Below are 72,089 nucleotides of genomic sequence, written 5' to 3'. Positions count from 1 at the left end.
AGACTGAAGTTACAGTCTTGGGGAGGGAGAAAACACAGAAGTAAAATACCATTTTCGTCATATCTTATCAAGGGTCTATGTTGTCAGCGTGACTTATTACTAATATCAATGTTGACCTTGGTCACCTGGTTGAAGTGGTGTTTCTCAGATTTCTCTACTGAACAGTTATTCTCTGCACCTTTCCCCTGACCCCTTTGCATGCTGTACTCCTTCAAAGGAAGTCATTCTGCACAAACTATACTCAAGGAGTGGTGAGTTACATTCCACCTCGAGAAAGAAATTCTACAAAAATTGCTTGGAATGCTTCAGCATGGGAAATTTGTCTCTTCTCACCCACTTATCTATGTCTTCAATCACTTATGTATATCACTGTGGACTCGTGGATATTTATGTTACATGTTGGGTTATAATGACATATTATTCTATTTATTTTTTGCTCAAATTATTTCTGCTTTAACCATCGGGAATTCTTTCAGTTGGATCTTGTGCCCCTTTAACATACCCCTGTACTTTTTTTTAAATCCTTTATTACTTTCTGACACTATAGGATGCTCCAGATTCATCTTGTATGTTTCCTCTCCCAGTTTAGAATCAATTATTTCTCCAAAGTGCTCTATTTTCTTTTATTGGAGAATGGTATTAGAAACCAAGTTGTAAGTACTAGGTGTGCTCATTGCCACTACAGTGTTATTGCTTGTGGGCCCTTGCCACTAACAAACCAAGGAAAAATAGGTGCATATGCTAACCTACGTATATATACATAGCAATAAATATTTCCATACGTAACCATCCATATCTATATGAAGCTAAACATCAGTTCATACTGATGTCTCTAATTCCAATCCATTATCTTAAGGCTCATTCTAGCTTCTTCCTTTTGCTTTTCTGTAACCTCCTACTCCAATAGCAAGAAACCTGGTTCTCACCATCTACCATCTATTCCCTTAATTATTTAATTTCAGTATACACGGTGCTATGGTTTGAACGTGTCCTCCAAAATTCATGCCAAAACTTAATCCCCATCTTGATGGCATTAAGAGATGGGACCAGGCCGGGTGTGGTGGATCATGCCTGTAATTCCAGCACTTTGGGAGGCTGAGGCAGGTGGATCAGCTGAGGTCAGGAGTTCAAGACCAGCCTGGCCAACATGGTGAAATCCTATCTGTACTAAAAATACAAAATCAGCCAGGCATGATGGTGCACACCTGCAATCCCAGCTACATGGGAGGCTGAGGCAGGAGAACCACTTGAACATGGGAGGCAGAGGTTCCAGTGAGCCGAGATCACACCATTGCACTCCAGCTGGGCAAAAAAGCAAAACTTTGTCTCAAAAAAAAAGAAAAGAAAAGAAAAAGAGAAAGAAAAGACAGAGGTGGGAGCTTTGGGGAAATAATTAAGTCATGAGGGCTCTACTGAAGAGAATTAGCTTAGGCCCTTCTTTGCTCTTACACTGTTCTGCCATGTGAGGACACAGTGTCCACTCCCTCTGGAGGATACAGCAACAAGGTGCCATCTTGGAAGGAGAGACTGGGCCCCTCACCAGAAAGTGAATTTGCTGGCACCTTGACCTTGGACTTCCCAGACTCCAGAACTTTCAGTTCTTCATAAATTCCCCAGTCTCAGGTGTTTTGTTACAATAGCACAAAATAACTAAGACACATGGATAGTGATTTTGGAATTATTAACCTTACGCCTGTGGGCCACAACTTTTTCAGATAGGGTACAGTGCTTATGCAGTGTCTGTGGCCTTGAGTCTTACAGATGCCACTCATTTCCAAAGCTACATGGCTCTTCTCCTTCTCCCCCGTCCTCTTCAGTAAGCTTGTTCATATATTTCTAATTCAGTTAGATTTTTGTATCACACTCTGCATTCCATCCTAGGATCTCCTGACTTCCTAAATTTTAAAAAAATTTGCATATATTAAGGTTCACTTAGTGTCATAAATCCACAATTACAGGAAATTTTTGTTTTCATATTTTTTAACTAGTGATATTGAGTTGGTGCAAAAGTAATGATGAAAACTGCAACTGCTTTTGCACCAACCCAGTAATTTAGAGAAGTTTCTTTCAGATTTGTTACTCATTATTACCAATGCCAAATACATTTTCAGAATTGTTATTAAAGTTGGAAAAATTGGTGAACTTTCATAAAGGAGCTATAAGATTTGGAAGAATTTTCTGTAAACTAGCACCTGGTGCCAAACATTTCAAACCTTGTTTCTCCTCCACAATCCACATATAATCCACATACTTCTGACGCCATGTCCCCGTATCTTTGTGTCACAACAGCAAGTGATATCACACAGTGAACAGTGGAAGTATTCCCGAAAATCCGTCTTGCTTGAGAATAGCCAGTAGCAACTTAACTACACATGGAAGTGTCTGAGAACTACATAAAACCCCCAATGATTTTAACCAATTGCAGTTTAATAATCTCAGTTTTGACAATTTTTCAAAAATATGTGACCATGTGGACACGTTGCTAGGGCCATTAGCAAGTAATAGACTCTTAAGCTTAAGTTTGTTAGCTTCATGGCAAATCTACCCCCGAGTCAGAGAGATCATTCTTTCAACAAAAATGTACTGAGCACCTACATATGCAAAGGACTAAGTGTTCAACGATAAGTGAGATGAAGTCCCTGCCTTCATGCCCTCACCCAAAACCCATTCTAACAGAAAGAAAAAATACAGATTATCAGCCAGTAAACAAGTAATTTCAAAGTGTTATCTGCTATGATGAAAATAAACAGGGTGCTATGATACAGAATAAGAAGAGGACTCAATTTAGAAAAATTCTTAGGGAGGTGGCATTTAAGCTCAGAACTGAAGGAAAAAATGGAGCCAGATACGCAAAGAGCTGAGATAAGAGCCTTCCGGAGGGGAAATGGCATACTCATATATGTTAAGGCTGGAAAAGAGTCCATTTACTCCAGGAACTGAGAGGGGCTGGAATTTAGTGAAGGAAGAAGAAAGGATATGAGATGAAACTGGGGATAGAAGTAGAGGCCAGACCCTCCAGGGTCTCCCAATACAAAGTGATTTTATTCTAAAAGCAGAGAAATAACAGTGAAGTGTTTCAAGTAGGGGACTGATGGATTCAGATTTTCCTCTTTTAAAGAATTATTCTGTAAGAGGAACAGATTAGAGAGACGTAATAAAGAAGCAGAAAGACCAATTATCTGGATTGAGGGCTAGCTTTGACATTTCCAGGCTATGTGGCCTTGAGTAAGTTACATAACCTCTTTTAGCGTCCTGATCTGTAAAATGAAATAAATAGTTCTGATACTTCACAGGATGATTGTGAAGGTTGAATGAGGCTATGCAAATAAAATGTTTCTCACCATGTCTGGCACACTGCTAATGCTCAAAACATGTTAGCTATTATTACTGTTGTTACTATTGTTAGGACCAAAGCAACGTGTAGTCTTAAGAGAGAAGGGAGAGTTAGAGCAAGGACTCGGAGATAAGTGAACAAAGCCCAGTTTGAAGATTGTAGCCTCTTTGGGGAAAGGGCTGGTGAATGAAACCTGGAACCACATTCTAAGCAGCACAGAGGACCTGGGGCATGGGCACTGGGATGCAGTCTCTCTCACTTATGGTCAGAATTGTGCTGGAACCTAGGGGCAGAGCTCAGAAGCTGAGCTGGGATGGAACAGAAAGCTGGGCATCTCCACCCACTTGCCATTTATCTGCCCTGAGAGGCTCCCTGATGAGACCTAGACCACCTACGAGTATAAAAAAGCAGCTGAAACCTGTGAAGTAGATCAGGGTCCCAATCATCCATAACTGTTTTCTCTTATTGAGCAAAGCACATTATAGAGTAAATACATGAACAGGAGGCTAAATCTCAAAATGAACTGAAGTTAAGGAGAATAAACACTTAACTTTTATTGATTTATCTTTGTTGTTGTGTTCATAGCAAGAGCAGGCAGGAAGGGAACTAATGACTTGTATCTCTTCTATCATTATTTTAACATCAAATGAATTTGAAGCCCATGTTTTCTGAAAAGACAGGAAGAGACCTGGGCTGCTTTCCATGCAGTCAGATATCTGGTCCAGAGATTAAGCTAGACACTGGGATACATGAGTGAGTAAAACTGGAGGAGTTGTTACTGTTCAGAAATTACAGTCTAGTGGTAAGAACTTATAAAATTATAAATTAAAAGAAAGACTATAGGTTCTTATAGTCCAAGGGAGCATACGCTACTGTGGGGGTGAGGAGAACTGGTTGGCAGATTCTTTCCCTAAAATTATCTTTCCTCAAAAGCTTAGAATATACCTTCTTCCTCTTACTCTTTCTTTGTCTTCAATTCCTGCTTCTCCCTCCCTACAAACCTGTTTCAACATTCTTTATCCTTCCTTTGCCTATATTTCCTCTAGTCCAACCCCATCCCTAATCTCTCCCTTGGAACCTGTTTTCTTCTGATATCTGGCCTTCTCTTGACTTTTATTTGAATTGCCATCCTCTGAAAATAATCATTTGTTTTTCTCTTCTCAAATGTATAAAAGATTTATTGAGCATTTGTAATAGGTACCAGGCTGTGAGCAACTTTTCACATTTAATGTTCACTTTTACCCTCCAAGAAAGGTTCTGATATTTTCCCAATTTCACAAATAAGAAAACTGAGTTGTAGAAAAATTAAATTACTTGCCCAAGGTTATACAAGAAGTAGAAGTTGCCAGACTTAACCTCCAGTCAGTTGATTCCAAAGCTCACACCATTAACCATGATGCCATCCTGTCTCCAGATGATGTTGATACACTTCACAACTGTGGATACCCTTTACACGGAGAGCATTTACAACTCAACAATGCTATGGAAACTAAGCTGCACCTGTCTATAAAGTGGGCAGCAACAGTGGTGGCAGTGGCAGCAGCTCTGTCGCTTAGTGGTAAGGAGGGTGCTGGGTTTTTAGCAGGAGTAGGGCCATAAGGTCTCCACTGTGGTCTCCACCCAGTATTGGATGGGAATGTACTTTCCAAGATGAGTAATCGAGGAAACTCCAACAGTAGACCTAAGTTGGGCAGCTTCTAGGATGAGGACAAAACATACTCTGAGGAAGCTTAGAAGATAGTCCCATGAAGAATGATGGAAGATGGAGAGCCATGATAGGAGGGATCTGACGCATCGGACTGGAGGCCTGCTTGTTCATACTCCACAAGAAGGAGACGGCAAAATTCAGGCGTTCCTAGGTGGCAGCGGCCACCTGTGCCAGTGCAGCAGGGAAGGGATGGTTTGCAGCTGTGCAGCCATGCTCTTCACAGGAAGCAGCCCCAAGCAAGAGGAGCATCTGTGAAGTTGGACACAAGTGAGGTGAGACAAGGTCAGGAATTCTCTTCTTAAACATCAATTTATTTATTCAGCCAGTAAATACTTATTGTGCACCTCCTGTGTTCCAAGCCCTTGTCTAAGTATCAGACATTCAGGGTTGAACAAAATAGGCAAATATCCCTACCCTTATGGAGGTTTAATTTGTGCACTTCTTGCAGCAAAGTGAATTAATCAGCGACCAAAACAAATCAGATGACGATGCGATATAGGTATGCCAGCCTGAAGATAAGCACAGTTAGAGCTGTCAAAAGAATTAATCAGGCAGCAAATATTTCCTGTAACAAGCTTCTTTGCTTCATACACACAAAAAAGTTTATTCTGGAGTCTTTTCAGAGATGCACCAGAGAGATCCCTGAATACGTGCAAAATAGAATCTAAATAATCAAAAGTGAATTTATGCCAAACTTTTCAGAAACCCTCCTCATATAGAGGGCAGGATGTTCTAGTGAGCAGGTACTAATAAGGTGGCCTAATTCTGTGACTGACACTGTAATACCTAGTGGAGTTCCTAGTTCCACAAGTCTTTTCATAGTAAGATTATTTCAAACATGGAAATCACATGAAATAAGAAAGGCCTAGCAACAATAACCATAAATTAGAGTTGCTAGTATTGATTTCATAACTAGCCTCTCTTGTCACCTTGAACAAGTCAGTTCACTTTTGTAAGTTTCATTTGCGTTTCCTGGAAAAAGAGGGAGAAGGTGCATTAAACAATTTGTAAATTCTCTTTCCATTATGACATAGACTTTCTGTATGCTTCCATGGAAGAAATCTTTCTGGGTGAGTAGAATGGATGGAACATGGCTAAATGCATGCTAGATACAGAGGAATAGCTGTCAAATTAACCAGGGATCCCAGCTCTTAAAACCTAGATCTGGGTATCCTCCTGTGTCAGAAGCACTGGACAAATTATTATATAAACACTAGGTATTGTTCCCTCGGGAGATATTTTGTTTTCTTCCCTGTGCCCTATCTACATGTTGTATGTGGCCCTGTACATAAAGACTTGAGGTGTTTTAAAAGCAGTCATATGTATATGTGGCCCTTTAGAGAACATGGTGCTCTACATGAGTAAATTCCCAGAAAATCTGGGCTTATTTCTGGAAACATTAGCACTCCTTTCAGCAGCTTCTAACCTATTTTACTCAGAGCCAGTATGAGGAGCACCAACATTGTTCTGTGCTGAGCTACTGTGACTTGCTACAGCTTGTTCAGGTGTGTAGATCTGAACCCAGATAATGGAGCACTTTTTATTTTTAAAGTTTTATTTGTTGTTTGTTTGCTTGCTTATTTTTTGTCTTTGTTCTTTCCTCTGCAGTCCACTCTCTTATTGCCCTTACCTTTTTGTTTTACTTTGTATTTTTTTGTTTTATACTTCATTGCCTAGAAGAGGGCTTAAAGGCAACTCAATGCTTTCCCAAATGTATATCAACTGAGCTCTGTGACTCTTTGTTTCTCAGAATGAGGCTTGTTAAACTTCCTATCAGGATGATGGGGTTAAAAGGCTAATCTTCATAGGGTTATTTGGGTATGAAAATCTGTTTTTAGAAATCAATAACTAATTCATAAAATAATTATTTGCATTAATAAATCTGCTGTTTTAAATAGGGAAAGCCATGGGCACTGTGGGGTGAGCACTAAAGGGGAAATAAAATGTTGAGAAATCAGGGCAAGTTCTTGCTCTATGAAATGTGAAAGACTGCCTCTCTCCTTGAACTTCATGTTTTTTTAATCTGCAAAATGAGAATAGGAACATGCACCACAGAGTTGCTGTGGAGTTCAAATGAGATAAAATGTATAAAAACACTTTGCAAAGACAATTGTTATGACATAGCATTGCATTACAGTTATTTGTAAGCATATCTTATCATCTAAACGATAAGCTATTTCAAAACAAGAAGTTTGCCTTACCCAGGTGATATTCAAAAATATTATATTCAAAATATTTAACAACTGGTAGGGCATCAACCAATCAGACTGGACATTGGCCTAATCAAAGCAGACACTGGCTATGGACAGCCAGAATGCCTAAGCCCATGCTCACAACAGCCCTGCGCATGCCCATGGGAATATTCCAAAGGGACTAGTGCCTTGCATGTAAGGTATGCTCAGTGAATTAATTCGAAACATTGTCTGCTTTGTGAAACTTTATTTTGCTCACAACATTTTTAGAAGAACTTCCAGTATAAAATGAGCTACACCTCTCTATATTTCCCCAAGATTTCTTAGGGGCATGTGATCTATTCTTGCCCTACTTGACTCCCCAACAGAATATTTTTTTCCCAAGCTTAGTTCCAGGTACTAGTCCCTGAACACTTGAAGCCTCTTTTCTTTTACCTAAGTTACAGATTCATTAACCCAGACTTTTAAAAAATGTTATTATTAGAAGTTTAATCACCCATGTCCTCCTTTTAAGTTCTTTCTAAAATTACTTTCTGGCAATAATAATTATGTCAATCAGGGGCCAGCCGAATATAGCTGTGGCCCTTGGGCCAAATCAAGACGGGAGTTTCCAGCCATAATCTATTATTTAGCTCCAAATGGTTGTGCTAGTTTCCCCACCCCCACTCCCTCTCTGTCCTACCTACCATTCTTTTGGCATAAAGTGACAACCTAGCAGGTGAAGTCCTAAAGACCAGGTTAGAATGTCAGAACTGGGTCTGTTTTACTATCTTTGCTACATTGGTGTCTGTGACCAAATTTTGCAAGTTTTATCTTATAGGAATGCAAAGACAAAAATTAAATGGTAAGTCAAGGACAGAAGCCAAAATGGTGGTGGTGTCTGTGGTGATGGGGAAGGGGAATGGTAATATTAGGGTTGGAAGAGAGAGAAGCCAGGGAAACCTAGAAATGAAGAGTAGCAGACAAAGTGCAGGGATGGTAAGATTCTCATTTTGAAAGATGATCTCAGCCACAGCTGATTTTGATGTAATCCAGGAATGCTTTCATGAATGTACCAGATTCAGTGAAGGAAGCCACAACCAATAGATGCATTTCAGTAGTGGCTCTCCTACCTTTCAGCCTCCACAGCACTCCACATCCATTGTTGGGGTTCTATGACTTTCTCTATAGGCTATGGGATCTGAAACCACCTTGACCATAATCAGGAAGCATTTAATGACACCACTTTCATGAGCTCTGCTCAGTATGAGATCAACTGTTATTCTTTGGCTTCATTTATTCATTCAACAAATATGTACTGGATGCCTACTATTTTCCAGGCACTGTTCTGGGTGTTTGGAATGACCAAATGTCTATTCTTAGTGTTAAGGAACTAAGAGGCAACAGAAATATAGGCCAAAAATCTTACGTGAAGGAAACAACATGCATAAAAACTCAGAGATCAAGGAAAGGACAGATTCCAGTAGTTCGAAATGCCAGGCTTATGGAGAGTTAACTGAGCCATGCCTGGTGTTTACATGGGCTATAAGGAACCAGCGGAGGGTCAACCAGTGGAATAAAGTGTTTAGATTTGGACTTTTGAAAGCTCACTGGAGCAGCAGTGTACAGAAAGCCTTGCTTGGATTTGCCTGGCAACATCCAAGCAAAATTTCAAGGTGGCCTAGACTAGATTGGTGGTAATAAGGATAGAGAGAACAGGGTGGATTTGAGAGCTATGTAGGGGAGAATATCAACTAGGCTGGTGAATGATTAGTCAACGCAGGTGAAGAGGAATACTCCTCCATATTTCTGGCTTGATGCCTTGGCGATGGAAGGCACCAACTCACCGAGGAAGAGTAAACAAACAGAAGAAAGTATAGGAAGTAAGGTGATGAGTTCAGGTTGGTTAGAGACATCTCTGAAGTATTGAAATTGATATGTCAGTAGGAAATTGTGTGGATCAGTGTTTCCCAAAAGTACCTGCTCTGCGCACTGTGATGAGAAACAGAGTGTTGCCAGAAGTTAAATTAATGCTGTGCTTCTTTCAAAGAGAAGAAGAAAATCAGTTGTTTACTTGCATTCCAACACAAGCTTCTTCTCTGAATTTGAGCCAGCAACAAATAATCTGTAGTCCCGCACTGGCCCAAGGGACCCCGACTTTGAGAAGCTCAGGTCTAGGTTAGGAGTTCAGGAAAGTGGGACTAGATATTCAGGTAGACCATCCACATAGATGCTGTCTTCACTCTCCATAGCTGGTCTTGTCTCCTTCTTCACCTCTTCAACTGCCCTTCTCTCCTCTCAACATATAGCTAAATGTTTATCCATATTTTCATTTCATTTCAGAAGCGAAGGTGCCTCCTCACTTTTGAAGGCTATCAAATGCCCCTGGCCGGGTGTGGTGGCTTATGCCTCTAATCCCAGCACTTTGAGAAGCCAAAGCAGGTGGCCAACACGGTGAAACCCATATCTACTGAAAATACAAAATTAGCCAGGCGTAGTGGCATGCACCTGTAATCCCAACTACTTGGGAGACTGAGGCAGGAGAATCACCTGAACCTGGGAGGCAAAGGTTGCAGTGAGCTGAGATTGAGTCACTGCACTCCAGCCTGGGTGACAGAGCAAGACTCCATCTCAAAAAAATAAAAATAAAAAATACAATAATTACCCCCGATCCTGCTGACCTATTCATTCATTCTCCTTCATTCAGGACATGGTGCTGACAATGATCTCCCCCTTGTACTTTCCATGTCTTGAAAGGAGTTCATTTCCATGAACTCCTCAACACAGCCTCCAATACACTCAAGTCCTCCATTCCGGAAAAAAATAAACAGGAAATCTCCTGGGTACCCCTGGCTACTGCGTCTAGCTCCTTAGCTCTCTCTTTTCCTTTATCACACACTGTCTTAAAAGAGGAGTTTTTCTCTGTCTGTCTCTACGTCCTCACCTCCACTGTCCCTCAGGGGGCAACTTCCTCCCTCTCTGCAACCTGTTTTTGGTGAGATTCTCAGTTGTTATGGCCACGTCTTTTTCCATCTTCTTCCTACTAAAATTCTCTACAATGTTAGTCAAACATTAGTTACGCTTCTTGAAACTTGCTCATTTCTAAGGTCCTCATTCTCCCAGTTTTTCCCTCACTTCTCTGACCACTTGGCCACAAATTCTTCTCCTTCCACAAATGCCTAGCAGATATGACTAATTTCTGAAATAGTTTTCAAAACTATTTCAAAAATAGTTTTTGAAAGTAGTTTGAAAATAATTTCTTTTGAAGAGTTTCTTTTCTGAAACTATTATTGAAAGTACATTCCTGCATAAGTTTCTTATGAAAATAGAAACTTTTAATGAAAGTATGTTCCTGGTATAGTTTCTTCTGGAAATAGTTTCTTTTCTGAAACTACTATTGAAAGTATGTTTCTGGGTAAGTCACTCCAACTTTGCCTTTTTTCTTCCACAAAATGACCAGGTTGTGTTGTGACACTTCCAAAGTCTATTCCAGGTATAGTTTGATTCAAGAAACACTTATTGCATGTTTTATATGTGCCAAGAATAGATTTAGAAAATATACTCAAGAAGTGTGAGTTACATCAGGAGTCAAAATTCACCTACAATCTGCCATGCAACAATAACCTAACCAGCTACTGAAAACACTTTGTAGAAAGAGGCAGCATATAAATAAAAAACTAAATACGGTTAGGGTGCTCGTTGTTTTAGCCATCCAAAAACCATTCATTGAGCACCTACTCTCTGTGTCAGACATGATGCTAAGTACACAGATAGAATCATTATTTCTAATCCTCACAATACTCAGGTAGGCAGTGTTATTATTCCCATTTTACCAAAAAATAAACTGAGGCTCAGAAAGAGTAAGGAATTTTTATACAAGAAAAAAGATAAGTTGGGTTTGTGTTTTTTAATTACATATTTATTAATGTGCCTTCTGGTTTAATGTCTATTTTCTCTTCTAAACAGTGGGTTCTTTAAACCAGAGAAAGTGTTCATTTTGTTCATTATTGAATCGCTAGCACTTAAGGGGTAGGTACAGAGTAGGTTACTGAACAATCTAATCAATCAGTTGATCAAATTAAACTCCAGGGTCTTTTGATTCTAAAGCCCATGCCCTGTTTCCTAGGAGACTTGGTCCTTTATAAATGCAACGTTTGTGTCACAAAGTTTTTTGGGAACACAAAGGAGAGCCCCATTAATAAATTTTTGAGAGATCTTTCATGTCATTTTTGGCTATATCTTGCTAGAAGGTGTATATCCTGTCAGATAGCATCCTAGATGGCCAAGTAGTGTTGGGAGCAACCATGAAGGGGCCTAGAGGAGGAATGCAGAAATAAATAGTTCCACAGCAGCTCCAAGGAGCAGAGGAGATAGATTAAGAGATGGATCGAGTACCTGGTGAAAAGTGACCAAAGGAGCAGAGAAGTTACTCTCCCTCACAGAATCTCCAAGTCTAGCTCTGTTGATCTAGAGGAGCACTATCCAAAAGAAATATAATGTAACTGGCAATTGCAAACAACATAAGTAATTTGAAATCTTCTAGTAACTACATGTTTAAACATAACAAGAAACAGGTGAAATAAATTTTAGTAATATGTTTTATTTAACCTAATATATCTAAAATGTTATTTTAACGTGATCAATAAAAAGTTATCAAAGAAATATTTTGTTCATTTTTTCCTACTGAATCTTGGAAATCTGGTATGCATTTTATACTTAGACTAGATCTTAATTCAGACAAGCCACAATTCAAGGACTCAAAGAGCCACATGTGACTAGTGGCTACTATATTGGAGGGTGTGGATTTAGGCAAGCATAGTGTGGTATGTGGTCCAGTTGCTTCAGAATTGCTGGAAAGCATGCAAGGAAATGTAGAATTTCCAGTCCCATCCCAAACCTACTGAACCAAGCCCCCAGGGATCTGTGTGCCTTTAGAGTTGGAGCAATGCTGGTCTGGCTAACAGGCAGGGAGCTTTCAGTCTACTAGAAATGAGGGAGAATGACATGGAGAACTACATATTCACAGTCAAGCGCTCTACATATCTCTGATAAAGAGCCAGGGAAACCAAAAACATAAGGCAGCTGCAAAAATGGCATGCATTTTTATCTCTGATTTGCTTTTGTGAACTGTGAACCCTTCTTGAGAAATCCACTCCTTAGGCTCTTAGCTGAGATTTTATAATTCAACCATATGTCAATTAACTTGGGAAAGCAGAGGTAACAAATAAATAACCTCAACAAGATGTCAACATTAATACTGAGATTTAAAATGGTTTTCTTAATACAGGCTATAAAATTGGGAAAGCAATCTATTCTTACTATGAAAACTCCTGACAGTCTCAAAATTCAGGATGTTTAGAAAAAGATTAAATATGCATTGGGAGAAAGTAAAAATATTCATATATTTCTTCCTTCAGGCTGAGTGGACACAAATCAGAGGCCCAGAAACTAACTGTATCTTAGGTTTATTTTTATCATTCCAATCTCTAGATTTCTTTAGAATCCTAAAGCCAGAAATTTCAACTGGGATTTTCTAGTTTTCCTTAATAAATTGTAGGGGGGAAATTTGTTTTTCTTTGGCATCAATAATTCTATCTTAGATCTATTAAGTGTGTCCTCATCACCTTTTTAGGGTAGTTTTAAACTCATGGCAATTATGTTACTCAAAGATGAAGATGAACTAAATTCAGTACATTTTTAGTAATACAGGAAAGGATTGCAGGACACTTGGTACAATGCTCATCTTTTAGGCTATGCTTTGCTCTGTCCGCCAAAGAGGAAGAGGGTGTATTAGGATTCTCTAGAGAAACAGAACCAATAGGATGTGTATGTGTATATATGGAGATTTATTCTAAGGAATTGGCTCATGCAATATGGAGGCTGGCAAGTTCAAAATCTGCACAGTAGGCAAATGGACTAGTGAGCCAGGAAAGAACCAATGTTGCAGTTCAAGTCTGAAGGCCAACTGGCAGAATTCCCCTTGCTCAGGAGAAGTCAGTTGTTTGTTCCATTCAGGCTTTTCACTGACTAGATGAGGCCCACCCAAATTATGGAGGGTAATCTGCTTTACTCAAAGTCTACCCCTTTACATGTTAATCTCATTCAAAAACACCCTAACAGAAACAAACACCTTCACAGAAACAAGCAGAATAACACTTGACCACATATGCCATGATCCAGTCAAGTTGGCCACAGAATCAGCCATCAGAAAGGAAGACTGCACTAGCTTAAACACACAAAGGGAAAAGTTCTGCATCCACACAGAGAGAGGCACAAACTACTCCTCATACCATGGGACTAGCGGAACTTGTCTTTGAGGTTCTCCTGGGTTTAAAGAGAGGGGCCCCAGGTATATGCTTGACATCCCTCAACTGTACAAAAGCAGTTGGCTCCTGTCTAAGCTAGTGCAGCATTCCTTAACATGCACCAACGGGGACAGCCCTATTCCATCTTTCCTATCCTGGGTGGTGGGGCCCAGTGTCTGCTGAAGTCAATCAGAATGAGTTTTAGTAATATCAATTTTTTTTTTTTTTTTTTTGCCAGCAAACATTCAACAACCCCTCTGTAACCAGATCCTGTTCTATTTAATAGCTTGTGAAATTGTAAATTTCTGGAAATAGCAAAATTCCCTCTACTTGTCCACTCATTGTCTTCTCTCTGCCCAGAGTCACCCTTCCCAATCCTGGAGTCAAAATACAAACTAAATTTAAAAAAAGCAAAAACAAAACAAAACAAAAAACCCAATCAGCCCACTGTTCTTTTTGCCTGCCTACCTTACTTCTTTCAGTCCTTCTTTAATATGCTGGGCAATCTTGATGAGTTAAAATGTTTAAGTCTTTAACTCCTCTAATCCATATTCGGGAGGACTCACGTATTACATGAAGATTAGGACTGTGTTGAAAAGGGAGTCCAAATCTATTGGCACTTCTATTCTGTAGATTATAGAAAAGACACTTCATAGGACTGCTTGCTATTATTAATCCAATTTAAAGTTTAGAATGGTGGTTCATAGAGTTGCATCAGTTTTCCTAGTTACTGGGAATAGGAATTGCAAACTGAAGCATGAAGGGGGCTAAGAATCCTTGTGAATTATACATCTTAGTTTACTACTGTAGAAAAATGCCAGTTTTTCTGTCACCATACCTGTGATGGTGAGCGCTGGCAGATGAATGAAGCACAGTGCCAGCTCTCTGTTTAGCTACTTTCTAATCCAATCTATTTATCTTCCTTGCATTCTAAATTGTTGTGAGCTGCAAGTTAATGGCAAAAATAACACTTCCTTCTTTTCTAACATTTCCAACTGAACTAAAATTTTAGCCAATTCCAATAGGGATTTTTCTCTTACCTGTTGAATAACTTGAATTGACTAGACCTGACCTGATTTGGATTAATTTGCGTACTTACTATATGCCTGAGTGGTACTGTGGGCTCAGTACTTAGCACAGCATAGATGCTTACATTCACCCAGAGAGGGCTTCATCCACCATGTTCATACATTCATGGCCCTTGCTGGTCATGAGTAATTACAAAGTGTTTGCTTTTTACCACGTAAACCAGGGAAAACACTGAACCCTCCCCCGGGTGGGAAATCCAGGTGGACCTGGGCTTGTTCACAGAGCATTAGAAACAGGACTTCTCGGGGTGCTGCTCCCCACCTAACCCAGAATCAATAGTGGCATTTCCTTTCAGAGCACATCCATGAGGAACACGAACTCATTGATGTCCAGGCTCAGGTCCTTGATTAAATGCCTTTCTGAAGAAAGCTATTTATTGGCATCAGTCACATGCTAGAAAATAAACGCTGGACAATCCGTCTGTCAGGGAGATAAAACTGGGAAATGGAAAATGCATGCTTTTGAGAATTACAAGAAGGAAGGTGTTGAACGAGAAAAGGAAGATACCATCATCCTGCTGAAACTCAGTGAACAAGAAGAGGAATTTTTTCTAAGCATTAAAGACAATCATAACTGCAAAAAACACTGACCTAACAAAAATCAGGTATGGTATGGAGTATAATGAGAAGGATTATAACGAGAAAGATGTTGATATTTTCTAAATTCTATGGGGGAAAAATGGAGTTAAACTGTAAAGAGGGAAATATGGTCACAACAAAACAAAACGAGTGATGTGTAATCAGTGTAGCTCCCCAGAGATAGACACTTGGCTAATATCTGCATAAATTATTCAAAAGAGGATTGAATTTAGGGACTTTGGAGGTTTCTAAGTTTCCAGCTATTACAGGAGGCCAAATCAGTAGCTGGAAAGCTATCATCAGATGGACCAGGGTATGCCTCTAGAAAAAAGAATAATTCAAAGATACGTTCGTGCTACAGCCTGAATATTTGTGTCCCCCCCCGAATTCATATGTTGAAATCCTAAGGCCCAAGGTGATAATAGGGGCAGAACCCTTACAAATGGGATTTGTAAGAGGCCCTAGAGAGACCCCTCGCACCTTCCACCATGCTAGGACACAGCCAGAAGTTAATAGTCTGTAACCTGCAAGAGAGTCTTTACCAGAACCCGATCATGCTGACACCTTGATCTTGGACTTTCAGCCTCCAAACTGTGAGAAATAAATTTCTGTTGTTCGTAAGCCATTCAGTTTATGATATTTTGTTACAGAATCCTGAATGGACAAAGACAGTATGTTTAAAAAACATTCTCAGTTCATTCATTCATTCACTCACTCACTGAACCGAAGCTTAATGAGTTCAAACTATGTGCTAGCTCCTGGGCCACCTGCTAGGGATGGGATGGCAAACAAGACATGGTTTTGCTAATAGAGGCGTCATAGACTCTTCCTTGAATTTACCAGTCCAATCTGCAGTAGCAACCACGCCTTTGACACGATTTAGGGCAATATTTGAGACTGTTCTGGAAATAAAGTGGAGGTTTGGATCTATTTCCCAATGTGGAGGCTGCAGTTGTAAGATTGAGATCACATGGAGATACACATCATAATGGACTTAGAAAAGTTCAGAAGAAAACAAAAGAAAAAAACAGCAAATTCTTATGAAGAGGCAATTAAAAATATACTGCAATCTGGAGACTGAGGGGGACACGATAGAAGTTTATAAAATCACAACAAGAATGAATGAAATAACACACAATGGTTAAAAGCAGATGCTCTGGTGCCAGATTGTCTGGGTTTAAATGTTGACTCTGCTGCTTTCTAGTTTTGTGACCTTAGGCAAATTACTTAGCCCATCTGTATTTCTGTTTTCTCATCTTTAAATTAAGCTAACCAAAAAGTACGTACTTACAGATTGATGTGACTGTGAAGATTTAAGTGAGTTAATGCATGTAAACCACTTACAGCAATGCTTAGCACACAGCAAAACACTTAGTAAATGTTACCTATGATTGTTTTTCCCCAAATTCTAGATCTTTAAAATCAGTTAACATTCAATTATAAAGATAAAGTACATTATGATGCACTTTGTCATCTAAAGGAACTTCTTACATGTAGAAGTGGTACAGTGTGAACCTACTAGATGTTGAGACGTTAGATTAATTCCTTAGTGTTAGACCTGAAACAAGTCTTGAGGGGGTTTAGGAATGCTCTGCGTGCATATTTACCTTATGACTTTTCATCCCTCAGTAACACAGTCAGACCCAGCCTCCTGGGGTTGAGAAACTGGCGCTGACAGCATATCGTAATGATAAAACATGATTGCTCAGTTTAGTGAGGAGGAAAACGTTAACAGCTTTGATGTAGCAACACATAATAATAACGGGTCATCCGCCACTGAGGGGGGCATTGTTGGAGACCCAAGGCCAGTGAATGTTTTGTGTGTGTCATGAAGAAAATAAGTTTACATCCATGGTCCACACACTTGGGCTGAGGCAGAATCCTCTTCTGAGAAACAGCAGCAGATGTTTGTGGGGTTACAAATAGGGGACCAGTGAAGCAGAAGAGAAAACTGAAAGGGATCCACTTGCCTAAATGAAGATAGGGAGCATATTAATTCTCCTAACCAGCCAGTCACCTCTGTGTGATCAGTAGAGGCCAGGGTGAACCTTGAAAAGGGGCCTGAGGTCACCCATGCTTTGGCCATGCCATCCAGTGAAATTGCTTTACAGACACACACACACACACACACACACACACAAAAGGAACAGGTTTAAAAAACAAAACAGAGGATGAGCATGGTGGTTCACGTCTGTAATCCCAGCACTTTGGGAGGCTGAGGTGGAGGTGGGTGGATCTTGGGGTCAGGAGTTCAAGACTAGCCTGACCAACATGGTGAAACCCCATCTCTACTAAAAGTACAAAAATTAGCCAGGCGTGGTAGTGTGCGCCTGTAGTCCCAGCTACTCAGGAGGCTGAGGCAGGAGAATCGCTTGATCTTGGGAGGCGTGGATTGCAGTGAGCCAAGACTGTGCCACTGCACTCCAGCCTGGGTGGCAGAGCAAGACTCCGTCTCAAAAACAAAAAAACAAAAATCAAACAAACAAAAAAACCAGAACCACCACAATAAAAAAATCCCAACCAGGATCCTTTCTTTAACTGAAATTTTACTTCGGAACCCCACAAATAAGACATATATCTATCCATAGCTATATCTACATCTATCAAGTGTGGAGGTGTGGAACACAAGATTGTGGTCACAGAGGCTCTACCAGTTCACCTCTGCTCCCATTTCTATTGACCCCACTTGTATTTTAAGCTTATGGCACACCTCAATTCAGACTAGGCACACTTCGAGTGGCCGACATATGTGTCAAATGACCACCACACTGGAAAATACAGATATAGAGCCTTAAATGCCTCAGAGTCTTTTCCTGAGTCACAAACACACCTGCCCATGAATTCTGTAGGAAAGAACTGCAGGCCTCTTGTGTCTAAACATGTGGATAGTGGGACAAGCACATGGCCCTGCCTCTGTTTCCATCATTGCAGTAGCCACTGTCTTAGTCCAGTTGTGCTGCTATAACAAAATAGCTGAGATTGGGGAAGTTGTAAGGAACAGAAATGTATTGCTCACATGAGTTCTGGAGGCTGGGAAGTCCAAGATCAAGATGCCACCTGCAGGTTCACTGCCTGGTGAGGGTCCAATCTCTGCTTTCAAGATAGCACCTTGTTGCTGTGTCCTCCAGAGAGGATTAAAGTTGTGTCCCCACAGGGGAATGGAAGAAAACTCACTCACTCCCTGAAGCCCTTGTGTAATGGCCCTAATCCCTTCCATGAGGCCTCTGTCCTCACGACTTAACCACCTCCTAAAGGCCTCACTTCTTAATACTGTCACACTGGCAATTAGGTTTCAACATATAATTTTGGGGGAACATATTCAAACCATAGAAGCTCCTTCCTTCAGGGAACCCTTTTAATCAGCCCTTCCCTAGGACTGGCGAGTATTGTTGGATGTTTTGCCAGACTGGCCTCAATGACCTCAAACACTTACCACGCCACTTTCCTATTCTTCAGCTTATTGCTTATTCCCTACTCCTTCTGGTATGATATCATCTTTAGCCTGGATTATTTTTTAAGTTTTCTCCAAGCCGTTCTTTGCCTTAATTCTAGTACCTCCAGAAATCTACCTTGACCTTGAGGATTATTTTGAAGACCACACCTTCTGTCATTACCCCACACACCTAACCATTTGAGTGCACAATAAAGAAGTAATTTAATTAATACATTTGCTTAATACTATCCATATTATATCTTACATGTTGGCCTAAGTTATCTTCAGCTTTTGTCTTTAATACATAGTACTTTGCACTGAAACAGTCAATATTTTTCTTATGATGTTTGTGGGAACAAAGATATGACTCAATACAATCACGTTACACCATCCAAATTGAACGAAGGTGCTTCACTGTTTCTTTGGGACTGAAACTAACATTAAGGCTCTGCTGCTGGTTATTGACATACAGATCAGGTTCGTAGCCATTGGCTGACTAGCATTACAAATTTAAGTCTCAGGGCAGTATATTTCGGTGTAGTATTTTCACATTTATGACTCAAAAACAGGAACAAAATCACCTCTTCTTGTCCAAAAGATGTTTTGAAGAGTAGTGAATGGAAAAAAATTCCATCTATAATCTGTTTTTTTTCACTAGTCTTATGACTTGAATATAAGCTTAGAGATGCCTAACTTAAAAAATAACTACAGCTTTGCTTATATTCACAATCTGGTAATTATTCCATGTTTCAGTAATTATTCATGTTTCAGGTTTGATACATGATAAGGAATTTTGCCATCTTTCCCAATGTTTCAACCTGGATGGCTTAGATTCTTAGTCAACTAAATTATAATAATCTACTAGTTTGAAACTGTAATAAAACAATCATCTCATTACAAGAGTTACCTTTCTTTTTGAAATTACTTTTCTTTTTGGGCCTTGTGGGAAAAGCTGTTAAGAGCTCTTCTGCAATTGTATAAATCTATACTTTGGGCTTAGATATTGAGGCAGTAGCAATTACTTCATCATTTATAGATTACACATACTTTTAAAGATAGGCACCTTATTTCCTAAAGCAAGTAAATTAATTTTTTTTCCACTGAATGCCTTTTATCAGCAGGGGATCTTTTTTCCCCTGAGCACTTGAATGAGTTCCCTTTTTCTTCTGAGTTGGGGTATTACCATTTTATGGATAAATGAAGACAGAGACTGGATGAACAGATATAACAGATAGAGTCAGAATCAGAACTTAGAACTCTCAAACTCTGAGTTAATGAAAAATTTTCCAATAATTGTCTACGATTAGGGAAAGGTAAGCTTGCAGCCTTTCAGCTCCAGATATATCAAGGGTAGAACTTCTGGGAAGTTCTTTTCTGATTTGTATAGAAATTACCCAGCACCCAAGTTTCCTGACCATAACCTGTTGATCTTCAAACATTTAAGAACCAAATGGTGTGCCCTAAGCATTCTGCTGTTATCAGGAGGGTGAATGGATGTGTGTGTTGGTGTGTGGATGGAGAGAGGTGTAAACCAAAAATAAAATTCTAAGCCCCTCACCCCCCTTCCCAGGCAACCATCTGAATGGACTAATTTCTGAAGTAGGACTCTTGTAAAATTTATTCTGAAAGACTGGTCCAGGCCATGAGGGGAAGTGAGGGTGGGATGCACCCCATTATATATCAACATGGACTTTAAGTCTGATAAGAAACATTTTACAACCTATTCTCTCTGAACCTGCTGCCTGGAGACTTCATCTGCATAATAAAACTTTGGTCCCCACAAGCTCTTAACCCAGTCATTCCTTTCTTTGATCTCAGGTCTTTAGACAAACTCAACCAACTGTCAACCAGAAAATGTTTAAATTTACCTATAGCCAGAAAGCCCACCCCCTCCTTAGAGTTGTCCAGCCTTTCTGGACAAAACCAATGTATTTCTTAAATGTATTTGATTGATGTCTCATGCCTCCCTAAAATGTATAAAACCAAGCTGGACGCCAACCACCTTGAGCACGTTCTGAGGACCTCCTGAGGGCTGTGTCACAGGCCGTAGTCACTCATATTTGGCTCAGAATAAATCTCTTCAAATATTTTACAGAGTTTGACTCTTTTCATCAACAGACGTTACAGAAAATCCTCCCCTATGTAAGACTATCAGATGTATGTGATGCCAGTTGTAACACTGGTGTGAAAAGCTGGACTGGGGTGTATGTGCCTGCATGTAAGTGGAAGCGCCCCAAGATATTTCTCTACACAGCTCGTTGAGTACAGCTGACCTGCTAGCTAGGGTCTGACACCTGGTGATTTCAGATCTGCCCTGAAAACAATTACATGAACATGCCCCTGCTACTTAGTATACTATTAGGCCTGGAGTCTGAAGTAGACCTCCAAACCCCATTCAATCAGGTAACGGAGAAAAATGATAGCCCAGCATTCCCTAGTGCTCATAATGTATTATTCCATTATAATTATTTCACTTTTTATCCCTCCTCTCACAGATAAGAAAAGAAAAAGCTCTACTTCTTCAGGGTTCTTGGACGTAGACTCTCCACAGTTCATCTGGGGTAGTTCATCTCCACTTCTTTTTGTATCCCAAGGCAACTTTCCTGCAGTTTCCCTAACACGAATATTCTCCGGACCAGGCACTGGGTGGCTTGCCCCGCCCCCCAGTCGTCTCCCGGGATGCGCGCTGCTGCCAGCTACCTGGTGCCTGCCAAAGTTAGGGGAGCCGGTAGAGGAGGCGTCGCCTCCTCCACGTTCCTCCGGCCCCATTCAATCTAGCTATTTGCACTCGGCTCTGGCTCTTTTCCGCCCAGCTGCGGCTGTTTCAGAAGCGCCGGGCTGGCAGTCCTGGCCTCGGCAGGGGCCGTGAGGGACCGGGGGGGGATCGGCCGAGGCATGTGGGGCGGGTGGGCTGCGCGCGGCTGGCACGGCGCGGGAACCCAGCGCGCCAGGCGGGAAAGGGGGAGGTGGCGGGGGGAACCAAGCTCCGGAGGGGCGGCGGGCGCGTAGCGGGCCCCAGGACGCCCGGCCAGGGGATTAGCCTCTGTACCGCTGCTCAGGGCGCGTCCCTTGTCGCCTCTGGCGTCGACTCAGGTCTCCTCCTCCGAGCAGCCCTCAGTGGCGCCGCCTTAGTGGTCCGGGTCGAGCTCGGGGAGAGTTAGCCTGGGGAAGGTAGGGGCGTGACCAGGGCGCGGAAGTAGGTGAGCAGGAGGGCGGCGCGCGGCGGTCAGGCCGGGACAGCCGGAGGGGCAGCGACATCTGCGGGCCGGCGGGAGGCGGACGCTTCCCGGGCGGAGCAAGGCCGTCCGGACATCTCGGGCCGCGTCGAGGCTGAAGGGCCTCCCTGTCCGGTACTGTCGGCTGCCAAGCTCTGGCCCTAAGCGCGTGGCCCCGGGCCTCGGCTCGGAGCGGAAGCGTCGCCCCTGCCTGCGCGCTTACGTTGGTCCTAGCGCAGAAGACCCGGCGAGGTCCGCGAATTTTGGCTTAGGGTTTGTCAAGTCACCTCGAGCGACTCGGAGAGAACCCGGCTTTCCCACTAGGGACGGTGATCGCAGTCTCTTTCCTTTAGAAAGTTACTCCGACACTTTTGATCATCAGTCCATATTAACGAGGAAAAATAGCGTGGTTTGCCCCCGGGTGAGGGAGTGTTGGAGGATCCCGTCCAGTGGGAAGAGCCAGTTTTAGCGGAGCGGCGCGTCCAGTCCGCTGACGCTTCAGCCTGGTAAAGGGTTAACTGCATCCTGCCGGTTCGGTTTACAAGTAAATAGAGAGCAGCTGCTCAGCGCGGCCCCGGCTGGCTCTTTTTAAGTTTTTGATTGGTTGCCAATGACATCACCGCCCGTGTTATAACACCGAGGACCCAGAGCAGCGTCGGATAAACCCTCCTTAAAGAGATGAGGCCACGCCTTCTTCCCCGCCCCCTAGGCTGCCCATTGGTCGCGGGGCTTTGTGAGGTAGCGGTCAGCTTTGTTCGGATTCTTATTGGTCCAACGCGCCGTCGGTCGGTGAAGAGTCCGCCCCCTCAGAACCTTACATTTACAGTGTAGCAAAAGAGAAAGTAACTATGTTGCTGCTGGAGATCAATGAAGCCAAGTGAATGGGGGTTGAATGTGAGAGTCCATAGCTGAAGCGGAGCGCCAGATGGTGGAGGACTACACTTATTTATGAAGTAAGTGGAAGTCACCGCGACTACTCCTGAGAGCCCGGGACTGGAGGTGGAGGATTGTAAGGCGGTGCTTGCGTGAGTGTGAGTGTGTGTGTTTGTGTGTGTGTATGTGTGTGAGAGAGAAACAGAGACAGACAGAAAGAGAGAGATGCGATGCTGATGGAGGAGCTACAGCAGGTAGGGTTATAAGGTTCCGGCTGTTGGCTCCTGCTGCCCTGTGCATTTACTCTCTCTGCAGTCTACTTGGATTTGGGGCGAAGAAAAAATGAGCTTTGTTGGGATGCTTTGCGGCAGTTTTAAATGCCCGGGATTCATTAGTGCGCTGTGTGCCGAGGAGTGAAGGGGGGTGGGGGGGACGGGGGGATGTTAAGTGCTCCAGGAGTGGGGAAGAAGCATTGTCTAACCACTTAATTTTCTCTCCAGCTCTTGCCTAGTGGTGGAAGGGAGAGGGGATAGCTCAGTATTTCTCCGGGAGATTTTCTGGGCCAGACTGAATGGTTTCTCGGGCAGTATATACGCCCGACCCTCTGCTGCAGGGATGCAGATCTCTCTATACACTCCGTGCGTGCGTGTGTGAGCCGCGCACTCTGTGTGGAGGTGTGGGTCCCAGCGTGTGTCTCTGAACACGCTTATGCGTCCCTCTCAAAAGAAATGGTCTGTTGATCCTGGACGTGTCCTACCAGGTAACACCATAGCGAAGACTTTCAGCGCTTGGTCCAACCGGCAAACAGTTATAGCTTCTGGAATAGTACTCGCTCTTCAGAAAAAAATACTACGCAAGGGAAGGGGGTTGGCTTCTTCGCTCCCATCCAAAGGTGGGTGAGAGAAACCCGGGTCGTTGGAGATCTGCCGACGTGATGGGTGCGTGCCCCTGTGTGCGCGCGTGAGTGTGGATTCCGCCTGTGACACTTTGGTTCTGTGTCAGAGAATGGTGACGGTCGTGTGTAGACGGATGAGAATGGTGACGGTCGTGTGTAGACGAATGATAGATGGCATTTTTCCAGACAGCTCTTAAAGTTCGTTTAGGTGAGCGACTCTTGGCGCGGGGTTTGGTGTCTTTGCTGTGTGCGTGTCTAATAGAAGAAGAAACAGTTAGCAAGCCTGGGTTGTGGAGTGTCCCTGTGCCTACAAGAGGAAGGAGCCGTCTTTTTGCAGACAATATTTGAAATCAGAGATAGATCCAGTGGGCAACAATTCACTGCCCCTTTCAACGGGTACAGGCTAGTTGGGAGGTCCTCTTTATGGAGTCAGTACTCTTGAAGAGGGGATATCTGTATGGGATTGAAACCTTATACAACGTGGCTGCCTCCCATTGAGAGAAGCTCTGGGATGCACAGTCTGTGCCAGCCAGGGAGATGCAGAGGGGAGGTGAGCTCAAGTTGTCCTTTCCAGGCAGGAATGAGGGTAGGGGTAGGTGGGAGAGCAAAGGGTGATGGATCTGCCAGGGTTGGGGTTTCCAGGTTTCCAGATCTGGCTTCACGGCTTGACATTTCGTTTTAGGACACCAGTTAGTAGTGAAAAGGGGAAATGCAGATTAATTTATAAGAAGCCAAAAGACAACATGTGAGATTTTAATATGATTATGTTGTGCGTTTCAAAGGACCCCAATAGGATGGAAGGCAAGAATAGCTCCAAGTTAAAGAGATTCACTTAAGGGGATTTGCAGAAAGTTGACATCCACTCTGATGTATATTTAGCTGCTGTACATTTCTGTGAACCATGCCAGTGCTCCTGGTTGCCCCTTTGCCTTTGCAGTGAGTGAGGGAATTAAATGGCAAGCATGCAAGGGTGGACAAATGGGTCTTTCTCAGATGTTTGCAGTGTACTTCTGCTCAAGAGCTGAGGTTCAGAATAGATGCCTCTTAAGAGCCTCCCTTCTGTCTTCAGCTTTTCTAATTATTTGTGCTTATACCTTCTCTACAGCTGAACTTTTATGTAGATCCAGGAAATATTCATTAACATTTACAACATTACATCCAAATTTAACCTTAGATTTAGCAACCAAATTGATTGGGGCCCTCAGGTTTGCATCCTCTTTGAATACATAAAACTGAGTTTCAAGTTTTGATGGTGGTATGATAAAGGGCAATTAGGAAGACTTTGCTCAGAGGGATGCAAAGGCCTTTCCTAGGGATTGGATGAGACTGCCTTTTGTGTCACGTGACTTTATCCTTTCTTTCTCCCTTCCCGTTCTTTACAGACTGTCTTGAGTTCTTCTTGAATTGCCAGTTTTCAGCCTCCTCATGCCTCCATCTCCTTTAGACGACAGGGTAGTAGTGGCACTATCTAGGCCCGTCAGACCTCAGGATCTCAACCTTTGTTTAGACTCTAGCTACCTTGGCTCTGCCACCCCAGGCAGTAACAGCCACCCTCCTGTCATCGCCACCACCGTTGTGTCCCTCAAGGCTGCGAATCTGACGTATATGCCCTCATCCAGCGGCTCTGCCCGCTCCCTGAATTGTGGATGCAGCAGTGCCAGCTGCTGCACTGTGGCAACCTACGACAAGGACAATCAGGCCCAAACCCAAGCCATTGCTGCTGGCACCACCACCACTGCCATCGGAACCTCTACCACCTGCCCTGCTAACCAGATGGTCAACAATAATGAGAATACAGGCTCTTTAAGTCCATCAGGTGGGGTGGGCAGCCCTGTGTCAGGGACCCCCAAGCAGCTAGCCAGCATCAAAATAATCTACCCCAATGACTTGGCAAAGAAGATGACCAAATGCAGCAAGAGTCACCTGCCGAGTCAGGGCCCTGTCATCATTGACTGCAGGCCCTTCATGGAGTACAACAAAAGTCACATCCAAGGAGCTGTCCACATTAACTGTGCCGATAAGATCAGCCGGCGGAGACTGCAGCAGGGCAAGATCACTGTCCTAGACTTGATTTCCTGTAGGGAAGGCAAGGACTCTTTCAAGAGGATCTTTTCCAAAGAAATTATAGTTTATGATGAGAATACCAATGAGCCAAGCCGAGTGATGCCCTCCCAGCCACTTCACATAGTCCTCGAGTCCCTGAAGAGAGAAGGCAAAGAACCTCTGGTGTTGAAAGGTAATGCCCCTGCTCCCTTCCCAAGCACAGTCCTGATTAGCCGGGTTCACTTTGGGTTTTCTCATAGAAGTGACAGCATTCTCCTTACCCTGGCTACCAAAGACCAAACTAGACTTTATTCTTGTCTTCCCTTCTATGCTCTTTATTATGTTGGTTTAGTAAGAAAAACCCAGCAGCACTGAACTGGAAGCCAGAAGATCTGGGTTCTACCCTTAATTCGGCTTCTAATTTGCATTGTGCAAGTCATTTCACCTCTCTGGGACTGTTTTCTCAATTTCTAAAAAGGGGCTTTATACACACCAGATGGTATCTCAAGTCATGCCTGGTCTGCTAGCTCTATTCCAATCAATCACTAGTTGGAAAGTTATTGTCTCTCAGACTTAACCAATGTTGATGGAACAGAGGAAGGAGCAACTATGGTGAACTACAAGTAAACCTACAGGTACCAGTTCTTTTTGTGGGAAATTCTTTCTCTTTTTCACCTTTCTGACCAGCTTGACTTTTATGTGGTTCATAAATTGACCTTGAAGAAGGGCAGAGCTTCTTATGCTAAGGTTCCATATAAGGTATAAGTTCACCGATTACATCCAACCCATTGTTTTTTCTGGCCTCACCTGACAACAGTTGGCATCATGGCTCCTCCCAAGATGGAGTAATGGGTCACTTGCCCCAGTATACTGAATGCAGAATAGCCGAGATTAGTGGAACTAAGCTCCGGCAGAAGGAAGTATTCACCCACTCTTCTCGGAGCACCGTCCATACCGTGTTGCCTAACCTTCCCAAGTAGCCTGCATCCTGTGTCCAGCCTAGTTGCACCTCTTTGCCCTCAGATACTGACTTTTGGGGCACCGTACATCACTCTCATTCAGCATCTTTTACCTGGTGGTGGTAGTGAGAGATAGTCATCTTCTTCTCTCCTCTTGTGTTGTGAGCCAAGGTACACAGTTTCTGGGTCACATCTCCAACCAGTCTCCTAAAGTGTGTTGACCAAAAGTGTTGCTGAGTTTGAACACATTGCATATTTAAATTGCAATAGGCTATGTGGGTGAGCAAGTTAGTTATTTTGTCTCTACGGGACAGCTTTGCCATTCTCCTTCTTGTCTTCCCAGTGAGGCTTTCTGCCTTTTGTTAAGCAGTGTTCTGGGAACTATAGTTCTGAATTTCATTGACACAATCTCCTCTTCCCACCCTCTACTCTCCTCAAACTTGTCATCATGGGGCTCCCCTACCATAAAGGCACATCTCTCCTTAGAGCTGGTGGGCTTTGCTGGGAAGGAGAACATGATGGAATTGTATGTAGAGAGTTCCAGAAGCTTCTAGGCATTTCCTGGTGGTGGTGGTTGTGGTGGTGGGTTTTCTTGGGGTCACAAGTATGTTCAGATTTCCTCTGCATAGCTCTATATTTTATTGTTTCTGTATTCTTGTTTGGTTGACTCTGAGTGATTCCCAAGATATTTACCCCGCTATTGTCTTACCGTAATCTTGGTGTGTCTGGCCTCTTACAAATGAGAAAATCCTACCTAGGAATTTCCCATTTGTAATAGTTTGTCTTGGGGAGAAAAGAGGAGGATAGCTAACGATCTTGATGATCTCCTCGTTGCTCATGCAGAGCAGGTGTTCACAATTAAAAGCAAGTCTTTTGTGTCTGCATGATCTGAGGAGAGGAAACAACACGGATCAAGATGACCCTAGACCTCCTAATCATGACCCTAGACCTTCTAATCATGAGGATGATTAGAAGGAGTTGTGGACCCTACTCTCTATTTTGCAGTGGGTGGAGTTGTGGATAGGGGTGACCCATCAGTCACTGAAAAGTGAATCTCTTGGGTGCTACTGGTGAAAGTGGGGTGCCTCTCTCCCTTTCCTGTGGATGCAGCTGAGATTCCAGACAGTCTGGGCTTGTTCTTCAGTGTCAGAGAGTAAGATTGCCTCAATGGGGCGGGGCCGGACACACTGCTGACCTCACCACTGGGCGCCCTGGGCAGCCACTGCGAGGCCTCGTCATTTTTGAGTTGGTGAGACACCGCGTTGGTCGAGTTGGAAGACGCTCTGGTGGTAGAGGTTAGATTATTTGTAGTTTTGGGGGCCTTTTCTTCAAATATCTGGGAATTTCTTTGAAAATATGTAGTTCAGGAGTGAAGGGGTCTATATTCTACTTTATAATTATCATTGTCATTTTGGTATCTTTTGGGAGAATGGCCTAAAATTGGGACCAAGATGGAAAAGAAGGGAAAGGAATGGGTCAGTATTAGAATGTCCTTCATAATCCTTTCAACTCGGTAAACCAGTGATTAATACCATAGCACTATTGTGGTGAAAGGCGGGGTGGGCATTCCCCAAAGGCATGACCAGCAGACTTCTCCCAAATTCTTGAGTGGGTCAAGCAACAATTCTGGTCTGGCTTCTCCTCTCAGATTTATTTGAGTAATCCCCTCCCTTGGTGATAAGATTGTATTTCAGCAACAGTGGTAGTGGTACCATTTTGGAAGGAGTAATTTTTGTAGGGAAGTTGGTGGGAGGGGGGCATAGTTAGAACATAAGGAGGAAACTTCTAAGGGCTTGTTAATTTATTTTCAGAGATTTCAGTACAATCTTGGGTAATTTATGGCTGGCCCATCTGATGCTCTGGTTTATGTTTGTAAACACTGGTTGCTACCCTCCCTGTCCAAGCTCCTTGTCCCCCTGTCTCCATGCCATGTTCTCCATTTTTGGTGCTGTCTGTCAAGCAGAGCGGCTGCTACCTTGCCATTTTAGTAATGCTGTGTCAGGCTGGGAAGAAACCGATCAGAGGCATGGCAGCCTCTGGGATTAAGTTACTGTTCTAATTTACGGTGCCCTCCTGTTGTGACCTATGTTAGAATCCATGTTTTAGTCTCATCTTCTGAAGAATAAATGGCATCAGACCTGTGCTTCCCTTCAACTTGGTGAAAATGATCTAGATGAATAAATATTTAGGATTTGTGAGGTCTTTGAAAGAATTATATTCTGTTTTACTCAAAGCTGATTTTTAGTCAACTAAAACTTGCTTTCTAGTCAAACTGAATAAGAAAGCTAAACAATTTTTAAAATTCTTTTAACAATTTTAAACAATTCTTAAAAATAAGAAAGCTAGACCATCCATAATGAGAGCTATCATTTCTGCTATCAAGTTTTTTGGGCTCCATTTCTTTTCAGTAAAGCTGGGTCCAGAGAAATAATTTGTCATTTACTTAGGTAGGAAAAAATAGTTTACTGCCCCTTTTTCTTAAAGACAATACATGCCTCCAAAAACGTTATTATAAACATTTTCAAGCATATAGAAAAGCAGAAAAGTGTGTAATGAACACCCATATAGCTGTCAACCAGATTAAACAATTTTATTTTTCCTATTTGCTTTCTCTTTTCTGTTGAAATATTTAAAAATATGGATAATGTTTTAATGTATTTGAGTATGTTTAGCGTTTAAACTTAATGTTTTCAATTCAATAAAGCTAGAAATATTTTATAGTATACTAAGAACAACATTTTTACTCCTAAACACTTGAGTGTCATGTACCCATTTTTAAGTGCTTTTCAACCTAGAATTCCTCTGTGACTGACCAGCAGTCTGGTCTACAGAGGAGCTTCCCTCCTTGGGAGTGGGACGGCTTCAGGTGCCTCCTTGGGGTCTGTGTCTCCCCCTTCCTCCCCTGGTATGTCAGAGCCCATGCCTGTACTTGCTCTATGCTATTGTAAAACAAATAATGACCAACTGCTACAATCTTTATAGGCCTGCTCTGTACCAAAGGCCTTTACTGGGGAATGAGAGAAGAAGAGGGAAATGGTTTAAGAGGATGATCCATGGGGCGGATTTGACCATGCAGTGAGTTAGGCCTTTATACTGTAAAATTTCATCACTTCTTAGAATTGAGCACCATAGATTGCATACTTTTCCCTAGTTGAAAAGGATTCTGAAATATACTCTTCTTAGCAATGTAGAGTTCTATGACAAAGTGGATGGCTAGGCTCAGAAATCAGAGACCCTGTGAAAAATACTCTGTTTCTGCCTTTTCTGGGGGATGGGGAAGGGAATAAAAGTCTCCCCTTGTCTCTCAGAGATGTTATAAGGATTTTTAAAATGATATCTGAAATAAAGACATATCTACATTCACAAACGTGCTGTTGTTATTCTGTGCCTCTGGTTAACATCCAAGGCTAAAATGTCAAACATTAGCTTTGTAGCAAATGATGGGGAAATCAAGGCAGAACTTTGGATCTAGTCAGTCTGAATGCTAGTCTTGGCTCCCCTCTTACTAGGTATGTGCCCTTGGGCAAGTTGCCGAATTCCTCAGTTCCTTAGTTACCTCATTAACAAAAAGAGATTATAACAATAGCTGTCTCCAAGTGTTAGTTTCTGAAATAAATGAATTAATGTGTGCAAAGTGTTCAGAACTTTACACACATACATGGTAAGCACTCCATAAATATGGTAAAATGTTATGGATATTGATCGAAAGGAAATGATAGTGCCAGTAAAAAGGCAAATTTTGCTCCTAAGGAGTACAAACAACAAGCTAGGTATAATAAGAGTGTGTGTTGCTATGGCCTAAAAATAACTTAGTGACTGTTAACTAATTTAAGTAGCATAGAGTTGGAGTGCCAAAATAATTGCAAAAACATACTGGGCCAGGAGGCTGGAGTAATTTGGTATATCCCGTAATTATTTGTTTTAGGGAAATTTGTAAAAACATGATAATCTGTCCAACTAAAGTCCCATAACAAAAGTATAAAACTTCTTAGCTTTGCTTTTTGTTACTTCTCATCATCTCATCAGGAGGATTTATTTTTGGAATAAGGATTGTGGACTGACTATAAAAGGGTAGATAGAAGGAGGGGTGAGCTGGTTCCTGAGCCTGGGGTTGTGATAGGTTGGAATGTGAAGGAAAAAGGAGGGAAGGAGTTGAATGGCCTGCTCCTATCTTTCAAGAAGTCCTGAAACCTCTTCCTGAACTGCTACACTGTTAGTTGGCTGTCCTCTCTCTGAGCTTTCGGGTACACTTTCCTGCTTCCTAATTTAAGTGTAGGTGAACAGATAATAGAAATGAACTCTCTCTCCCAGCCATGTTCTTGCTTCATCTGTTCCTCATTCACGATGTGCTCAGCAGAGTGACATTTTGCTCACTCACACCCGGGTTCAAATCTAGGCATTTCTATTGACCAACTGTATGCCTTTAGGCAAATCATGGGATCTCTCAGAGGCCAAGTTTTCTTCATTGTAAAACAGGCACTTTGGGAGGCCGAGGCGGGTGGATCACGAGGTCAGGAGATCAAGACCATCCTGGCTAACACGGTGAAACCCCGTCTCTACTAAAAATACAAAAAAAATTAGCCGGGCGTGGTGGAGGGTCCCTGTAGTCCCAGCTACTCAGCAGGCTGAGGCAGGAGAATGGCGTGAACCCAGGAGGTGGAGCTTGCAGTGAGCCGAGATCGCGCCACTGCACTCCAGTCTGGGAGACACAGCGAGACTCCACCTCAAAAAAAAAAAAAAAAAACAAACAAAAAACAAACAAACAAACAAACAAACAAACAAACAAAAAAACAGGGACAGCTCCAGCATCCTAGGATGAAATGAGGTGATGTAAAGTACCTGGCATTTGATGGCTCTCAATAAATCAAGCCTCTGGACCTCTGGACCCTGTTTTCCTACTCATGTCCTAATGTAAGAACCTCTTACATTGCAGGGACCGGGGTTGTTGGAGAGGATGGGCAAGTCGTTCTAAGCACAGTGCTGTGGGAGCATGTTAAGTATGAATACTCTTGCCCTTACCAATTCAGAACATTCAGCTTGTCATGGACAAGTTCAAGAAACTCGTCTCCTGGCAGTAGTAGATATGATTTCAGATTAGAAAAAGCAAAGCAGGGGAAGGAAACTGAATAGGTAAAGCACTTTGCCTAATTCTGTTTTCAAAACCTGTGTATGGGGGAAAGGAGAAGGGAGAATGGTGAATATGTACAGTTTCCTACTTGGTCCTTTGGGCAAACCCATCTGGAGGTCTGACAAAATTACAGGAGCAGAAAAACTTTCCATCACATACTCCTGGTGCATACACCCTCAGGGACTAGGTGGGAGCTTTTGACCAGTAGCAAAATCTAGTTCCTTAAACCCAGCATTATCAGAAGCCAGAACCTTCAAGCCCCAGCATTGCTGAAGAACAGTTTGGGCATGAATGTGTGATATATCAGAGTGCTTAGGCAATTTAATCCAAGTTGGTTGAAAAAGATAGACTACATACTAAGGAGAGAAATTCTAATTCCAGAAGAGGTCATCTCACCTTTGTGGAACCAAAGAATCCCAGCTTTGAAAAGAGCAAGGAACTTTAGAGGGCCCCAATCCAGTAGTTTTCACTGCAGGCTGTTCGTTGGTATCACCTGAAGGTGATTTATAACCTGTGATGCCCAGTTCCTGCATCCAGAAAGCCTGATTAAACTGGTCTGGGGTGCAGCCTGCACATCAAGATTTTTTTAAAGCTCCCGAAGTGATTCTAACAGGTAGCAAAGTTTGAGAACCATTGATCTAGTCAAGTATTCTCATTATGCCACTACAGGAAAGGGGCCTGGAGCGGTTTATGACCTGTCCAAGGTCACATGCATGATTGATTTTAGAGATTTGGTCCTTAATGTTAAAGTAGGTCTTGCCAGGTTCAATAGATTCAACAGATATCAACAGATTGATGTATTTGTATGTACTATTATTTAATAACATCATAATCTAATATATAGCATAAAATATAATTAACATTTTTTAGTACTGATGCCTTTTTTCTTGAATTTTGAGATTTCAGTTCAGAACTAAAAAGACCAAAGTCTGAGGACTTTCAAAACCAGCAGTTCATGGTCTATATATTTACCTGGATATTATAATATGGACCAAATATTAATGTTGATTTAATCTCTTCATCTAGGGAACCTAGTGGTTTAAGCTGTTAATCTAGTGGTTTAAGCTGTTAACAGCTATCAAAACAGGTTTCGAAACAGGTATCAAAGAAGCCCAACCATCTTAGGCTTCTAGGGACTTTTTGGTAGGTGGTCTCCACAGATGTACAAACTTGTGGGTAGAGGAGATTGATTTGTTTGTTCAATAAATATTGTTGAATGCCTTTGGTGTGCTAGGCACTAATCTGCAGGCTGGGGAATCTGTATCACAATGCTCATTCAAATACAAGAAAGACAACATATACGGATGGGACCAGGCTTCCAGATCCTTTCTATCTTGAAAATCATGTTCATGTTTGTATTCTTCATCCTCTTCCACCACACAATCTTATTTAGGGAGTGTTCATCTTCAGGAAATTTTGTTCTGTGAAGCACATGTTTGTACATTTTTTTTTCTTTTTTCTTTTTTAAGAAATAGCCAGCCGGGCGTGGTGGTTCACACCTGTAATCCCAGCACTTTGGGAGGTCAAGGCAGATGGATCACGAGGTCAAGAGATCGAGACCATCCTGACCAACATGGTGAAACCCTGTCCTAAAAATACAAAAATTATCTGGGTGTGGTGGTGCGTTCCTGTAGTCCCAGCTACTTGGGAGGCTGAGGCAGGAGAATTGCTTGAACCTGGGAGGTGGAGGTTGCAGTGAGCCGAGATTGTGCCACTGCACTCCAACCTGGCAACGGAGCGAGACTCCATATCAAAAAGAAAAAAAAAAAAAGAAATAGCCTGGCCTTTTCTAAATATGTCATGGGCCAATAGGATTTCTTTCGAATGTCTTCATCTGAAAAGAAATGATTTGCTGGTTTTTAATGAAAAAATAAATATATGTGCCCTCTCTGCCTCAAAAACTCAGGGCTGACAAGTCTGCTCTGTGTGGGAGAGTGAAACTTTGTAATTTTGAACCCCCTAATTTTGTACATGTTGCTGATAGGAATAAGGGCTTTGTTTATTTTCACTGCATACTCTCTATGGAAAGAGGATGTGCTAAGCAAACAAGCATTGTAAACAATATTTCAGAGGCAAGGTTTTGGCCTGCTTTAAAACAAAATGTTTGCAAGTACAATTAAAAACCAGTATAAGGGACAGGGGAGGGATGCAAACATGTCTCCAAGATTTCAAACCTGTGCTGTTTCCCCTAAATCCCCTTCGAGGAAGATTTGAATCCCTCTTCAACAAATTTTCATTGATTATGTTTCTATTATATATACTGTAGACTCTGTATTCACGAGTGTAATCATACTAATTCAGAAAAATATAGGAAGAGAAAATGAGTATGACCTGTAGCCTGAATTTCATTATAAAAGATTTAAAAATGTACATTTCATGTTAAAATTGATGTAATCTTTTAATTATGAAGTCTTCGATTCTTTAGATGTTTTCATCCATAACCCCAGAACGAGATCTTGGCATCAGTTTTTTCCAGGTTCTGTGTACATCATCTATTATTACTTAAAAGTTGGAGTTACATGTAGATATATAGATATAGAGAGAGATACAGATATATGTAATTTTTTATTCATTCCAGTCCCCCACCCAAGCAACAGCCATATTTTATGTAACTTAAAAGAAAACTTGAGGATCTGTTTTTGGATAAGGAAATGAGCTGTTCAGGCCTAGTGCTTTCATATAAGAGAAAGGCTATTACCCTACGCTCTGCCTCTGGCAAAGTAGAGAATCACTTACAGAAAGAAAAGGATTTGTGGATGCATCAAATTACCTGCATTGCCCTTAATGTTTTATGTGTGGTAAAGGCCTACTCCGGCCGCTGCCCCCAGCCCCGGATCCCTAACTTGAATTTCATGGAACACAAAACAAAGCACAACTCTTCCTGAGTGCTTCCACAACGGGATTTTGCTTTCTTGCTTACCACTTCAGATAGGACCACCGTCAGGCATCTGCTGTCCATTGAACATATCAAGTAAACAGATTAAACTGCCTGAGCCAGGGAGTAGCATCAGGCCTGTCCTCCCTTTGAGGAGTTTAAACCTCTCGTGTTATAATGTGAACTCGACTGATCTTATTTTGTGCTGAGGTAAGAAGGCAGTCACCATTTTGCATCAGAACATCACTATCCGGTTCCTTAATATCTTATATTTATTTTATGGAATAAATAATCTTACATTATTTGTATCACAGCCCTAAGCTTCACTACCATTGAGCTAAATATTACCAGCTGTTGCTATTGGCAAGAGAGAAGCAAAAATGAAAGGAGAAAGAGGAGGGGTGGGGGAGTAGATAGAAAAGAATAACATGAGGGTAGAGGGTCTCAGGGTGACAGCAGCATATCTTCTAGCTCCCAGACCTCAGTTCTGGGCTCCAGTATTGAAGACTGTGAGTCATTTTCTTCAATCATTACAGTGTTTCTTCCTGGCTTACAATAATAAGACTAGACACAAACTTCTAAGAGGGCCTTCCTTGAAGAGATAGGGGACATTTTCAATCTTTTCTTTCAATTTACATTCTTATTGAAATGCTGTGTTTTTATGATAAGACTTTAAAGGAACGGATCTTATGGTTCTCATGAGGTGGTATTTTAATCTGCCAGCAGAACATCAGTTAATCACATAGAACTACTCTGGCTCTGACTAACCTATCATCCCTGAAATTAGAAAATTATTTTCCAGATAGTCTGGAAGAAAAAAAAGTTAAAAGCTCTTGAATGCTTTCTAGATGCTGAGCATTGGGCTGTCATATATATGTGTCTTATTTAGTTCTCAGAGAAGCTCTGTGAATGTCATTTTATATCCTGAGTTTTATAGGTAAGGAATCTGAGGAACAGATTAAATATTTTCTCCCTTGTTATTACTAGCAAATGAGAGAATAAGAATTGAAATCCAGTTCTTATGATTTCAAAGCCCAAGTTCTTTTTGGGCTGGCCATATCTATTTGCAAGTCTCATTCCTTATGGTGGCTTTAGTTGTGCTTTACCTCTGCAGTGCCTTAGTTATAATGCCATCTTTCTTTCCCCATTTTTCTTGTATATCCTCAAATAAAAATTCCAGTGCTAAGGTGAGTAGCTTATGCTGTGTCCTTAGAGTAGACTGGCTTCCCAGTAACCTTGCCTCAAATTATATCCCAGCTTTTGGATACTTTAAATTTTGGTCATGACAGTTTTTTAAGGAATAACAATTTGAGCAAAACAAACCTTTGAAAAATGTGATAATTCTCTCTAACGTATATGAAGTATTTCTTACATACCACACTCAGTGCTACAAGTGTTATGTCTCGTGATCACATTCCAGTTTACATATGAGGGACTGAAACTCAGGTTCAGACACCTGTTCAGAGTCACTTAGCTGGTGCCTAGTGGATCCTGGGTGTAGCTCTGGTATACTTCTGCTCAGTGTGCTTTCGATGTCTGGAAACTTAGAATTCATTCTCCTAGTACCCTGTGGATAGAAGGATGATATTTCCTGCTTTTGCACACATTAATAAACCCACTTTCTAGAGTAGGAAGTAGATGAGTGAATGTAAAGAAAAGTACAGGTACAAAGTTGGGTATAACGAGCAAGAAAGAATCTGTGATGAGTATGATGACTACATCCTAAATACGCTAATGCCAAAGGTGTTTGATTGTTTATGCTTTATATTCATTATCTGTCTTATTAGTGTGGATGATAATGAAAACTATAGATTGTTTTCCCTCAAGTGTGTGAAGAAAGAATCTCTAGCAGGTTATGATTGCCCTTTGGGAAGGTTAATTCTCAGGGATAAGTGAACAGATCCTATCAAACCATTTACTGTTTAGTTTCTCTCCTCTCCTTTCCTAATCTTTCTTATCTCTGTTCTTCCCTTCTACAGTCTAAGCCTACAAATATAGCTCAGGTAATCTGGGGGTGTGGCAAGGACAGACTCTGGGAAAAATAACAATGAACACATTTAAGGGACAGCAGGATGGACCCCTTGGAATCCTGTGTTGGGGCAGCATTCATGGAGGCAGAATCTGTCTTCTGACAGAGCACCCAGCTTCACACAGTGGAAGTATCTGACTGTCCTCTCAGATATCAACTATAAAGTTTCATCACTGTCTAAGTTCATTTTATGCTGCTAAAACAGAACACCTGAGATTGAGTAATGTATAAAGAACCAAAGTTTATTTGGCTTATGGTTCTGGAAGCTGTGACGTACAAGAGCAGGGTGCCAACATCTGGCAAGCGTCAGCCCATGGTGGAAGGCATCACATGATGAGCAAGTGTGCAAGACAGTGAGAAAATGGAGGCTAAGAGTTCATCCTTTTTCTTAGGACCCACCCCTGTGATAACCTGCTCCATGGAATGGCCATGTGATTATGGCCTTAATCCACTCTTGAGAGTGGAGCCCTCATGACCTAATCACTTCTTAAAGTCCCCATCTTTTAATACTGCTACAGTGACAATTAAGTTTCCAATACATGACCTTTGGGGGACATATTCAAACCATAGCAGTCAGGCCACCCCAAACGTTCAGGTCCTCCAGTAAGAGGGGAAGGGTGGGGGACATGGGTGATCAAGGTGATAGAATTAGTGAATGGAGAACAAAATTCGGAGCATTTTTTATTCTGAAATGTAAGAGTAATCAATTTTAAGAAAGCTTAAATTCAAGGAGATTAACTTCATTGATCATAAGTTCTCACATTTACATGGCAAGGTGAGTTTTCTGAACCACAACAACCCCAGGATGACTTTAGAAATGTTGAAAAAACCACAGAATTATAGTCCATTGCACAGCAAGCATTCACTTACTCGATGTTGAATTAAAAAAGAAAGGAAGGACATTTTTCAAGGAACATGGTGTCGTAGAATTGTGAGAGATGTTATCAAGCATTTGATCTAACCATTCCATTTTACAGACATGGAAACTGATTACTTATCCAAGAGAATATAAGTAGCTAGTAGCAGTACTGGCATAGGATTCATGTTTCCTAACTCTCAGTTTAGAATGTTTAAAAGCCCAACCAGTATATAATCCTTTGGATTAGTATCTAAGTTGTTGTTAAATAAGCAAATCTTGTGGGTGCAAGTATTCAGCCAGGTCATTCCATTAATTTTTCTCATTACCTTTCTTATGAGACTATTTAGTGACTGATTGAATGAGCTGGCTGATGCTCCCTTATATTTGTATTCAGCCTTCCTATAAGGAGTTTATATATTTTCTAGCGAAGGGAGTATAGTTTGGAGGTTAAGAGCACAGATTCTGGAACCAGGCTGCTGAGTTTGAATTCTGATTTTGCCAATTATTATAATTTTGAACTTGGACAAGTTCACTTTCCTGTGCCTCCGTTTGCTTGTCTATAAAATGGGGAGGGTAATGGCTCTTTTCTCATGTGCTCAATTCAGAATTAGATAAGATATGTATAAGTGCTTTAGACAATAACTAATGCATACTAGCTAACATTTATTAAAAATTAGCCATAATAATATTGAATATCTACAATAATAATTCATAATCTGCTTATATTCAACTGACATATGAGTGGTATAGTTCAGTAAAATGCTTTGATGTCACCACTAACGCAGTACAAGTAGGAAATACTTTTCTGATGCATGGTAGATCTTTTTGTTTAAAACTTTGGAAAAACCCAACGTTTCTTGTGGGGTGGATAGATAACTACATAGGGGTTTTTTTTTTTTTTTTCCCCTGAAATAGTGCTGTGCTGAAAAATTATATGCTACTTCTATGTAAGGAAATCTTATAAAAGTCTTAGCAGAAACACTTTATGTATACTTATTGTTAAGATATTAAGAACATTTTAGAAGAAAAAACATGATATTACTAATCCCACCCTGACTGGCCTAGTTTCATTTTTATGTTTCTTTTTGTTCTTTACCCATATATGTGCATGTTTTGCAGGCTTTCTCATATAGAAACTGAAATTCATTTTCACTTTATATTGCATGTACTTCTGCTTCCTGTGTTGTCATCATAGATTTTCTTCTTTAATGCTGTAACCTGTCTTATTACCACATTTTACTTACTTGCCTATTGATATAAATTAAGATTGTTTCCAACGTTTTGATATGACAAGAGAAACCTCTTGCAGGAAACCCTTGTTTGGAATTTTCTCCACCTTCCCACCCAACTGCACTCCCCATTTAGAGAAATGGGTACTAGCTGCCATTTTGGGTGCTAGTTGCCAGTTTATTTTTCCTCCCAATTCTCTTTCACTTTTTAACTTCTGCTTTACTTTCTTGAATGTAAGATTCAACTACCTATCAAAGTTGTGAGTTTGTAGGGACATCTTTATCCTTGACCACAGGTCTTGATACTGATCCTGAATGTGTGTGTTTACCACATGTCCTGTAAGGCACATATTGCAGATCTTGGACCTCTTTGGTGGGCAGAGTGAGGACATGTGGAGGCACCACTCAGCGCTATTAAAAATCAGAAGCTATTGTGGAAGTGAATGATCTGGCAAGGCTAACAACAGCTCCTTGTTTCATAAATATGAGTCACTCCTAGTTTTACACTATAGATAAAACACTCTTAAAGGGACAATAAAAACCACAAGAGGTAGACTTAGTGAGATGTCGAGTAGATGTGTTTGTGTCTCCCTCCCTCCCAACTTTTCTAAATCCTGAGGTTTTTGTGCAGTGCTGAAGTCTTCTGGGGGCTTAAGCAAACACAGGGAGCAAAAACACATCAGAATGGAAAGATAATCCCCATTAGTTCTTTTTGCCAAATTGAGGTAAAGTGCCCTTTAAATAGGAGATAATTCTTTGACAGATAATTAGCTTGTCTTCCTTGATAAAATACATGAATTGGTTGAGTTTATTAAAATTAACTTTGCATATTATGTAAAAATCTATTCATGTACACTTATTAGGTGAATCTCTTCATTCCTACTTTGAGGGTGGCTAGAAAGCCCCATTTCTCCTCCAGTGATAATAGAAAGAACTAGATGAATGCTGTGGTGATGGCATCCATGAAGCCCTCTCTTACAAAGATTGGGAGGAGCTGAATGTGGGAATCACTATTAAAAGACACAGAGATTTCATATTAATATATGCATTTATTAAAACAAACTTTGAGAACACTTTTAGGTCTGAGAATGAGATGCTACAAAGTTGCCTAAATAATTACCTTGAAATCAATCTCTTGCTAGTGACATTCTTCTGGCTTCCCAATGTGGAGCTTTTTCCAGGGAGTGGAGTGAGTGATTGGCTGGGCGCAGCTAGCTGTTGGCTGGGCAATGGCTGTGGGAGGTAGCCTGAGAGGGCATGGAACAGTTGCTCAATGACTCAATGAGTCAAAGCTCCTCTCTGCAGTTTTTCTTTCCTCCACTCCTTAAGCCATTCTGAGTTTCTTCAGGCATCCCCATGTATCTGCACACTGGTTTTGGGGTGTCTTTTCTCATTCAAAGCTATTGTCATGGCTGCTTGATTTGGCTCATATTAAAACATGTGCTGGGAGATGTAGGAGTGCTGAAATAAAAGAGCATGCTGTGGTTAATCCATCAGAGAGCCTCTCTTCCCCAAGCTGAAGTGTTTCTTTTCCTGAAAAGAGTAGCTGTTTGATGATGTTCCATGGGAACTGCATGACATCTGGTGTAGTGTGGCTTATAGCACCTTAGGTTTTAGTCATTGGTCACTACCTCTCCACGTGCATGCACACACGTTCACATGCAAACAAATGCATATTTTAGTTAACATTTGTAGAATGGGAACAATTATGACACTGAGCATTAACTCATTTAATGGGGATAGCAATAGTATTATTAAATCTACCTGCAGTGTCCAATATAGTAGCCTTGCTGCAAGCCAGACGTGGCCATTGAGCACTTGAAATGGGACCAGTCCAAATGGAGATGTGCTGTAGATGTAAAATATATAGTAGATTTCAAGACTTTATATAGAAAATAATGTAAAATATTTCATTAGTAATTTTTTAATATTGACTCTTGAAATGATAATATTTGGACATGTTAAGAAAAATATATTAGCAATATTTTACCTGTTTGTTTTTACTTTCTTGAATGCAGCTACTGGAAAAAAATTCTTGTTATTATAGTAGCCTGAATCACTTGTCTATCAAATATTGCCAATCTCAATGTGGTAATAACTATTATTATCCCCACTTTTTAGATGAGGCAGTTGAGGCTGAGAGAGGTTAGGTAAGTTGCCCAAGGTCTCACAGAATGCCAAATTCAGACCTGCCTGATTCCAGAGCCCACACTCTTCATCATTAAGAAACTGTTGTATAATAGAGAATTTGTCTGGCTGTTGTCCTCAGTTCCTGGGAAATAATTTCTAAACCTTTGGAACTCCCCGAATGTTAGGAGTGTCTTTGTTATGCATGATGAGCCCCTTGGATCACACCTGTGTTTATGTTAATGAGATGACTCAGGACAAGAGTTTGTCATCAGAAAGACATCCACATGATTAGAAGGTCAGGGCTTTGTATTAGTTCATCTTCCTCAGCAGAGGAGAGTGGGACTGAAGATTGAGTTCAATCACAAGGCCAATAATTTAATTAATTATGCCTAAGTAATGGAATCCCAGTAAAAATTCTGGACACCAAAGCTCAATTAAACTTCCTAGTTGGCCGGGCGCGGTGGCTCAAGCCTGTAATCCCAGCACTTTGGGAGGCCGAGACGGGCGGATCACGAGGTCAGGAGATCGAGACCATCCTGGCTAATACGGTGAAACCTCGTCTCTACTAAAAAATACAAAGAAACTAGCCGGGCGAGGTGGCGGGCGCCTGTAGTCCCAGCTACTCGGGAGGCTGAGGCAGGAGAATGGCGTAAACCCAGGCGGCGGAACTTGCAGTGAGCTGAGATCCAGCCACTGTACTCCAGCCTGGGTGACAGAGCGAGACTCCATCTCAAAAAAAAAAAAAAAAAAAAAAAAAAAACTTCCTAGTTAGTGAACACATTGCTGTGTCAGCAGGGTAACATGTCCTGATCCCACAGGGAGATGGCCTAGAAGTCCCATATACAGGACCCTCCCAGAAATTGCCCTGTATGTGTCTTCATCTGGCTCTTCCTGATTGTAGCTTTTATAATAAAGCTATCATAAGGATAGGGCTTGCGTTCTGTGAGTCATTCTAGTGAATTATCAAACCTGAAGCATTGTAGAAGCCACAGAATTTATAACCAGCTGGTTAGAAATGTAGGTGGCCTGGGAACCCCTGAACCTGTGGCTAGCATCTGGAAGTGAGAGCATTCTTATTGAGACTGTGGCCTTAACTTGAGGAGTCTGCATTGACTCTGCTTAGTCAGTTTCAAAATTATATTGCAGTATTGCAAGAATAGACTGCCTTTTATTTGGATGTATGTATTAGGAAAACAGCAGCTGAGAGAGCTAAGTGCTGCAGCTTAACTTGCTTATCTCTGTAACACCATTTCCTTGGTGACTATGGCCATTTGCATTCTAGACTTGGAAAATGACTCACTCTTTGAACAACTGCTTTTGACCACTAGGATCAGTTAGGAGGCAGGCAGGCCTCTGAGACCTTCATACTCAAAACCCTTTAGGCTATAGTCTCTTGGACCTCTCTATTTCATCTCCCAATTAGCATCATGTTAGTGGTGGTGACAAACATATGTGTTGGCCCCTCTTTGATACCAGGGATTCTTAAATGTTGGTTTTGGGATTGAGATCTTCATGGGAAGCTGACACAGGGTGATACTATGGGTAAGGAATATTTTGATTTTTTGTTGTGTTTTTTAATCATTTGCCTTGTCTGGAATTACTCTTTTGTGGTATGTCCTATTACATTTCATAAACAAGGTATTTAATTCAATTGTTGCTTTTTCTTTTGGGGCTTTTGTTTGAATTTTTAAGCCAAGATCCATGTGTTTTATTTATTTCAGTTTAGTTTCTTCATTCCTGCTTAAAATAGACACTGCCTCTTGTCTGTGGTCCTGGTAACCACTACTCTTCTGTTTCCTGCTCAGGCCCGGCCCATGTTCTGCAAGGCCCTCTTAGGCCACCAGCTCCTAGAAAGTTGACTCCTATGAGTACCTCTTGGGGCCACCTTAGAATGCAGATTTCTAAGAAAAGTCCAACATAACCTCTGCAGTTATTGGGAAGAAAGTTTCCTTCACCAGTGAAAACCAGGAATAAAACAAGATTTTGGAATGTATAAAAGAGGCCTCTTTTGAAAAGAAATCCATATGACTTGTTTTTTCTAACATGGGCCAGCCCTGGGCACTTTTCATCTGCCACCACGCAGACCTGCTCTTCAGAGGTGTTCAGCTTTGAGACTGTGAACAGTTCACACCAGATAACTATGAGGCAGTGTTCTCTGCCACTCAATGACTGTGGAAGTCTCAGTCCCAGTTTCTGACAGGGGGAGAGCAAATTCATCAGAACCAACTGAAGAGGTACAGAACATGAGGCATTCACTTCTCACACAGTCCCTGAGTGTCTCACCTTCCAGGAGACCAGAGGCTTCAAGGCCCTTTTTCTACCTTTCAAGAGCATTATAGTGTGCTATTGCTCTTGGAGAGATCTAGGGCTGTAACAGCCCTTATTTTTAGAAAAGAGAGAACTAACTCCTGTGTTTGAAGAAATAGCTCTTATGATATGATCGTGTGGTTTCACATGGTCTTAAGGTCAAGTAACTTGCCCAAAGGTGCACAGTTAGTAAGAGAGATAAGAGGAACCCCAAATTACTGATTTCAGATCCAGTGTTGTATCCTTTCAAAAGGAGATAGAAGAAACAGGTCCACCTGGGGGTGGTGAAGATACTGTTGGAATCATCTGTTACTGCTTACCACATTTAAGTGAGAGGGCCAGCAAGCTCTTGGGAGGGCCCACCTAGATCTTAGCTTGTGTATACCCTATACTGAGTACTGTGCCCCCATTTCATATTTAGTGCTTAATAAATGCATATTAAACTGAATTGAGGGCCCCTCCTACTGCCCAGTGACATCCCTCAGGGTGAGTTTCCCTCCTGAGTCGTCTTCTCTCTTTCGTGACTACCTTCCATCCATCTCTACCATTCCTCACTCATATAGAATGTCCAAGGAGTAGGGGCGAGGAGAGACGAGAAGGGGTAAGAGGCCACCAAGTGTGATTTGCCTTGGATCTGAGCCCTCCCTGGAAGGTGCCTATTTGTCACATTTAAGGGAGGCCCAGCACCCCTGTAAATTGCCTCTTCCTCATAAGCCTAGTCAGCCCTCCTTCCCAGCCTTGGAATGCCAGGATTTCTAAATCCTTGTGCTGAATTCACCTGGCCAGTCCTGCACCTGCCTGTGTGAGTTACAGCTGGATGGCATTGTTCAGATCAATCTTCAGTGTGTTCTGAAAATGTTTCTTCTGCCAGTCCTGTCACTGAATTTCCCTAATGTTCTTTCCTCTCCCTCATTAGATTTATCTTTGGGGATAATTTTTTCAATCAAATCTCGCAAATACATAGCATAATGCTGAACAGCATATAACAGATGCTTTACAATAAACTGGTCCTCTCTCATCTCATTCCAATGTTCACTGAATCTAAAAATATTTAATGAGCACTTACTATATACAATTCAGATGCTAAACAGTGAATACTTAGAATTTCTATTAATAATTACAATGTAGTAGCTGATTTAATTCTTGCAGTAACTATTGTTGCCTGTTAGTACTATTATTAGCTCCATTTCAGGGTACAAAGAGGTTAAACAGCTTTGTCAAGATCATACTGGAAAGTTGTGGAGACATCTGGCCCTAGTGCACCAAACCATTATACTCTATTTCCTCTAAGACAAAGAACATCTTGACTTTCTTGGGGTCCACATTTTAATAAGAACAATAAACAGGGAAGAAATAAATAGGTAACTTCAGATAGTGATAAGTGTTCTGAAGACAATGAAACTCTTAAAAACTTCATGATATGAAAAAGATTTGGAAGGGTGGCTGTAAATTGAATGTCAGGGAAGACTTTTCTGAGAACACATCTGGTCTGAGGTCTGAATCACCTATGTGAGTCTAAAGAAAAAAAATTTTTCTCCTACCATACTTTCAGAACACCTCTGTGGATTTTTCTCCCCTACACACGGAGCAGTTCTCCAGCAGACACCAGCAGAATGTCTTACAACTTAATTTTGACTCTACCTGGTGTTAGCCTCAGACCCCACAGGTTGAGGGCTCAGTCCTACAAGATTACCTCACCTTCCCAACACTGGTTATAAGTCAGTCTTTCTGCAGCCCCCTCCCTGGGTCCCATTAATTTTCTAGGACAGTTCACAGAACTCAGGGAAATGTGTTTACACATTTATTATAAAAGATATTACAAAGAATATAGATGGATAGTCAGATGAAGAAGATAGATGGGGTTTATGGAGGCTTCATTACATAGGCAAGATTAATGACATCATTGGTCATTGGTGGTCAACTCAACCTTCAGTCTCTGTCTCCTCCCTGGAGGTTTGGGGGATGGGGCTGAATGTCCCAACCCTTTAATTAAGCTGTTTTCTTTCTGGTGACCAGCTCCCTTCCTGGAGCTATTTAGGGGCCCCCAGCCACTAGTCATCTCATTGGCATTCAAAAAACACTCATAACTTCAGAGATTCCAAGAGTTTTAGAAGCTATGCTACAGGAACTAGGGGCAGAGATCAAATATATATTTTTTCATATCACACTGTCACAGTGAGGATCTATAGGAAGGGAGTTCCCGGAAGAGGGAACAGCAAATGCAAAGGCCTGGAAGTGGGAAGCAGAGCACCCAGACTTTACACACCCTCTGGCAGCTGATTTTGTTCTTGCCATTGTTTGTTCATGTCATATCATACCATATCATATCATATATATCAAGGCTATACTGAAGTTATAGAACACCAGAGTTGGGAAAAACTTAAAGATTACCCTAAGTCCTGATTGTTATAGGGGTGGCAAAAGAGGTCATAGAGCTAGAACCCAGTGTCTCTTTAGTGTAGAAGGAAGGTCTGCCCTCTGAGTCCTTGCGGTCAGGGCTTCTGTTACCCTGCGCAAAGTTAGACATGGCTTCAGGAGAAATGGTCGAAAGTCTGATGGTGCCAGATATGGGGTGCATCCCAGGTCAGCGCCTCATTACACATGCCCCAGGTTGAACTGACCATTACTTGGCTGATCCTCCACTTAGCCTCAAGTCCACATTGACAATATGCAATTCCAGCCCACCTCCTCAGAGACAAGCAGTGTTTTTAATTGTTTTGTTTTGCCCCTAATCTCAGAAGGTGGTCACCCAGGCAAGGACATGCTAGCCTTTTTTTTTTTTTTTAAACCCAGTGTAACTTTGTATCTCTCTTAGTGCATGGAGACCTCACCTTCCTTCGGGTGGACCTGTCGAAGCTCAGCCCTCATGGTATGGTGTGATCATTGGATATGGCTGAATCTATGTTTAAGGACAGCCCATGCCTTTTCTTTCTGGAAGTTGATCCTTTAGTACTCAACCTTGCTCATTATATTCGCCAAATATAGAATCCAGCTCAGTGACTTGAGGAAGTTGTTGCTATGTTTTTTGTGAAGTGAAAACATGGGTTCAGGAAAACAATTCAAATTTCGATACTGACATTTGATCCTTTCCCCTACCACTTCCTGAATTCCCTAAGCCACAACTCCTTGACCTCCAGATCCTACTGAAATACACAGTTATAAATGCTGTTTGTTGGACATGGGGGTTTCATTCAAAGCAAACTCAGATGCAGCATTTTTGGCTGGGCACTCCCATACATGATTTTAGCAATGGAGCCCTATCCAGGCTTCAGTTTTGTAACTTTGCTAGCTTCCTGCTTTCTCCCACCCCTCCTGTCACGGATGTGTCTAGGGGACCTTTTGTGAATGCAACTTCCAATGGAAATGTTTCACAGTAGAAATATGCTCTCCTGTGAGGCTCGTGCGTGACATTTCTGAAGATTTATTTAATTGGACTTTACTTAAATCCCATTGGGAAACATACTTTTGCTGTGAAGCTGTGATGTGTTTAATTTGGGGTCTAGGATACATGTTGGTCCTCGGGGTGGATGGTTGAGCAACAGTTTTCCTTTTGTACAGTGGGCTTGTTTAATCAATAGCTTTACTGGGCTTTCTTCTGTTTGTTTGTTTAGCAGTGCTTCATTATTTAAACTTCTGCACTGAAAGGCAAGAACGTTTTCCCTCTCTTTAGAGAAACAATAATGCAGAATATCTGGTTGAGCTCTTGAGAGAAATATGGCTTTGTGTTTTATAGCACTCTCCTCCTGTTAACATTCCTCTCTCTGCAGCCTCCCAGGATGATCTCATGGATTTTTCCCCCTCCTTTAATCTGTCTTGATGGATTAACCAGTATTAAGTTTGAGACCAGTGAGCAAAAAAGGTGGAGCCCTAACATGGTACAGAGTAGCCCGCGCAGTACACAGAATGTCTCCAGCTAAAATATTCTTCTGCCCGGAAGGATGCCACATGGAGGTCATGTGCCAGTGCTGATCTGGAAGGGGGTATATCTAATGAGGAGGGAAGTGTCTTTGGGAGAGGAGTGGGCTTCTGTGCATGCATGCAGCTGGTTCATGGAACTAAGGTTCTGCAAGGCTTACTAGGCTTGCCTTTTATAGGCATGCTGGTCCTTTCAGCACACCCCCACCCCCTGCAGCCCCCACCCCCACCACGCTGCCACCCCCATTCTGACCTTGGACCATTTCTGGCTCGGCTTTAAGGTATGATACCAAGTTGGGCTGGCTCTCAGGGGCTTTGTTCTCAGGCAGCCCACAAGTTTTGGTGTGGTTCTTCAAAAGTAAGTATTACACATTATCTTTTTTTTTTTTTTTTTTTTTTTTTTTGGAGACGGAGTCTTGCTCTGTCGCCCAGGCTGGAGTGCAGTGGCCGGATCTCAGCTCACTGCAAGCTCCGCCTCCCAGGTTCCCGCCATTCTCCTGCCTCAGCCTCCCGAGTAGCTGGGACTACAGGCACCGCCACCTTGCCCGGCTAGTTTTTTGTATTTTTTAGTAGAGACGGGGTTTCACCGTGTTAGCCAGGATGGTCTCGATCTCCTGACCTCGTGATCCGCCCGTCTCGGCCTCCCAAAGTGCTGGGATTACAGGCTTGAGCCACTGCGCCCGGCCTACACATTATATTTCTAAAAGTAAGCTACACTGGGAATTACAAGTGGAACTATATTCATTTGGGCTGCTTTAACCAAATGCCATAGACTGGATAGCTTAAACAACAGAAAGTTATTTTCTTACAGTTCTAGAGGCTGCAAGTTCAAGATTGGAGTGCCAGCATGGCTGGGTTCTGGTGAAGGCTTTCTTCTTGGCTTGCAGACAGCTGTCTTCTTGCTGTGCCCTCACAAGGCAGAGAGAGAGACAGCAAGCTCTGTGTTGTCTCTTCTTATAAAGGCACTACTCCCATCACAGGAGCCCTACCCTCACGACCTCACACTGGGGATTAGGGCTTCAGCATACGAATTTGTGTGTGTTTGAATGTGGGGAAGAGAGATACAGTCGGTCCATAGCGGCCACAAAAAATGCATTCAGAAAAGGAAAGGGTATGAATTTTGCCCAGGATTTGGAGTGTAGGTAAGTTGCACCATTTGGTAAATCAGTGCGTTCTCTCTCTCTCTCTCTTTGCCCCTCCCCCCCTCTTTTCTTTTCAAACACATATTGATCACCTGTTGTGGACTTTGGAACACTCACCAGCTTCCCACTGAACTCAGAATAAAACCTGCCTAAGAGGCCCTGTGAGGAGGGTCCCTGCCTCCCTACCTCCCCCTCTCCTAGCCCTTCTCCCCGCCCACCTCTTGCCCAGTCATTGTGCCTCCCCACATTTGGCTCCCTTGAGTCACTCAGAGACCCCCTGAGTTCTCTGCCTTTCCCAGTGTGGTGTTCCCTCTCCCTCTGTTCTCCTGGATTCCGTCTCCTCTCATACCTCAGAGAGGCTGTCCGTGAACCCCAATCTTATTAGTCCCTTCTCATAGCACCCAGGAACTGGAGAGCAGCTTCCATTATGACTTACCCTAATTTGTGACTGCCTTCTGGAATCTGTGTTTATGATTTTCATCTGTCTCCTCCTGAGGGAGTGGGGAGGGGCGGGGAAGGGGCCTCTGCAGCATGTCACTTACCTCCTCAACTCCCAGAATGTTTGGGGAGGGTTTGATCTTAAATACAAGAGATTATAACAGTGAAAAATGTGTTAATGTAACTGGCATGTCTGTTAACAAATCCCAGACTTGATATGAGTGTTTATGGTGTGTCTTTCTCCCTGGGAACTGGTTGGTCTGTGCTAACATAGGTAAAGTTTAGACATGTACAGTTAGAGAAACCAGAAAGAAAACTGAACTTGCAAGTTTTCAGGAACATGGGGGCTGGAACTTGGCTGTCTTTCTGTCAGCCCCTGACCCCTCACCCCCAGACTGGATCTTGATAGGTACCCTTCTTAGCCATTCACTTGATTGAAGCCCAGAACCCTTTCCTGGAAAGCAAAAATACTTACTCTTATTTTCTTTAGTTGGCATTTTTGTCAGTGAGAATGGAGCTCAATAGAAGTAGATAAAATCCTGGTTAAAAAAAAAAAAAAAAATGAGACTACACAGGCTGGGAGGAGGGTGTGTGGATGGAGTGGACAACTGGATCCACCAGAAACATCTGTTCTGACCCTTCCATTCCAGACTAGGCTTAAGGGAAAGCAGAAGGCACTTCCCTGCCCCTCTGGCAGAGGGACTGACTTGAAGTCAACCATGCCCACACAGTGTCTTCAGATGGTTCTTACGGAAACCTTTGTGAGACAGAATGGGGAGGGTGAGTTAAAGATGGTATTCTCTGCACTAGCAGAGCCTTACTGTGTGTTTGGCTGGCAGGAATGAGTGCTCAATCACTCTTCCCAGCCCACCTTTGACTTTTTAAAAATAGGTCTAACAAATATTCTGTGGATTCGTTTGAAATTCAAGCATCAAAATGTATTCCAGGTAGAATGTCTCTCTTTCATGTTTTCTTCCCATCTACTGCTGATGGATTTATGAGAGACAGAGAAGGTGGAGGGAGAGGGAGAGAAGGGTAGAAGAGGGGAGATGGCAGGGACAGGGAGGGAGAAGACGCAGAGAGGAGGGGAGGGAGGAGGGATCAGGGTAGAGGAGCAAGAGCCTGGGAGAAGAGGTGAGGGAGAGAAGAGAGGAGAAGTGGGCAAGAGGGATAGAGATAGAGACCAAACCCAAGGCCCTGGTGGGGAAGAAACCAGACTCTTCGAGTCTCACTGACTTCTGCAAAACCTGAGGGGGTTCCTGGTTCTGGGAACTCTTGAGATCTTAACAGTTCAAATCTGGCTCACATAAAAGTCATCTGCTCATTAAAATAACACAAAGCTGTTTAATTGTTGTCTTTGTGGAAAATTACATGACTGTCATCAGCTGTTGCTTCTGGCAGTGCTTTCTGTTCTAATGTAAATAAATGAGGTAACAGATTTAAAGAAACAGGCTGTATTTACATACTTGGAGGTATCCTCTCAAAACAATCTGCCTGTGTTATTCAAATACACACAAATTAAACTTGTGGTAGCTCAAACATTGGTTATTCACTAAAGCCTTAAAATCGAAATGGTGGGAGGGGGGCAAGAGAAGTGTACCTCCCTTCAGGGCGTAGGAACCAGAGGCTGACTTTTCTGTGTGGACTGAGCTACTCCAGCCTGCGGAAATATAATCCCCAGCTCTTTTCTATACCAATTCTGTCCTGAGGCAACTTCTGAGCCAGGAGGGGAGGGTGGTGGGAGCAGAGGGGAATATTTAAAGCTCTGACAAAAACTTTCCAGGGTCAGCATTTCTTGGAAGGCCTCCAATTAAACTTTATTTTCAATTTTCATAAATCACAATTCCTAAATCATTGGATGTTTCTGACTCAGTTCACTTTTTTGAGGTAAATATGTGGGCAAGAATTTTGAGGGCATGGCAAAGGTTTTTTTCAAAAAAGGAAGGGAACAGTATATTCGAAAAAAAAAAAAAAAAAAAAAAAAACACAAGACCCCTCCAATAAACAAGTTAATGACTGGAAAAAGTAGAAGTATATGGAACAAAAAATCGAGAAGAAAGCACATTGCTAATTATACAAAGATTAGGAAGGAGCAAAAGTGACTGTTTTAGTTCTTGGTAAGTGTCATCATCAAGTATTAGCTTATTTCTGGAATGCTGGATTTTTTAATGTTGGGGTGGGAGGGAGGGGACATGTTCTGAGAGAAACAACAGTAACTGTTGAAGTGGTTACCTTGTGTGCGTTAAATAACTGGGGTTCGTTGTCTCACACCAAGAAAATTTAGGACATGGACACACTGGAATTTAGGAGCAGAGGCTTAATAGGCAAAAGAAAGAGAAAGGAAGACAGCTCGCTCTTTAGTGAGAGAGAGGGGACTTCCCAGAGGAAAAACGCCGGCTGGTGGTGGATGAACCAGATTTTATAGTCTGGCTTGTGGAGGCGGTGTCTGATTTATGTAGGGCTCACAGATTGGTTTGACCAGGTGTGAGGTTTACACAGCACTCTGGGGAGGGTGGTCACCCCACCCTAAACTTATTATGCAAATGAACTCTCCCCTTGCCTGGCGCCATCTTGTCTGCTCCTTACCTTACATGTGGCTGGCAGAGAAGGGAAGATGGAGCCTCCATTTTGAACATGTCTAGTCCCAGGTAATTCTTTCCCGCTGGCATCCACCCGTGCAAGCTACCAGTTTGCTTGTCTGTGTCTGCAGCTCGACTTTACAGGCTACTCTTTGTTAGAAAATGATTTGGGGCTGCTCTTCATTAAAAGGAAAACTTTAGGACTTCTTTACCCTCACTATCTGCCTAAGTAATTTCTTCTTAACTCCTGTTTCACTATGATACCAAAGTTATTATACGGCAACAACAGAAGCAATGTCTATTTCATGGAAGCATCAGTATTCTGTATTATGCTGTTTTGTCCAGACAATCCAAAGAAAAGACTGTTGTTAACTCAAAATTCAGGCAAATTCTGGTATCAACTTTTCAGAATTTTTTTTTCTCTTAAAACATTACTAAATACTACTTGGTTAGATGAACTAAGTAAAAATGAACAACTTTTATTATTGGAAGGTTGTTTTGGGAGGGCTATTCTGGAAGTGATTTCAGCCTATCATGTATCACTAGAAAAACAGCAGGAAGATCTCTTTATTGTTAAGGTTTTGTAAATTATTTCCAAAAAGAAATTGACCACCTATCTCAATACCTCTTTCCCTATAGCTCCTGTTGGTATCTAACATAACAGCAGTCACCTGTCTTCATGTGACTTGGGGGTAATTCCTGTGTACAAAGGGATTTAAAGAAGACTAGTCTTGCTCTCTAATAACCTAAATTCTATTAAAACTCTTAATTTGGAAATACACAGAAAAGTATATTTTAAAAGAATATGTATTAATAATGCAGTTATAGTTGTAGAGTGAGGCTGCATGTATACATATAATAAGTTGTTGAAACTGAGTTTTTATAGAATGACTGAGAAAAACTGTAAACATCTCAACTTATTGAGGAAATTGAGGTATGAAAAAGTTGTGTGTGTGATAACTTTTCTATATGTCCATTTCTAAAATTTCTAGAAATATACATATATTTTTAGAAAATATACCAGAAATGTATTTTTGGCTATTTGATACGCCTAAAAAAATGTCTTTTTTTTTTTTTTTTTTCAAGTCTTCTAAAAATCATAGACATAAAGAACTAAATATAATGAGGTTTTCAAGGGCGACCACACTAACCACCAGCCCCAACCCCCCTTCTGCATGCCACTTCCTCCAGCAATGATGGAGTGTAGACTAGGCTAACAACACTAAGTACACTTTTAGCAGAGCAGAGCCACAGTGGGCTGTCCCCATGGCTCCTGCTTTGTTCTCTCTATCTGGTGATGCCCTTGTATGGGTTTGCCTCTGCAGGATGGTCTCCTTTTCCCCACTGCTCTGAAGCAACTGTCCCAGCATCAGAAGTTCATCTCTAGCAACACTGACATTGACCACTGTAGTCTCTGGTCATCTTCCTGCATCTGACTATCTCCAGTGCTAGTTAGCTTTGCTGCTCCATTTGATAATCATTCAAATAGCTGCAGGGTTTGAATGCCTTCTTAAAATACCAGGATGGCTATTGTACACACAAAATCATTGAATCATTATGACAGACCTAAGTAGTAGTATCCTATTTTATAGTTAGGGAAAGATAGACCAGAAGACTTCAATAGCTTTCAAAAAGTCACACACTTGGCATGTGGTAGACCCACTATTCTAAATCTAAGGCAAAGCTCTTTTTTTTTTTTTTTTTTTGATGCTTTGTATATCATCCACTGTCTTTTCTAGAGCTGGCTTTTAAGATATATCTGTAGATAACTGTGCTTCCTTCACACAGGAAAAAACCCCTGAATGGAGGGACTAAAATATTTTTAGATATATCTTCCTAAAAGACTTAATAATACAGCAAGCCAAATAATGTGGATGGATACTCAATGGGATTCAAGATCCCAGTATGTTGTATGCATATATCTGAAGTTTTATGTATATATGTGTGTGTATTTTAAGCTTGTGATACCTCCTTGTTTATGTCTTTTCACACATAAGGCATTTCACATGTAAGCCAGACAACACTGGTTTGAGGGAAGCAGTCAAATGACGTGATCATAAGAAGACTTCTCTCTGACTCATAGCCTCCTAAATCTCTCTCTTCCCGTGAGTAAGAGAAACACTTCTTTATCTCTTGTTTCATACCTTACACCTAGTGAGACAACACTCCCATTCAACTCTCTCTGCCTGTGTTTGATAGGGCCTCCCTTCACTCTTCTTGGGAAAGAAATACAAGTTCCCTGGGGACAAGATCATAAGAAAATTTAAGTAACACTGCCTTGGGTATTTTACAGTAGCAATGATTTTCAAGTGAACTTGAAAATACCCTACTGTAAAATACCCAATTCCTACTCTAAAATACCCAATCACATCTATGGAGTATAAAGAACATTTCATAGAAAACAAGAAGTAGAAATAATCTTTGTGGATGGAGCTGGTACCGCGCCCCCTCGCCACCTCCCCCCCACCCCCAGCCTGCCGCCACATGTTTCTCCTGTTAGGTGATATTCTGCCCTGAAACTTATGAAGTGACTCTGACCCTGTCTTTGAAGAAGATTTCAGCCTTGGCAGCCTGACATCAGCTCCGGTTCATCCAGGCTTTGTTCTTCCACAAGATTCTTGTGCTTATAGAATCTTGAGTGGCTCTGATGTTCTACTGTTTCCATGGACTATATCATAGCATCCATCTGTTGTTGGTATAAACAAAATAGCATCCAACTTACACCAATGTCTCTCCCACTTACCATAAAACACCTCACTCTCATGTAGCATTGTATCCATATTGAGAACTCTGTGAGATAGATATTATATACAAGTTACAGATATGTAAACTGAAATGCAGAGACATCAATAACTTGCTCAAGGTTACAAGGTAAGTGATAGGAGTCAGAATTTTTAACTCAAGCAGTCTGGCTCCAGTCTATGATCTTAACTGCTATCATCAAGGTACCGTTTTACTTTAAAAGACTAGTTACTCAGTAAGAAAAACTAGGCAACAGAGAGAGGTGATCAGTATGCTTTATAGCCAACTGTGGAAGAGTCCAATGTGAGCCTACACCCCTCGCCCTGGTCTTTGGACATTACTTCTGTTTGCTGACCTTCAGTGAGAGTGTTCCTTAAATTTCTGGAAACAACTCACTTTCTAGCTTAGCGTAAGACCAAAAAGTGCTGTCCACCTTTAGAATATAAAAATCTCTTGCTTATAGATTCTGCATTTGGATGTGGTTTCTTTAACTCACCACCTCGTGCATTGCTTCTGAATCACATTACAGAGGACTCTTCTGTTTCCAGGACTGCAGTAGCCAAAACAGCAACAGGAGCTGAAATGCATCTATAAAGAGAAGTTTCCCACTAAAACTAGAATCCATTGCTTCAGTAGGACTGTCACTGAACTGACCGTGTGTTAGCAGAAACTGGCAGGCAGTATTTCCACATACAGTTCTTTAGGGATGCTAGATATTCTTTGTTGCTGCCATTTAGAATCAATGTACTGACCATACTCATTTTGGCAGAGAACCTACTTTTGAGATAAGCTTTGAAAATGTTTGCTGCCCACCCCCACCCTGCCCTGCCTCACCCCACCCCGCCCTGCCTCACCCCACCCCAGCATTGTTGCTCATGGCTACAATATGTTTGCACTAATAACTGCAGGCTCTTGTGCACATAGAGAAGTTAGCCACCTTGGTAGAAATTAGAGGAAGGGAAGAAAGAGGGAAGAACAGTTTTATTTTCAAAATCCAGTCCTGTGGAAAAACCAAAAATGCAAAGACATAGTCTTTGTTAGGAAAGCTAGCACCAACAAAGTAAAATCAGATATATTTGTTTAGGAAAAATAGGGAGCTGCTGCTTTCTTTATGTTAAAAGGATGTTATGCAGACTTTCAAACTGCTCAGATACCTTGGTTCCTAATTCTTTTTTGTTAAATCAACATTTAAAAGTAAAAACTTAGGAACATTAGCTTACTTATATAGAGTCTTTATAGCAAGCAGATTTTTTTTTTTTTTTTTAGAACTTTAAAATGGTAGTTTCCCAAAGTGATGGAAAGAAAAAGCACTTACAGTGTGCTGGACATCGTTTTAAAGTACTGTATTAACCACTTTAATCATTACAACAGTACAGTGAGGTAGGTACTGTTATTATCCCTATTTTGTATACAGGGAAACAGAGGAATAGACAGGTGAGAAACCTGCCCAGGGTCTCATAGCTAGTGTTTGGCTGTGCTGGGGATTCAAACCCAGTAAGTCCAGCCTCAGTACCCCTGCGCTGAATGACTGCACCGCACAGAGGGCTCTCATGGACTAGACGTTTGCATAGATCAGTTGGAATTTATGACAAAGGTGATAATATCGGGGGTAATAAGACGTTCTTTATCGAATACCTGGTCGTGTATCAAAACCTTTACATAGCCTTCCTGAACTATGACCCTGTTGGGTAGATGACATTACATCCACTTAATAGATTGGTAAACTGAGGCTTAATGAGGGAACCTGACCTGCACAGGATCTCACAGCTGCTAGGAGGCAGAATCATAACTGCAGCTAGGTGTGTTTGTCTCTGACCTTTGCTCTTAACCTCCATACTACACTGTTTCTGCTTTGTTTGTTAATTATCATGTTCTAATATTCTTAAATAGTAATAAATATAACATCATCAAGGTTCCTCATTAAGTGATCGGTCACTTTGGCCTCTGGTGATATTTGATGGGGTAGGGTCGGGGGAAAGTAACTGGAAAAGAAAAACCAGATTAGCTTTACTCTTGCCCCTCCCCTCCAGCTTTCAATTTCAACCCTTCCCCAAGAGAAGAAAACAATCCTTCCTGCAGACTTCTCTGGAAAAAGCCACCACTGTGAGCTTCCACTGGTTTGTTTTACTTTAAGCACCGTCCACAGAGAGAGTTTTAACTGCAATACGTAGCTGTGCATAAGCCTTATGGAGAACTGATGCCCAAGTTGATTAGCATACTGGCAGTTGAACAGGAGACTATTTCTTCAGACCCCTCAAGGAGAATTTCCTTGTTTACCTTATATGTTTAAATCGTAATATCTCCTTTTTCTCTCCACCCCTCCCACCTCCAAATATTATATGAACAGAGTTCCTACATGGCTTAAACATACAATACACACATACTTTTGCACATAAGCATGCTCTGTGATTTGGAGCATTCTGCATGTCTGTCTCAAATTCCCTCCTCCCCCTACTGCCCCCGGTTTTTTCCCCCCATTAGGCAAATGGAAGGCCCATGCCACCTGTTAGCATTACATCATTGGCTCCCCAGAACACAGTTGCACCAAAGGCCTTAAACAAAGTAGTTCTTCTTGTATTGTTTGCACTCAAAGAGCTGATATCATGCCAACTGATGTCATTGTATGTCTTTGTGTAACTGCTATGGCAACTGGGCAGGTGGGGAGCCTCCAGCTGATGTCATTGAGAAAGGAGGTGTAGAGGCAGAATTTTAAAAAGCTGGACGCTGCTTTTTTTCTGTGTGTGGGGTTTCCTAGCATGTGTTGGTTTTTTTTTTTTTTTTTTTTTTTTTTTAAACTAGCTGCTTTTAAGAAAAATTACAGCTTGAGTACCCTAAATAAGAACAGAGAGGTTTTTCCCCTGCTTTTAGAGACTTCTTTTGAATTTGTTTTGTTGTTCTTTCCTCTCATCTTATATGGAAAAATGTAACAACTGCCTTCTTTGAAGAAAAAAGTGAATTAGGTTCCCATCACAGAATCTGTGTGGAATTTGGGTTTCTGTGGAGGCAAAGCTGAGCAGAATTTAACTCTTCAGAATCCCTTTTGTGGAGGCTGTGATGATGACAATGGGTAGTTTTTATCTTATTTATTTTTTAAGTCTTCACTGGTGAAGTTATTTTCAATATTTTCTTTCTTTCTACTTCAGAATTATCTCTTCAGGTTCAAAGTTTATTATCATAATTGCCTAGCAGAATAAACTATCTTATGTAAGGGCAGAGGTTAATTCTAGAAATCAGCTGAAATTTGTATACAGCTCTTGTTTTTCTTTTCAAAAAGCTGAGGTAGGTTTTGACTTTTTACTTTCGATGAGTAAAGTGAACATAGTATTGCCCTTTGAGTTTTCTTTGGATCATAACCATACCTTAAGGAGAATATGATTTCTCTCTTTTACGCAGCCAGCTCCGGCTCCATTGGTTATGAAAAGTCATGAGACTCGGTCTGGGTTATGGTCTGGAGTTTCCCGCTGTGGTTTGTCAAAGATGAGACTTAAAATGGAGAAGAACATATGCTAGGCTCAGAGACTAGTGGACAGATAGACTTCCTGTCCTTATTGCAACATAACCGTCTCTTGTTCATGCTTTGGGTTTTCTGCCTTATCTCCTGGAACTATCAAGACAGCCACAAGCCATCTGTCTTTGAGGGTAGATGTTGTGTTCTGGTGGCTTTCAGCTAATAGGAGTTTTCTACTTCCCCTTCTTTTCAAAGGGAAAGCCAGAGTGTATCTAGTTCTGTTTGATTAGAATTAGAGCTCAGTTGGCACTAATAATGTCAATCCAGATTTTATAGCACTTACATATATATTATGTATTTTGAGCTTTGTAATAATCCTTTGGGTTTATCTGTGCACATCGTTGTGTGTAAAAATATTAGCAGAAAATTTAAACAATAAACTGTGTTCCATAAATTCTCTAACTTAAACGATTGTTCATTTTTTGTACAGTCCTTCAGCTTTTGTTGAATGTTTTTACTTAGCTTTTTAAAAATTTAATATTAAACCAAAATATTTTATTTATTTTCACATCCTTCTTGCAACTACTCTTTTAAAGGCCACATAATACTCCATGGAATGAATGTAGTAACTTTTTTTTTTTCTTTTAATTTGTTTTTGTGTTTTACGTGGCCTTTTTTAAATATATGTAAAACAGATAATATTGTAGTGACCATCTCCATGTATCTAGCTAACTATCTTTGGTTAGATGATTTCCCTAAGATCCATTCCCACAATGAGATTGCACTTGTTCAGGGGAAGGTTTGCATTTTAAAAATGGAGAAACAAGTACAGTTTATAAGCTTTTTATGCTAGACCCATAACTCTTGGGAGGCAGAGCAGAGCCGTAAGCTCAAAAGTATGCATTCACACATCCACAAGAGGTTTCTTGATGGGTTTATGTGCCCACAAGCTTTGGAAAGTCGAGGAGTAAGCAACAGCGCTGCTCTCACGTTCTGTTCTACTGAAAGTCAGGGTTGACAAATGTCAGGGACCTACATGGAGAATATGAAAAAAGATTATAAGAGCAATCCATCCCACCCCACCCTGGTTTGTCTTTCCAAGTACTTCTCTGCTGATTTCACCTGTGGGCAATCATATAAATAATATAAATTAAAATAGTGACTACTTGCTGAGCTCTACTGTGTGCCAGGAGATGTGTTAAGTATTTTACACATACTCATTTATCTGAGGCTCACAGTTGCACTCAAAGGGAGACGCCATCACCCTCAGCTTACAGATGGTGGAACTGAAGCACGGGGTAAATGAACTTAAGTCATAGTGTCAGGAAATGATGGTACCCAGAGTATAATCAAGGTAATCTGTCTCTTCCAACGTTCCTGCTTGTAACCACTCTACTGTGTTGGGAGCAAACTTGGCCCTCTGGGTGAGGTGAGCTATGAAGGGTGCAAGACGTGCTCCTGTGGTGCTGAGATTCCACCCGAGGAGGTCATCTGTGCCTTTCTTGGCTCCCAAAGCGCAGGGTTCTATGTAGGCCACTGAGCATATGGCTCTTTGAGGCAGGTCACATTTGCAGCTGAGGAAATTGCCTGATGCTGCGTGGAACTCTTTCTAGGGGAACATGCCCTCATTTGTAGAAAGAGCACATTTCCAAAGTGCTTCATGCAGTGATACTCCCCAAAGCTTGTCTTGGGTCTCTAAATGGACTTTTATTTTTTGTTTTATTTTTATTTTGTTTAAATACATATTTATGTATGTATTTAAAATATACTTGAGCTACAATGCAAACTCATTCTAATGGGGAGGTGGCATTTTCTGCCAGCTCTGAAATCTCAGTCACTCTCACCTTCTGTGTTTGTGTTCCAGGTGGACTTAGTAGTTTTAAGCAGAACCATGAAAACCTCTGTGACAACTCCCTCCAGCTCCAAGAGTGCCGGGAGGTGGGGGGCGGCGCATCCGCGGCCTCGAGCTTGCTACCTCAGCCTATCCCCACCACCCCTGACATCGAGAACGCTGAGCTCACCCCCATCTTGCCCTTCCTGTTCCTTGGCAATGAGCAGGATGCTCAGGACCTGGACACCATGCAGCAGCTGAACATCGGCTACGTCATCAATGTCACCACTCATCTTCCCCTCTACCACTATGAGAAAGGCCTGTTCAACTACAAGCGGCTGCCGGCCACTGACAGCAACAAGCAGAACCTGCGGCAGTACTTTGAAGAGGCTTTTGAGTTCATTGGTAACTGTCTCCCATAGGGAATTTTCATCCTCTGCCTTCCTTTTCCCTCCGGCTCTTGCTTTGATATCAAGTTCAAGGTTTATTCCTGTGTTGCAAAAAAAAAAAAAAGCTGCCCTGGAGTTTCGAAGGGCTCTGCTAACTGAAACAGCCTAAGCATTCTCCTAAGTCGTAGCCTGTCGAGTGTATCCAAGCCATCAGGATGGATATAAAGGGGCAGTAATTGAATTTGTTGGGATCCGTTCAACTAGAAATCCTCATCCCTCAAGTTCTCAGTGAAATAGTGGTAGGAGATAGCATTTATATGCTCTATAACCAGAAAAATGGATGGAAAGTAAGAAATTGGAGGTCAGAGCTGGTGCTACTGCTGCGGGATCTACTAGCGCCCTTCAGCACCTTGGAAGCAACATCTAGTGAACATGACACCCCTTCCAAACACACCCATGCCTTCCGGTCACCCTACTAATCCTTATTCATCCAGCGTAAGAGGAGATGGTACTAGCTTTCCTTTGACGGTCTGCCCCAAACTCATTGAACTAGGAAAGATCAGGTTGTGTAGACAGAGTAGTTCCCAAGGAGGAAGTTTTAGCAACAGCAGGCTTTAATCCCCAGAAGGAAGCAACTATCAGCTTAATCCTAATCCTAATTTTTGCAACTTCTATAGCCCCAAACTGCTAGAAGACTCAAAATATCATTTAAGTAACTTCAACTTTTATCACCGTAAAGGAGTGGTCTAGTACTTTTCCTAAATATTACAGCAGGTCGTTATTCCAGGAACAATACAGTTAAGTGGAGCGGAGTGTTCCCTTGCCAGAGGAAAAAAACAGCCTTAGGTTTAACAGCCACTGGGGTCTGGTGGATTTGCTGTAGTGTTGACACCTGCGGCCATTTTGCCAAGCTGTTTTCCTTGCTAATTATGCCGTCAGCACAGGACCATGGAATATTGAGTCTGAAAGGAAATTCAGGGTGATCACTGAACTTAGAGAAGGAAAGTGACTTCTCCAAGGTCATAAGAATTCTAGTGTCCAAGAAGGGGCCAGAATCCAGGGTTTTTGACCCAAGCCTAAGCCTTTTCACAACACACTAAGGTGGTATTTATGATGCCCTATTAAGTAATTCCCAACTGGCAACACTGAGGATGCAGAGATACTGCAGATTCTTTATTAATAAATTCTGAGCCAAACCTGGAACTCTGAGGAAGAACAATTTCTCAACAAGCAGATGAGGAACTTCTGGTTGATACATGATGTTATGACTGAGATTCCATCTGACTTAATTCCAGTTGGAGGAAGTTAGGAAATTGTATTCTATTCAATGACTAGGGTAAGATATACTTGTTCTAAGAGGATTTCAACCAAAGCTCTCACATTCCTTATAGATTACTCAGGCTTACCTGCCTTTATTTATTTATTTATTTTTTTAAAGGAAAATAAGACCAATAACAAATAGCATTCAGCCTGAAGAACAACTCCAAATCACAACCTGCATAGGCACAATTTTATTTTCATCATTATATTATTGGATAAACTGAAATCTTACAGTCTTGCATTAGGAAAAACACAGCAGGTTTTATAAACATAATAGCTTTCACTGAGAGTCTAATATAAATTAAGCAGCATCTAAGTTTAGTGTTTATGCCAGTTTATTTATTCCTGAATCAAGTGTGTGTAGTGGAACCGGTGGTCCAGCCAGGCACTTGGAAGCTCATTCTCTCACCACCATGTTTTCTGGTCTTGACCTGGAGCTAAATACTGTGTGCTGAAGGGAAAAGGTTGAAAAAGAGAGATGCTTACTTGTCTTGAAATACTGTTGACTATGAGATGTAAACCTCATCTGTAAACTTTTAAGATGAAAATTTACGTCAGGTTTTTTTTTTTTTCTTGGTCTACTGGTGGCTAGCCAGTAGATGTAGTTTAGGTGAAATCGCTATTCTCTCTACTCCTTCTGCTTCCCTACCTGTTTATCTAATTGGTGTTCCTTCAAGGAAGCTTGCTTAGGGATGCGTTAGAGTCTAGAAATGTCGTTAAGAATCTGTTCAGGCAGTGCCCACATGCTATTGTCCTGAGCTTTTAATATATCCGAAAACTTAGCAAGTCTTCCTCTTTCAATTGCTCTGGATTTTGAGCCATTGCTGGGATTCCTCCATCTTCTTCATTATTGCCACATTGGAATGTCATACGTGGATGCAAATGGGGTTGAACGCTTGAGAGGTGACGCCCTGGGCCTGTATACTACTGGCCTTTAGTTAACTTTGCAACAACTGGATTTTCTGGGGAGAAGCTGAACATAGCATGTTTCTAGTTTAGCTTTATTCCTTTAACCTTAATCAGGGTTTAGTAAGACTAAAACTCTTATCCATTTAATGCCCGTTCCTGTACAGAGCAATTCTATAGAATAAAGAAAGTGTTTTTTCTCTATTACAAGTGAGAGAGTTGTTGTACATATATGTATATGTTACATATATGTATAACATATATATACACACATACACACATACACATACATATACATATATGTGTAAGTGTATATTTTCATGTGTTGGTATAGTTTTTCCCCTCCCTCTCTCCTTTATTCTTTTTTTTTTTTTCAGTAGTAGTATTCCAGAAAATAAGAGAACAAGACATTTAAGAGAGAGGTTCAATGACTTTTTTATCTTTTCTTTTGTATATTATATTTTAAGTTCTAGGGTACATGTGCATAACGTGCAGGTTTGTTACATATGTATACTTGTGCCATGTTGGTGTGCTGCACCCATCAACTCATCAGCACCCATCAGTTCATCATTTATATCAGGTATAACTCCCCAATGCAATCCCTCCCCCCTCCCCCCTCCCCATGATAGGCCCCGGTGTGTGATGTTCCTCAATGACTGTTAGAGTTGACTTAATCAATAGCTTGTTCAGCGTGAAAGTTAACTGTGTTATAGGTCTGGCTTCAGGCCACTGTCACCTATGAAGCAAACTGTTCCCTCTCTTTAAATGTAGATGTATAGCTTCTTGTTCATGCTGCTATCAACTTTAGCCAGTTCTGGAAGTTGTGACATAAATATATATAATGAACTAGTAGATTATACTTGGCTTTAAAACAGTTTTAATTCATTATTTCTCTACAAAATAAGGCATTGCAAAATTTAGATAAAAGTTTCTCTCTCTGTGCTTCTCCCTTCCGTCTGCCCTTCATCTCTTGTCTTTCTCCCTTTTTTCAGAGGAAGCTCACCAGTGTGGGAAGGGGCTTCTCATCCACTGCCAGGCTGGGGTGTCCCGCTCTGCCACCATCGTCATCGCTTACTTGATGAAGCACACTCGGATGACCATGACTGATGCTTATAAATTTGTCAAAGGCAAACGACCAATTATCTCCCCAAACCTTAACTTCATGGGGCAGTTGCTAGAATTCGAGGAAGACCTAAACAACGGTGTGACACCCAGAATCCTTACACCAAAGCTGATGGGCGTGGAGACGGTTGTGTGACAATGGTCTGGATGGAAAGGATTGCTGCTCTCCATTAGGAGACAATGAGGAAGGAGGATGGATTCTGGTTTTTTTTTTCTTCTTCTTCTTCTTCTTTTTTTTCTTAGTTGGGAGTAAAGTTTGTGAATGGAAACAAACTTGTTTCAACACTTTATTTTTAACAAGTGTGAGAAGACTATAACTTTTGACGCCATTGAGATTCACCTCCCACAAACTGACAAATTAAGGAGGTTAAAGAAGTAATTTTTTAAAGCCAACAATAAAAATATAATACAACTTGTTTGTCCCCCTTATCCTTTTAAGCTATTTGTAGAGTTTATGACTAAATAGTCTGTGCAGGTTCATAGACCGAAGATACTACACACTTTAAACCAATTAAAAAGAACCAAAAGTAAATAGAAAAGGCATTGAATCACCAAGGCCTGGGACCCACCTGGGCTGTCCACATAGAAAGCAAAAACCCAACCAAACCAAGCCCTGTTGTGCTCACTGGTGCAAAGAGAAGATCAGGGCAGCTTAAGTAGTCTAAGAATCCTTCAGGCATTCTTTAAAGAGACAAAGGATACCTTTGATTTTGTGTGTTTCATGCTCTGGATTTTTTTTTTTTTTTTTTTTTTTTCCTTCTCTGGGTTTAAGAGACTTTTTTTGAAATAGTGAGGAATTGACCATTATACCATATGCCTTCACTGGCTTCTTGTGCAATAATATGATGTTTTAAGTGTGCAAACAAGTTAGAGCTGGCAGCTGAATGGTAGACAAATAGTGCAAATTTGCCAGCTTGGAGATAGAAAGGAATTCAACAATATATCAATTGCTTTCCTTCCCACCTTTTACCTTTTTTTTTTTTTTTTTTTTTTTCTGATTTGATTCTGGTTACAGTGCCATAAACCTTGTTACATATGTATATCAGAATGTAAGAAAAAAAGAAAAATTTATTTAAAAATATTTTTCGCAAAAAAAATCTTGGTGTGTTTCTGTTGATTGTGTAAAAATTTATTTTCATTACATAAATGAAACTGGTTTGGGATGTGTCTTTTTCCCCCCTCTTTTACCTTAACTCAGGTTCAAGCCTTTCTTAGCTCTGGTAATTTGCATATATAACAAAGTTGAAATAAAACACAGGTTTTTATATAGGGAAAGAGAGATGAGGAAGGAAACGTATCCAGTTTTCTTACTGTGAAACAGAATTAGCAAGGAAGTGAAACAGCTCCAGTATTGATCTGCCCAGTCACTATCCCTTCTATTCTCACAATGCTGTCATCCTCTCCTGCAAATATAATTCCTTTTGCACTGGGGAAGCCTTGCATAAAGTGAACTTAAGGGGATCCCATCTGCCTTTGCGCCTTGGTGACCAAATCACTGCCAGATTGATTGGTGAGAATTCAGTGATCTCCCTAGTGGGTATTTGATCAAAACTTAGGACAATCTTCCACTTAGGGATCTTGCTGTTCCTCTCCCCCTCCCCCTACAACCGCCCCATTGTCACTTGCTCACTTGACATCTTTGGTGACGTTAACCGTGGAATGCATTGCAGCAAATTTCTATTGCCTACTCTTCCCAGCAAACTGAAACTCAGCTCCATACCTATGTACAGCTTCCTTATAACTCTGGGTTAATGCATAGCTGGGTTCCCAATTCACTGTTGGAGGGTTGAGAGTATGGGAAAAATACAATGCAAATATTTTCAATGTTTAATTAAAAGTCTAGTAGGACTTGGCCATAAGGAAGATTTATGGCAAACTGAAATTTGCCTGGGGTGAATAAAAGAGTTGAAGAATCTGGCATGTTGGATTCTATGTGACAATATTTGACATAAATAATTTTGTGTATGTTGGCTTGAAAATGTTACAAGGAAATATTTTTGACATTAAAAAAATAGCTTTTCTACCAAAAATAATTTAAATTTTTCTTTTATAGAAAAGTGGAGACTGAATTTAACAGGAATTAACAGCTGTTTTGGATTATTTTAATACAAAGTATTAATCAGGTGAAAAGTAAATCTCTGTGCTTTCTACTCTTCAGGCTAACAACTTCCTTGGTTTAAGGAGTCAGGTTGATATATAATTAGTGATTTAAAGTACATGGTAATTTATCAGACTTTTCTTTGTTATTTTAAGTCTAAATATTAAATTTCTGATAGCATGTAAGGTATATTGCCTCCCTCTCTCCCTTCCTTCTTTCCTTCTGCTTTTTCTTTGTTCCCCTCCCTCCTTCCCTCTTTTCTTCCATCCCTCTTCCCTTCCCTCTCCCTTCCCTTCCCTTTCCCACTTTCCCACTTTCCCTCTTTCCCTCTCTCTTTTTTCTAACAAAACAGAAAAATCAATACAATTTCTCATCTTTATCGACAGTGAAATGATTTATGTTTTTGGAAATTTATGATTTTGAGAGAAAAGCCTATCCTGGGGCAAACAGTAATCCTGCCAACCAGAATACCGAGGATTCTGAGAGGGACTCAGGACTTTTCTACTAATCTGCTGTGAGTAACTTAGTCTCCATTTCTTCACAAGGAATGTTAACCACTTCATGAAAATAATACAGATTAACCAAGCCATAGCTCTAGAAACCAGACTCCACAGGTTGTTGGGCCTCACTAGCTGTCTGGGAGGTATCGGGCTGCCCTAGGAAATAATTATGTCTCCCCAAGAAAGCCAAGTCCCTGACCAATGCATGAACCATTCTCAGAATCCAGCAAGGGTTGTTTTATACTAAATGAATCTAATTACTTAGTAGAATGAATCTGCAATTAATTTTAAAAAATACAGCAAGCATTGTTATCTTAGATTGAACAAAGCAGCTTCAGCTTTATATATTACATTTATTTCAATAGTTAATACTTTTCTAATCAATGCATGTGAACCAGGATAGGGAGTTTTCATTTCTTGAAAGAGTTTGTGCCAGTTTCTTCTGGATAAGGAAAGGCATCATGGGAGCTAGGGTAAGGAAGCTGACAAAAAACATGTACAAGGGGAAATATGCAAGAAGAAACGTGCACAGCCCCACAATCACATGCTGGCAGTAAAGGGGAAAGATGGCCTTTTGTAATATGAGAAACAGGAGAAAATGGGAGGCTAAAATGAAAAGAAAAAAACCTGTGTCAGAGTAAAGAACTAGGACCGGAATGACACTCCAGAAGCTGACTAAGATAGAATGCTAATAAATTGCTCAGCTAGATATTCTGATGGTAAGAAGTCCAATGAGCCAAGTTAAATAGAGACCAATCAATGATGGCCTTCACCTTATTTGGGGACAGGCTCTTGTAAATAGGCCACAACACATTTTATTTTATGCTTTTTCCCCCAAACATGAAACATGCAATCTCAGGAAATATAGGTTGCTGTTTGGTTTCAAGCTCTGATTGGAGACAGTTGTGGCATATGGATGGAGGTCAGATGAAGGGTGGTAGAAAATGACTATTTAGCACTGGCACCCAGAAGGATGGGTCATAATTCAGAAGTGCCCCAAATCACACCTATCTGTAGAAGACTTCCCACCTTTTTGAGGTGGTGGAATATGAACATCAGTGCTTTCCATGGTTTCTGATTTCTTCCTTCGTGACAACCTTTGTCAGTGTTGATAGAAGGTACATGTATCAGGGTTTAATAAGAAGCAGAAACAGTGACATAGAATGAGGGGTCTATTCCAGGGATTAGACCTCAGGCAAGTGTGAGATCTGTTGAATAAGTCAATGGGAGTCTGTTGCATCTGTCTGATAATGGTCTGAACTCTCCGGGTCAGCACAGCCATCAGTAACAAAAGCTGGGCATGAAGTAGAGGAGAACAAAGAAGAATTGGAATTAGGAGGAAAAACTGGAACCCACATCAGCCTTTTACCAACCTCAATGGGGGTGACTTCCGGAGGGATCTAGTGCCCTCTGCCATGGAGCTGAACATGTTCCTAGCATAGGACTTGGCAAAGCTGAAGACAGAGCTTTGGGAGCTTCAACTACGGCTGCTGCGCTAAGTCCAGGTGAGTCACCACATCAGGGAAAATGTGTGCTTTGCCATCATAGAGTTTGGTGCTCCCTTCAAATGCTTGCTGCTTCAGTTCTGCTTTTCCAACCTCATGCAAATTTCCCTTAAGGCTAACCTTAACTCAGTGTGAATCAGGAGAGGAAATTCTGGAAAATATAGCTCCTGATTTAGCTAAGTTGATACTGTAGAATGCTACCAAAATCCATCCCTTGCCAACTTGGCATCCATGTCCACTTCTCTTAACTAAATATAACTTCCAAATGAAGACATTAGCAAAATGATGCTTCTATCTAGTATGATGCAACTCTCAGTTCTACAGATGAAAACACACTTAAAAGATGAACCGGGCGCGGTGGCTCACACCAGTAATCCCAACACTTTAGGAGGCTGAGGTGGGTGGATGACTTGAGGTCAGGAGTTCGAGACCATTCTGGCCAACATGGTGAAACCTGTCTCTACCAAAAGTACAAAAATTAGCCAGGCATAGTGTTACATGCCTGTAATCCCAGCTACTCTTGAACCCAGGAGGCAGAGGTTGCAGTGAGCCGAGATGGCACCATGGCACCAGCCTGGGCTATTGAGTGAGACAATGCCAAAAAAAAAAAAAAAAAAAAAAAAAGGATACATAGCCTCATAGGTTGCTTTGTCCATTTTGGAATTATATTCAGTCCTTTTTTAGCCGAGATCCACTTTCCCTTTGATGTCATGTCATATAAATATACTGAGATACAAGGATATTATGGGTTTCATTGTGTCTGTCAAAAAGCCATGTTGAAGTAGTAACCCCTGGACCTTGTAAAGATGATCTTATTTGGAAATAGGGTCTTTGCAGATATAATCAAGAAGAGGTCATATTGGATTAAGGTGGACTCTAATTCAGTGACTGGTGTACTTATAAGAGGAGGGGAATTTGAATACAGAGACAAAGAATGTCATGTAACAATGGAGGCAGAGATTGCACAAAGGAACACCAAAGATTACCAGCAACCGTCAGAGCCTACAAGAGACTCATTGGACAGATTATCCCTCAGAGCCTCTAAAAAGGAAGTGACCCCACTGTCACCTTGATTTAGGACTTTTCGCATACGGACTGCCGTAAATTAAATTTCTGTTGTTTTAAGCCACCCAATTTGTGGTACTTTGTTATAGCAGCCCTAGGGAACTAATACAAAGACTATTATTACCCCATTTTATATTAGATGGTAGATGGGGGAGAAAAAAGAATTGGTTAATATACAACCAAATATATTTCTATCAAAAGATAAGTATTCATAATTCTTATCATCCTCATTTCTATAACTGATCTTGTGGTCATAGCTGGTATTTATAACGTCCTTCTTTCACTACCCATTCCATATACTTGTGTTCTCAGCAAGCACATCACCTAGTCATGGTTTCTTGCCTGGGGTGATGTCAATTTTCATTTTTGAGGGATCCAAGCTTTTGTAATTGAGCCTGCATTGGGTTATTTTCCACTTACTTTGTTCATTACAGCAACAAAAGTAATTACAAGACTTGAGAGTATAAGATATCTTGAATTCCAGGCACACTTTTTCTTACTTCTATAGTCTAATAGTAATCCAATTTCCCCAGTCATCCCAGCCAATGCACCAATAACCTATTTTGTTTGTTGATTCTTTAGCGTGAGGAGCCCAAAGTCGGCAGCAGGGAGTATCAACTTCCATCTTAATGGAATCATTGCTGTATATCCTAATAGAAGCATCTCTCCCTTGGGGACCAGAACTTCTAGACCAGCAGAGTCTAAAGTTGAGAATAGAAAGAATAAATTTTGCTGTGGATCACTATGGGTAATAGTAAGAGAAGTCCTTTCCATTTTTCTCCCTTGATTCCTGGATCTATGAAATCTGGATAAGAGAGAAACAGCAACACGCCTTGATTGATCATTTAGAGAATTTACTGCATCTTTCAGGACATTATCCTAGCCCTGCAAAGTGTTTCCATTCATCTAGCACAGTAAATAGTTAAAAGAAGAATTCCACCTATCTATTGCTTTAGAGTGATGGATAACAAGTTAAGACTAATGAATTCCATAAGCATGAGTCTGTTATTCTTCATTTGCTGTAAAGTAAGTTGCTTGGTCAAAAGCAAAGCATCATGGAATAACATGAAGGGAAATAAGACGTAAGAATTCTTCAAGTCCACAGATACTGATTTTGGCAAAGGTATTACAGGTAGGGAAGACAAATCCCTATGAAGAGTAAGTTTCTATGGAGCAAGAACAAAATACTGCCATTTCAGGCCTTGTGAGTAGAAGTTCATGTGCCGAATTCATGCATACCCTCCATGTCTACCATCATGGCTATTTTGTTCATGAGCTCATTGGTCAAGAACAGAAGAAACTGGAAAGAAAAATCTGATAGACGTCTGCAGAATGTGTCCTCTTGTCCATTATTAAAATTCTTACAAGCTGAGGTTGAGCTTTGATGAGCATTCATATGGGCCCATTTAGGAAGGTCTATCCATTTACCTCTTCTCCAAATTTTCCTGTCACTAACTTTCCAGTCATGTTTCTTCTAAGTCCCTTATTATCCATCTAAACTGTTAGCTACTGCCCATGAAGCAATGTAGATTTATACCTCCAGCTATCTTTCCATTGAGGCAAAATGAGCAATTAGGTACACTGCTGGAAGTTCTTACTGGGAAAATTTTTCTTCCCTACACCACTAGTATAAGGCCACAGTGATGTAGTCATTTGGTTTTGGATGATACCAGAATATCATGCAAAAATGTCTGTAAACAAGGCCAAATATTTTTCAGTCCACTGGTCACTGAGTGCTTCCCATGAGGCCATGGGTGTAAGATTCTGAAGCTGCTGTTGCACAAATAGACACCATGAGTAACTGGGTCACTTGCTTATTCAATGTACTTGTGCTTGATCTCATATATCCTACTTCCATTTGATCACTGAATGCTATCATTCATGCACAACTTAGAGGATTGATGGATCAACAACTCTTAGTTCATCATGGGCAGTTCAGGTTGCATTATAATTTGATGGCCCATGATCAAACTTCCAGTTTCAAACTGGTATTCTAAAGAAGAATTTTGAAGAGAAAAGAGGAATTTCTGAATTAAAAGAAGAATTTTTCTGAAGAAGTTGTTATAGTTTTACTCCAGAATTCTAAATGTCTGCTCTATGATTCATCTATCAGATTAATGACTTCATTCAGGATTCCTGCCTAACAGAGACATTTTTAGCACCATAGAATCTACTGGATGTAGATGTAAGACCAGTTTGCATGGCAGCCTTGAACTACTGTAGAGGCTTTTCTTGTTCTGGACCCCACACAGAACTAATGACCTTACATCTTACTTGGTAAATGGATTATAGTAGCATGCCCAATGAAATATATATTCTCTTCAAAATCCACAAAGGCCCATTAGACATTATCCCTCTTTCTTAGTAGTAGGAGAGGTCAGATATAGCAACTTGTCATCATGTTCATGAAAGGAATATCTTGGTATGCTCGAAACAAGTAGATCACCACAAATTTCAATAACATTCAGTTGGATATAAACTGAATTTTGTGGAATTTATCACTCTCTGGTATGCAAGTATCTTAACATCATATCTAGAACTAGTTACTTCATCCTATTTACCAGGTACAGTAATCATGATATAATATCATTAATATAATGTGCCTGCATGTTATCTGATGGAATGGGTAGACAATTAAGGTCCCTGTGGACTAGATTATAACACAGGGCTGTAAAGTTGAAAGAGCCCTGAAGTAGGACAGTGGAGGCATATCACTAACCCTGTTGGCTGGAAGCAAATTGCTTCAGATGGTATTTACCAGAGGTTAGCAAACATTTTCTGTAAAAAGCTAGCAAATAAATATTTTAGAATTTGGAGGACAGATGGTCTCTGCCATAATTACTGAAATCTGCTGTTGTAGCACAAGAGCAGCCATACCTAATATGTAAATAGATGAATGTAACTGTGTTCTAATAAAACTTTATTTATAAAAATCCAGTAGTCAGAATTTGGCCCATGAGCTAGAATTTGCTAATTTCTGGACTTTATTAACAGGTATGGAGAAATAAGCATTTACCAGCGCAATGGCTCCTGACCAGGTGCCAGGACCCCTATTGATTTGTTCCATCAATGAAACTACATTTGGAACAACAGCCGCAATTAGAGCCAACATCTGAATGAGATATTAAAAATTCACTGTCATTCTTCAAAATTCATCTGTGTTCTGCATGGGACAAATCAGCAAAATAAATGGGGAATTTAGTAGGAATCACCATCCTTGCATTTTGTTTCAGTTCCTATTGGTGGCTCTAATTAATCTTCATACTCCTTTAAGAATTCAGTATTCCTTTTGTTTACTATTTTGGCACGTTGCTTATTGCTGCATAATACACTACTACACAACTTAGGGACTTAAAACAATAATTGTTTTGTTCACTAATCTGTTTTAGGCAGGTTCAATAGGGACAGTTCATCTCTGATAAACTCATGCAGATAAGAAATGTCATCTGGGAAGGCTTGCTGGGGCTGGAGAACCTACTTCCAAGATAGCTTGCTCAAATGACTGGTAAGTGCTTCTTATAGTTGACTTGGAACTCATCCAGGGTTATCTACTGGACACCTTGGATCCTTTCCACATGGACCTCTCCATAGGTATGTTTGGGCTTCCTGAAGACATGGCAGCTAGTTTCCAAGAATACATATTCCAAAAGGCATGGATGAGAGTTGTAAGTCTTCTGAATCACTTAAATTCTGAAGTTCTGGATCACTTCTGCCAAATTCTATATATTAAATGAATCAGTAATGCAAGCCCAGATCCAAGGGCTGGGTAATTAGACCTCACTTCTCAATGCATAGAGCAGCAAAGAACTTGTGGCCATCTTTAATCCACGATAGTTCACTTCTCGCAACAAAGCCAAAACTAGGAGACTGACTAAGGTTACTATCCCCAGAGGAGAGGTTTTGTAAGAAAATAATATCGAATTTCACAG

At 41.2% G+C, this 72,089-nt stretch overlaps 1 protein-coding gene across 2 annotated transcripts; it reads left to right on the top strand.

Moving 5' to 3' along the window:
• The first annotated feature begins 22,472 nt into the window (after positions 1–22,472).
• On the top strand, positions 22,473–64,148 carry DUSP10 (dual specificity phosphatase 10). 2 transcript variants are annotated; one of them, XM_023203699.2, is made up of 4 exons: positions 22,473–22,786; positions 24,984–25,837; positions 59,289–59,660; positions 62,863–64,148. In XM_023203699.2, exons 2-4 carry the CDS (start codon positions 25,027–25,029, stop codon positions 63,126–63,128), a joined length of 1,449 nt encoding a protein of 482 aa, XP_023059467.1. In that variant the 5' UTR covers positions 22,473–22,786; positions 24,984–25,026; the 3' UTR covers positions 63,129–64,148. The 2 variants fall into 2 exon arrangements, with proteins under 2 accessions (XP_023059467.1, XP_023059468.1); XM_023203700.2 differs by lacking the exon at positions 22,473–22,786 and adding an exon at positions 22,823–22,960.
• Positions 64,149–72,089: the final 7,941 nt, after the last annotated feature.

This window comes from Piliocolobus tephrosceles, chromosome 1 (assembly GCF_002776525.5).
Source record: "Piliocolobus tephrosceles isolate RC106 chromosome 1, ASM277652v3, whole genome shotgun sequence".
NCBI classification, from domain to species: domain Eukaryota; kingdom Metazoa; phylum Chordata; class Mammalia; order Primates; family Cercopithecidae; genus Piliocolobus; species Piliocolobus tephrosceles.
The sequence above is the reverse complement of the archived record's forward strand: the minus strand, read 5'-3'. Positions and strand labels throughout refer to the sequence as shown.

Bases quoted from the DNA above. Each gene is read 5' to 3' on its own strand.
- DUSP10 (XM_023203699.2), top strand. From the start codon at position 25,027: ATGCCTCCATCTCCTTTAGACGACAGGGTAGTAGTGGCACTATCTAGG. The intron at 25,838-59,288 runs GTAATGCCCCTG...TTTGTGTTCCAG, and splicing joins AGAACCTCTGGTGTTGAAAG to GTGGACTTAGTAGTTTTAAG. The intron at 59,661-62,862 runs GTAACTGTCTCC...CCCTTTTTTCAG, and splicing joins AGAGGCTTTTGAGTTCATTG to AGGAAGCTCACCAGTGTGGG.